The 72,089-nt window shown below is 48.5% G+C and overlaps 1 protein-coding gene across 1 annotated transcript; it reads left to right on the forward strand.

The window, feature by feature from the left end:
• Positions 1–6,424: 6,424 nt before the first annotated feature.
• Positions 6,425–53,566, forward strand: LOC147693204 (lysozyme g-like). Its single transcript, XM_086933198.1, has 7 exons — positions 6,425–6,712; positions 15,718–15,789; positions 16,539–16,610; positions 16,876–16,947; positions 24,116–24,312; positions 37,970–38,108; positions 53,260–53,566. Exons 1-7 carry the CDS (start codon positions 6,442–6,444, stop codon positions 53,388–53,390), a joined length of 954 nt encoding a protein of 317 aa, XP_086789324.1. The 5' UTR covers positions 6,425–6,441; the 3' UTR covers positions 53,391–53,566.
• Positions 53,567–72,089: the final 18,523 nt, after the last annotated feature.

Raw genomic sequence — 72,089 nt, forward strand, 5'->3', positions numbered from 1 at the left:
TCTGTCACTCTATGTAGGGTTATCAGCTGTGGCGGCTGCATCTGAACGGAGATGCTGGGGCGGGGGAGGGCTCTGTCACTCTATGTAGGGTTATCAGCTGTGGCGGCTGCTTCTGAACGGAGGTGCTGGGATGGGGGCGGGCTCTGTCACTCTATGTAGGGTTATCAGCTGTGGCGGCTGCATCTGAACGGAGGTGCTGGGGCGGGGGAGGGCTCTGTCACTCTATGTAGGGTTATCAGCTGTGGCGGCTGCATCTGAACGGAGGTGCTGGGGTGGGGGAGGGCTCTGTCACTCTATGTAGGGTTATCAGCTGTGGCGGCTGCATCTGAACGGAGGTGCTGGGGTGGGGGAGGGCTCTGTCACTCTATGTAGGGTTATCTGCTTTGGCGGCTGCATCTGAACGGAGGTGCTGGGGTGGAGGAGGGCTCTGTCACTCTATGTAGGGTTATCAGCTGTGGCGGCTGCATCTGAACGGAGGTGCTGGGGTGGGGGAGGGCTCTGTCACTCTATGTAGGGTTATCAGCTGTGGTGGCTGCATCTGAACGGAGGTGCTGGGGTGGGGGAGGGCTCTGTCACTCTATGTAGGGTTATCAGCTGTGGCGGCTGCATCTGAACGGAGGTGCTGGGGTGGGGGAGGGCTCTGTCACTCTATGTAGGGTTATCAGCTGTGGCGGCTGCCTCTGAACGGAGGTGCTGGGGTGGGGGAGGGCTCTGTCGCTCTATGTAGGGTTATCAGCTGTGGCGGCTGCATCTCACAGGGGTGCTGGGGTGGGGGAGGGCTCTGTCACTCTATGTAGGGTTATCAGCTGTGGTGGCTGCATCTGAATGGAGGTGCTGGGGTGGGGGAGGGCTCTGTCACTCTATGTAGGGTTATCAGCTGTGGCGGCTGCATCTGAACGGAGGTGCTGGGGTGGGGGAGGGCTCTGTCACTCTATGTAGGGTTATCAGCTGTGGCGGCTGCATCTGAACGGAGGTGCTGGGGTGGGGGAGGGCTCTGTCATTCTATGTAGGGTTATCAGCTGTGGCGGCTGCATCTGAACGGAGGTGCTGGGGTGGGGGAGGGCTCTGTCACTCTATGTAGGGTTATCAGCTGTGGCGGCTGCATCTGAACGGAGGTGCTGGGGTGGGGGAGGGCTCTGTCACTCTATGTAGGGTTATCAGATGTGGCGGCTGCATCTGAACGGAGGTGCTGGGGTGGGGGAGGGCTCTGTCACTCTATGTAGGGTTATCAGCTGTGGCGGCTGCATCTGAACGGAGGTGCTGGGGCGGGGGAGGGCTCTGTCACTCTATGTAGGGTTATCAGCTGTGGCGGCTGCATCTGAACGGAGGTGCTGGGGTGGGGGAGGGCTCTGTCACTCTATGTAGGGTTATCAGCTGTGGCGGCTGCATCTGAACGGAGGTGCTGGGGTGGGGGAGGGCTCTGTCACTCTATGTAGGGTTATCAGCTGTGGCGGCTGCATCTGAACGGAGGTGCTGGGGTGGGGGAGGGCTCTGTCACTCTATGTAGGGTTATCAGCTGTGGCGGCTGCATCTGAACGGAGGTGCTGGGGTGGGGGAGGGCTCTGTCACTCTATGTAGGGTTATCAGCTGTGGCGGCTGCATCTCACGGGGGTGCTGGGGTGGGGGAGGGCTCTGTCACTCTATGTAGGGTTATCAGCTGTGGCGGCTGCATCTGAACGGAGGTGCTGGGGTGGGGGAGGGCTCTGTCACTCTATGTAGGGTTATCAGCTGTGGCGGCTGCATCTGAACGGAGGTGCTGGGGTGGGGGGAGGGCTCTGTCGCTCTATGTAGGGTTATCAGCTGTGGCGGCTGCATCTCACAGGGGTGCTGGGGTGGGGGAGGGCTCTGTCACTCTATGTAGGGTTATCAGCTGTGGCGGCTGCATCTGAATGGAGGTGCTGGGGTGGGGGAGGGCTCTGTCACTCTATGTAGGGTTATCAGCTGTGGCGGCTGCATCTGAACGGAGGTGCTGGGGTGGGGGAGGGCTCTGTCATTCTATGTAGGGTTATCAGCTGTGGCGGCTGCATCTGAACGGAGGTGCTGGGGTGGGGGAGGGCTCTGTCACTCTATGTAGGGTTATCAGCTGTGGCGGCTGCATCTGAACGGAGGTGCTGGGGTGGGGGAGGGCTCTGTCACTCTATGTAGGGTTATCAGCTGTGGTGGCTGCATCTGAACGGAGGTGCTGGGGTGGGGGAGGGCTCTGTCACTCTATGTAGGGTTATCAGCTGTGGCGGCTGCATCTGAACGGAGATGCTGGGGTGGGGGAGGGCTCTGTCACTCTATGTAGGGTTATCAGCTGTGGGGGCTGCATCTGAACGGAGGTGCTGGGGTGGGGGAGGGCTCTGTCACTCTATGTAGGGTTATCAGCTGTGGCGGCTGCATCTCAAGGGGGTGCTGGGGTGGGGGAGGGCTCTGTCGCTCTATGTAGGGTTATCAGCTGTGGCGGCTGCATCTGAACGGAGGTGCTGGGGTGGGGGAGGGCTCTGTCACTCTATGTAGGGTTATCAGCTGTGGCGGCTGCATCTGAACGGAGGTGCTGGGGTGGGGGCGGGCTCTGTCACTCTATGTAGGGTTATCAGCTGTGGGGGCTGCATCTGAACGGAGGTGCTGGGGTGGGGGAGGGCTCTGTCACTCTATGTAGGGTTATCAGCTGTGGCGGCTGCATCTGAACGGAGGTGCTGGGGTGGGGGAGGGCTCTGTCACTCTATGTAGGGTTATCAGCTGTGGCGGCTGCATCTGAACGGAGGTGCTGGGGTGGGGGAGGGCTCTGTCACTCTATGTAGGGTTATCAGCTGTGGCGGCTGCATCTGAACGGAGGTGCTGGGGTGGGGGGAGGGCTCTGTCACTCTATGTAGGGTTATCAGCTGTGGCGGCTGCATCTCACAGGGGTGCTGGGGTGGGGGAGGGCTCTGTCACTCTATGTAGGGTTATCAGCTGTGGCGGCTGCATCTGAACGGAGGTGCTGGGGTGGGGGAGGGCTCTGTCGCTCTATGTAGGGTTATCAGCTGTGGCGGCTGCATCTGAACGGAGGTGCTGGGGTGGGGGAGGGCTCTGTCACTCTATGTAGGGTTATCAGCTGTGGCGGCTGCATCTGAACGGAGGTGCTGGGGTGGGGGAGGGCTCTGTCGCTCTATGTAGGGTTATCAGCTGTGGCGGCTGCATCTCACGGGGGTGCTGGGGTGGGGGAGGGCTCTGTCACTCTATGTAGGGTTATCAGCTGTGGCGGCTGCATCTGAACGGAGGTGCTGGGGTGGGGGAGGGCTCTGTCACTCTATGTAGGGTTATCAGCTGTGGCGGCTGCATCTGAACGGAGGTGCTGGGGTGGGGGAGGGCTCTGTCACTCTATGTAGGGTTATCAGCTGTGGCGGCTGCATCTGAACGGAGGTGCTGGGGTGGGGGAGGGCTCTGTCGCTCTATGTAGGGTTATCAGCTGTGGCGGCTGCATCTGAACGGAGGTGCTGGGGTGGGGGAGGGCTCTGTCGCTCTATGTAGGGTTATCAGCTGTGGCGGCTGCATCTGAACGGAGGTGCTGGGGTGGGGGAGGGCTCTGTCACTCTATGTAGGGTTATCAGCTGTGGCGGCTGCATCTGAACGGAGGTGCTGGGGTGGGGGAGGGCTCTGTCACTCTATGTAGGGTTATCAGCTGTGGTGGCTGCATCTCACGGGGGTGCTGGGGTGGGGGAGGGCTCTGTCACTCTATGTAGGGTTATCAGCTGTGGTGGCTGCATCTCACGGGGGTGCTGGGGTGGGGGAGGGCTCTGTCACTCTATGTAGGGTTATCAGCTGTGGCGGCTGCATCTGAACGGAGGTGCTGGGGTGGGGGAGGGCTCTGTCACTCTATGTAGGGTTATCAGCTGTGGCGGCTGCATCTGAACGGAGGTGCTGGGGTGGGGGAGGGCTCTGTCGCTCTATGTAGGGTTATCAGCTGTGGCGGCTGCATCTGAACGGAGGTGCTGGGGTGGGGGGGGCTCTGTCACTCTATGTAGGGTTATCAGCTGTGGCGGCTGCATCTCACGGGGGTGCTGGGGTGGGGGAGGGCTCTGTCACTCTATGTAGGGTTATCAGCTGTGGCGGCTGCATCTCACGGGGGTGCTGGGGTGGGGGAGGGCTCTGTCACTCTATGTAGGGTTATCAGCTGTGGCGGCTGCATCTGAACGGAGGTGCTGGGGTGGGGAGGGCTCTGTCACTCTATGTAGGGTTATCAGCTGTGGCGTCTGCATCTGAACGGAGGTGCTGGGGTGGGGGAGGGCTCTGTCGCTCTATGTAGGGTTATCAGCTGTGGCGGCTGCATCTGAACGGAGGTGCTGGGGTGGGGGAGGGCTCTGTCACTCTATGTAGGGTTATCAGCTGTGGCGGCTGCACCTGAACGGAGGTGCTGGGGTGGGGGAGGGCTCTGTCATTCTATGTAGGGTTATCAGCTGTGGCGGCTGCATCTGAACGGAGGTGCTGGGGTGGGGGAGGGCTCTGTCACTCTATGTAGGGTTATCAGCTGTGGTGGCTGCATCTGAACGGAGGTGCTGGGGTGGGGGAGGGCTCTGTCACTCTATGTAGGGTTATCAGCTGTGGCGGCTGCATCTGAACGGAGGTGCTGGGGTGGGGGAGGGCTCTGTCGCTCTATGTAGGGTTATCAGCTGTGGCGGCTGCATCTGAACGGAGGTGCTGGGGTGGGGGAGGGCTCTGTCACTCTATGTAGGGTTATCAGCTGTGGCGGCTGCATCTGAACGGAGGTGCTGGGTTGGGGGAGGGCTCTGTCACTCTATGTAGGGTTATCAGCTGTGGCGGCTGCATCTGAACGGAGGTGCTGGGGTGGGGGAGGGCTCTGTCACTCTATGTAGGGTTATCAGCTGTGGCGGCTGCATCTCACAGGGGTGCTGGGCTGGGGGAGGGCTCTGTCACTCTATGTAGGGTTATCAGCTGTGGCGGCTGCATCTGAACGGAGGTGCTGGGGTGGGGGAGGGCTCTGTCACTCTATGTAGGGTTATCAGCTGTGGCGGCTGCATCTGAACGGAGGTGCTGGGGTGGGGGAGGGCTCTGTCACTCTATGTAGGGTTATCAGCTGTGGCGGCTGCATCTGAACGGAGATGCTGGGGTGGGGGAGGGCTCTGTCGCTCTATGTAGGGTTATCAGCTGTGGCGGCTGCATCTGAACGGAGGTGCTGGGGTGGGGAGGGCTCTGTCACTCTATGTAGGGTTATCAGCTGTGGCGGCTGCATCTGAACGGAGGTGCTGGGGTGGGGGAGGGCTCTGTCACTCTATGTAGGGTTATCAGCTGTGGCGGCTGCATCTGAACGGAGGTGCTGGGGCGGGGGAGGGCTCTGTCACTCTATGTAGGGTTATCAGCTGTGGCGGCTGCATCTGAACGGAGGTGCTGGGGCGGGGGAGGGCTCTGTCACTCTATGTAGGGTTATCAGCTGTGGCGGCTGCATCTGAACGGAGGTGCTGGGGTGGGGGAGGGCTCTGTCACTCTATGTAGGGTTATCAGCTGTGGCGGCTGCATCTGAACGGAGATGCTGGGGCGGGGGAGGGCTCTGTCACTCTATGTAGGGTTATCAGCTGTGGCGGCTGCATCTCACAGGGGTGCTGGGGTGGGGGAGGGCTCTGTCACTCTATGTAGGGTTATCAGCTGTGGCGGCTGCATCTGAACGGAGGTGCTGGGGTGGGGGAGGGCTCTGTCACTCTATGTAGGGTTATCAGCTGTGGCGGCTGCATCTGAACGGAGGTGCTGGGATGGGGGAGGGCTGAAAAAAACATCTAAATCAACTTACCTGCTTTGCTGCCACCTCTCCTCCGTCTTCTTGTCTTCTTCCCGACTGATGCCTGCAGCCTGCACCGGAAGCACCCAGTCTTCCGGGCTCTGGCAGCCAATCACGGTGCTGCAGGAGCAGCATCGTGATTGGTTTGAGAGGGCTGTTTGACTGCTCAGGGAGTGCCGGGGAGCTGGGCATGTTCACTACGGTGCTGTGCACCACAGCCCAATGGAGAACATGCCAACTACGACTGTCTGGCCGGCCCTAGAGGGCCGGTCAAAGCATCATGCGCACTTAGGGAGGGAGTGCAAACCACTCATGCTTCCTCTGCGGCGAGCCAGCACTGCCCCATCAGTAGTCGCAAAGGAAAATAAAATGATACCAACTTGTTATTATCATTTTATTTTCCACTGCTCAATGAGCAGTGGGGCGATGCTCCTCCGCCCTAGCCGAGGAGCCGCCACCAGTTATCACTATGCCATGGCTTGATCAATAAATGTAGGACTCTGAATATGGCTGGGCTCTGTCTTTATATTTAATGATGTTAGATTTCAGGGCTCCTGTACCCTATGCAGGAGCTCATAATGTTGTTAACCCAATCAGACCTCCATATCATAAACTAACTGTGACAGATCTCAGCTAACTTCAACTGAAAGATGCATTTTCATTGCAGGCACTGAGGTTCATGCTTTATAATGGCTCAGGGAAGCAGCCCAGAGACAGCCAGTGAGGTGATCTATGGTTGTTTAGTAGAACTGGCTGGGCAAGAGTTCAAGCTCTTCAAAACGTGGCTCCAAGACTCCGCTGTGGAACCTGGACAGGTGAAGATCCCAAGATCACGGCTTGAAAATGCTGACCGCATGGATACGGCGAAGACTATGATTCAATATTACAGGGATCAAACAGCCACTGAGATCACACGACAAGTATTGAAGAAAATTCCTAGAAACGACCTTGTGCAGAGATGTAAGTACCCGGATGTTGTTCTGTGTGTCTTGGAGCTCAGCAATGTGTTCCTGTCGAGCTCAGAATACAAAATGTGTGAATTGAAATCCCTTGTTCAGGGGCACGTTGGGGCTTTTCTCCCATTGAACCTTCCTAAGAGCAAATTACACCTGCAGAAATAAGCCACTCCCCACACGTTATTCCCTGGTGGTCCAGTGGGCCAGTTAAAAAAAATGGTGAAATCTACCCTGTGTCTAGTGGGCATCCCTACTACACAATCGTGCAGCAGGAATGCACAAACAAGGCATCAGGGCAAAGGAAAACCCTTTCCTTTCCCCCAATCCCTCTTTGTTTAAAAGGCGGCCCCTTCCCAACCCCAAACCAGAAGAAACTCACCTCCTCTCTGTACGACACGCTGGAAGCAAATGACTTCCAGCGCGCTGATGTCATTGATGACATGGGAGGGGGGTGGGGGAGGCAGGGGAAGGGCTTTCCCTGCTTTCCCCGGTGGGGGCACGTAGATGGGCGGCCCACGGGGGGCACCAGTGCTTCCCCGTGGGTGGGTGCTAGGATGGCTGGGAGCCATCTGACGCCCACGCCCACCGTGACGTCGGATGGCTCCCAGCCGTCCGACGCACGGAAGGGTTTAAATGCTCACATTATCAGGATGATAGCCACATAATTCCACCACACACCGCATACACCCACTCTATTATATAACACATAAATATTTACATTTACAATGCCAATAGCTCAAACTCTCGGTTTCTAACTCATTACTCCACTGCAAACAAAACCAAGCATTTGCAATGCAATAGGTCTCGCATTTGTGAGAGTTTAAGCCAGAGGTCTTCAAACTTTTTGATGCCGAGACCCCCTTGTAAAACCTTTTTAGGCGTAAGGACCCCCTTAAGACAAAAGATTCTAGAAACTGGTACTCCTCATCATCAACAACTATCGACAACCATAAATGCGCCTGTTAGACCTCATCACATCCATCCATCCATCATTCATCCACCCACACTTTCACACATCCATCCACCCTTTCATCCTTCCATCCATACGTCCATCCTTTACCTATCCACCCATCTATTCATCCACCCACCTTTTCACACATCCATCCATCCATCATTCATCCATGCAACCTTTTACCCATCCATCCATACATCCATCCTTCATCCATCCACCCTTTCATCCTTCCATCCATACATCCACCATTTCACCTATCCATCCTTCATCCATCCACCCTTTCATTATTCCATCCATACATCCATCCACCCTTTCATCCATACATCCATCCTTCATCCACCCACCCTTTCATCCATCCATCCACCCATCATTCATCCCCCACCTTTTCACACATCCATCCATGCATCCATCATTCATCCATGCAACCTTTTATCCACCCATACATCCATCCTTCATCCATCTACCTTTTTGTCCTTCCATCCATACATACATCCTTCATCCATCCACCCTTTCATCCATCCATCCTTCATCCATCCACCTACCCTTTCATCTATCCATCCATCCATCCACCCATCATTCATCCCCCACCTTTTCACACATCCATCCATACATACATCCTTCATCCATCCACCCTTTCATCCATCCATTCACCCACCTTTTCACACATCCATCCATCCTTCATCCATCCATCCACCCTTTCATCTTTACATCCATCCACTCATCATTCATCCACCCACCCTTTCATCCATCCATCCACCCACCTTTTCACACATCCATCCATCCTTCATCCATCCATCCACCCTTTCATCTTTACATCCATCCACTCATCATTCATCCACCCACCTTTTCACACATCCATCCATTCATCCTTCATCCATCCATCTACCCTTTCATCTTTACATCCATCCACTCATCATTCACCCACTCACCTTTTCACACATCCATCTATTCATCCTTACATCCACCCATCCATCCTTCATCCTTCCTTCCATCCATCCATCCATCCACCCACCCTTCATCCTTCCATCCACCCATACATCCATCCTTCATCCATCTACCGTTTTGTCCTTCCATCCATACATACATCCTTCATCCATCCACCCTTTCATCCATCCATCCTTCATCCATCCACCTACCCTTTCATCCATCCATCCACCCCCATCCACCCATCATTCATCCCCCACCTTTTCACACATCCATCCATACATACATCCTTCATCCATCCACCCTTTCATCCATCCATCCACCCACCTTTTCACACATCCATCCATCCTTCATCCATCCATCCACCCTTTCACCTTTACATCCATCCACTCATCATTCATCCACCCACCCTTTCATCCATCCATCCACCCACCTTTTCACACATCCATCCTTCATCCATCCATCCACCCTTTCATCTTTACATCCATCCACTCATCATTCACCCACCCACCCTTTCATCCATCCATCCACCCACCTTTTCACACATCCATCCATCCTTCATCCATCCATCCACCCTTTCATCTTTACATCCATCCACTCATCATTCATCCACCCACCTTTTCACACATCCATCCATCCATCCTTCATCCATCCATCCACCCTTTCATCTTTACATCCATCCACTCATCATTCATCCACCCACCTTTTCACACATCCATCCATTCATCCTTCATCCATCCATCTACCCTTTCATCTTTACATCCATCCACTCATCATTCACCCACTCACCTTTTCACACATCCATCTATTCATCCTTACATCCACCCATCCATCCTTCATCCTTCCTTCCATCCATCCATCCATCCACCCACCCTTCATCCTTCCATCCACCCATACATCCATCCTTCATCCATCTACCGTTTTGTCCTTCCATCCATACATACATCCTTCATCCATCCACCCTTTCATCCATCCATCCTTCATCCATCCACCTACCCTTTCATCCATCCATCCACCCCCATCCACCCATCATTCATCCCCCACCTTTTCACACATCCATCCATACATACATCCTTCATCCATCCACCCTTTCATCCATCCATCCACCCACCTTTTCACACATCCATCCATCCTTCATCCATCCATCCACCCTTTCACCTTTACATCCATCCACTCATCATTCATCCACCCACCCTTTCATCCATCCATCCACCCACCTTTTCACACATCCATCCTTCATCCATCCATCCACCCTTTCATCTTTACATCCATCCACTCATCATTCACCCACCCACCCTTTCATCCATCCATCCACCCACCTTTTCACACATCCATCCATCCTTCATCCATCCATCCACCCTTTCATCTTTACATCCATCCACTCATCATTCATCCACCCACCTTTTCACACATCCATCCATTCATCCTTCATCCATCCATCTACCCTTTCATCTTTACATCCATCCACTCATCATTCATCCACCCACCTTTTCACACATCCATCTATTCATCCTTACATCCACCCATCCATCCTTCATCCTTCCTTCCATCCATCCATCCATCCACCCACCCTTCATCCTTCCATCCACACATACATTCATCCTTCATCCACCCACCTTTTCTGTGCCTCTCTCATGGGGGTGGGGTCAGTATCTCTCTGTGTCTTCTTCCTTCGTCCTCTCTCATGGGAGGGCATCTCTGTGCTTCCCTGCTTGGGGGGGGGGGGGGGGGTGGGGGGGGGGCAGACAGGCTGTATAAACACCTCACGGTGAAGAACAGTTTCAGGCACATTTCTCCTGCACAGGCGCCAGGTATGTGGGACTTGAACCAATGACTGTAATGTCCTTCTGCTGTTTGCTATGTGTGTTTGTAAAGCGCTCTGATACCTACGGGTTAAGCTAGCGCTATATAAAACGTTAAAAATAAAAATAAACCCCACAGCTAAGTCCATTGATTGAACTCAAAGGGCTACAGCCTCCTCCCCCAGACACCCCCCCCCACCCCCTCCCCAGCACGTGTAAGTGAGCCCGGCTGAAACAGCTTCGGGACACACAGAAAGGCACACCCGAGTACTTCACAGGTCTTCAGAAGACCTTTACTTGTTAATGAGGCGTGAATTAGGCCTCCACCGTGATCACCCGGCCTCAATCAGCCTGACGCCAGGAACTGCTGCACGCTCCAACAGAATCTGCGACCCCCTTCCCAGGACTCCACGACCCCCCTGGGGGTCGCGCCCCACAGATTGAAGACCTCTGGTTTAAGCTATTGACATTGTAAATGACAATGCCTTTTATTTATCTGTTTTGCTAATTAACACATAAATAAAAAGCATTGCCATTTACAATGCTAATAGCTCAAACTCTTGTAAATACGAGACCTATTTCCTTGCAAAGAAGCGGCCGCATTGTCCCGAGCTGCCTGGAAAGTGAAAGCGCGCATGGTGCACTGAATGTTAAAGGAAAGCCTGTTCTGCCTGCAGTAGGAGAAACTCATTTGAAAACCAGCATTAGATTGTGCTGTGTAGCGTGAGGCCATAGCGTGCACCAGGATCAGTGCGTGAAAACCAGCCATGTGGGAAAACAGCATTAGATTGTACTGTGCAGCGTGAGGCAATAGCGTGCACCAGGATTAGTGCGTGAAAACCAGCCATATGGGAAAACAGCATTAGAGTGTGCTGTGCAGCGTGAGGCAATAGCGTGCACCAGGATTAGTGCGGGAAAAGCAGCCATGTGGGAAACCAGCATTAGAGTGTGCTGTGCAGCGTGAGGCAATAGCGTGCACCAGGATTAGTGCGTGAAAAGCAGCCATGTGGGAAAACAGCATTAGAGTGTGCTGTGTAGCGTGAGACACAAGTGTGCACAAGGACCTGTGCATTAAAAACAGCATGAAGGAAAACTAGCATTAGAGTGTGCTGTGCGCGTGAGACATGAGCGTGCACCAGGGACCGTGTATAAAAACTATCATTAGTGTGTGCTTTGCAGAGTGAGGCATGAGCGTGCACCAGGATCCGTGCGTGAAAACCAGCATTAGAGTGTGCTGTGCGCGTGAGACATGAGCGTGCACCAGGGACCGTGTATAAAAACTATCATTAGTGTGTGCTTTGCAGCGTGAGGCAGGAGTGTGCACCAGGATCCGTATGCGAAAACCAGCAGTGCGAAAAACTAACATTAGAGTTTGCTGTGCAACGTATTGTATTGTATTGTATTGTAATTAAACTTATAATGCGCGCAGCTACCCACATGGGGTCTCCCGGCGCCAGCTAGAGGTAGAGGTGATAAGGGTCAGGCAGTCTTCACTGAGGGAAAAGTAAGGTTTTAAGTTTTTTACGGAATTTCGTCAGGGAAGGTTCGAGTTTCAATGGAGCTGGAAGGGAGTTCCACAGTTTGGGGGCAAGACAGGAGAAAGAGCGTCCGCCCATTCTTGTCAGTTTAAAACGTGGAATCAGGAAATTCCCTTGGGACGAGGATCTGAGAGGGCGGGAAGGAGAGTAAAGTTGGACGAGAGACTGGAGGTAAGCTGGGGCTGACCCCTGCTTGATCTTGTGCAAAAAGCAAAGGGCCTTGAATTTGATTCTGCTTCGATGCGGAGCCAGTGTAGATCCTTAAGATGGGGGAGATGGGGGATCTCCAAGGGACTTTACAGAGTAGACGAGGGTCCGCGTTCTGAACAAGCTGGAGTTTCCTCTGAGACTCCACAGTGACTCCAAGGTAAAGCACGTTACCGTAGTCCAGGCGTGAGATGACTTGAGCCTGGACTACCGTGCGCCTTGTGGAGTCCGGGAGCATCCAGAGGATTTTGCGAAGCCACCCTAGGATGGTAAAACAGGTGGCTGCCACTCTGACTACTTGGTGCCGCATAGATAGTGAATCATCCAGGACAAAGCCAAGGTTCCGTACCTGCGTGACCGGCAGGGGTAGTGGGCCCATTTCTGCCGGCCAGTGTTGAGGGCCCCAGAGGTGTTTATGTTTGCCTAGGATGACCACCTCCGTCTTGTCTCAGTTTAATTTCAGAAGATTAGTCTGCATCCACTCCGCCACTTGGCTAAGCCCTAGCTTGAGAGTAGACGAAGCACACGTCTTAGCCGGGGAGAGGGAAAAGATGATTTGAGTGTCGTCTGCGTATGAGTAAAGGGAAAGACCCGCGTCTTCCACGATGCTTGCCAGGGGCCTCACATAGATGTTAAAGAGCATAGGGCTCAGTGAGGACCCCTGGGGCACCCCATGCGCAGACGAACGGACAGAGGAGGCTGAGCGTGCACAAGGATCCGTGAGCGAAAACCAGCAGTGTGAAATACTAGCATTAGAGTTGGCTGTGAAATGTGAAGCATGAGTGTGCACCAGGATCCGTGCACGAAAACCAGCAGTATGGGAAACTAGATTTAGAGTTTGTTGTGCAGCTTTCACCAGACCCGTGCATTAAAACCATCCCTATGGTAAACCATCATTAGTGTGTGCTGTGCAACATGAGACACAAGCGTGCACCAGGATCCGTGGGCTACAGCTAGCCATGTGGGAAACCAGCATTAGAATGTGCTGTGAAGGGTGAGACACGAGCATGCACCAGGATCCATGTATGAAAGCCAGCATCAAAATGTGTGCAGTGCCACGTGAGACACGAGCGTGCACCAGGATAAATGCATGAAAAATACCCCTGTGGAAAACCAGCAATAGAGTGTGCTGTGCAGCATGAGACATGAGCTTGCACCAGAATCTGTGCATGAAAACCAAACATGTGGAAAAGTAGCACTAGAGTGTGCTGTGCAGCATGCAACACAAGCCTGCACCAGGATTTGTGTAGGAAATCCTGTCCTGCTATGAGGAAAACCAGCACTAGAGTGTGCTGTGCAGCAAGTGACATGAGCATGAACCAGAATTCCTGTACGAAAACCTGCCACGTAGGAAGCCAGCACCAGAATGTGTGCCCTGAGCCACCAGCATGCACCAGGATGTGAACAAACAAAGGCAGAAGGGGAACTAGTCCCAGAATGTGTGCTGTGAGCCACCAGCATGCACCAAGATCCGTGTACGAACAAAGGCAGTAAGAGAACTAGTCCCAGAATGTGTGCTGTGAGCCACCAGCATGCACCAGGATGTGAACAAACAAAGGCAGTAAGGGAACTAGTCCCAGAATGTGTGCCGTGAGCCACCAGCATGCACCAAGATCCGTGTACGAACAAAGGCAGTAAGAGAACTAGTCCCAGAATGTGTGCTGTGCAGCCTGAGATACGAGCGTACACCAGTGTCTGCGTACGAAAACCAGCAAAACGAACATTAGAATGTGCGCCACCAGTGTGTACCAGGAGCCATGTATGACAAGCATTTGCAATGCGATGGGTGTCGCATTTACGAGAGTTTCAGCTATTGGCATTGTAAATGACAGTGCCTTTTATTTATATGTTTTACTAATTAACACATAAATAAAAGGAATCATCATTTACAATACCAACAGCTCAAACTCTTGTAAATGCGAGACCTATTTAAAGAAGCGGCCGCCATTATCCCAGGCTGCTCGGAAAGTGAAAGCACACATGATGCACTGAAGGTTGCAGGAAAGCATGCCGTGCCTGCAGTAGGAGAAACTCATTAAAGAAAATAGAGCTTACAGGCTAAAAAAGACGTACCGTGTAACAACTGAAGTAAAAGGTCCAGGCCTCATGGAAGGTTACAAATAAAGACAAGGCGGTACTAAGGAGGGATTAACAAGCCTATTAACGAATCAGAAGCCAGCATTAACGAAAGACAATGACACAAGCCAATCGCAAATATAGGAGGAGAGTGGGCGGAGATTCTACTCCATACTCCAATACATCTTGCCACAGAGTAGCGCATGCGCTGCCCAGGCTCGTCCTAAAAATAAGTAAAAAAACATTGTCATTTACAACGCCAATAGCTCTAACTTTCACACAAGTATGAGACCGATTGTGTTGCAAATGCTTGTTTAATTAGCATGGACACAAAAATATAGGGCAGACTGGTAAAATGCCAAGTATGTTGTATGAGACTAACCAAACATGCAGTTATTCAACTTACTGTGCAAGTTCCATGTTTGTCATTAACACCTTGTAACATATTCACTATATACAAATCAAATCAATTTATTTCCCCATTTTAATGCTTTGCTTTTTTCATTGTCTTTTTTTTTCCCTTCACCCTTTAATGTTTCTCACGTTTTGATACTAGTTTTCCCCTTATTTGAACCCCTGCTGTTTCTATTCTCTTCCCCTCATGTTTATTTTGTTATGATTCCATATGTTTGAGCAATAGTTTCCTTGCTTTCACACTGTTTATTTATGTAATTGCTATTTTTATTGCGATCCCTTCTCTGTATTTTTTTTGCGCTTTCTGTCTGTCCTTTTTCCTGCAAAAGTATCAGGTGATTTATCGCCGGAGCTGAGTTAGGTATCCTGTTGAATCGTGTGTCCCTGCACTCAGCCCCAGAGATCAGCTGCTTCTGTCTGAACCTGCCCGGGCTGAGTTTCGTTTCCGAAAAGTGCCGAAGAGCAGGGGATACACGATCCCAAGGGGTTACCAGATGGAATGCAGGCCACAGCATGACCGCTTCCGGGGTGGGAGGGGCTGAAACGTTACTTCAGTCACAGGGAAACCGAAAGCGAAGCATACCACTCATATAAAGCGGACCTAGAGACAACAAGACCACCGACGCGCGTTCTGCCCACCGAGGAACGACGCAAACAGAAGAAGGCACCATGGCTGAGATCACGTCGTGTTTTTTCGGATAACTTAGCATGAAGACTTAACAGCCTTTGAGGCTTGACTTTATATTACGACGTTCCACTTAGGCGTGTTTCCTATCTGTTATGGATCAGATCGGTGTGTTTTGTACCTGTTGTGTATCCCATTTTACAGCAGCTTTCGGGGCGTTCAAGATAGACTTGTTTTTATTTTTTGTGTTATGGTGAGGGATGCCCAGACTGCTAAAGTTGTATAGTGTTATGTTTAGCAGGAACTTCAAGCCTTTTGGCACTGAAAGGAGCATGTGACGTGTTCTTCTGCGCCACCCTTTCACACCTGTCAATCATGATCACAACACAAGTCAGAATTAAGATGTCATGTTTCCCTGTCTGTGCTGTTTCTCAGATGAAATACTCTTTTAATTCATGGTGTGACCCTTAGGTGAAATTATGAGAGTGGAGACCTCTGGAGTTTCCAAGCAGACTGCGCAGCAGGACAGACTGACTGAGAGAGGTAAGCTCAACACCCTTGCGCATACATGCAGAGTTTTTTGGGCCCTCGGAATGCAATTTCTCATTTAATAGTTAACCCTGGGTGAACTCCACTCCGCTTACAGAGTTTGCGGAATTTTCCACGTTACGCGGAGCTCGCGGACTTCCCAAAAACTCCGCTAAGCATCGAAGGCATGTTTCCTATCTGTTATGATCAGATCTGTGTCTTTTTTACCTGTTTTGTATCCCATTTTAAATCAGCTTTCTGGGCCTTCAAGATAGATTTGTTTCTTTAGTGTGTTATGGTGGGGGATGCCCAGTCTGCTACAGTGGTATAGTGTTATGTTTAGCAGGAACTTGTGGTATATGTCTTCTATTTCTGTTGTAGTTCTTTACCTTTTCTTTAGTTCTGTAGTTCTGTTACCTCATTTAGATTCCTAAGTATGTAATTGAGAATCCTTTTATTGTGAGTCTAGATTCTACTTCAGTGAAGCTGTTGGAGCTGATCTGGAGAGATGCCTAGGCTCTAGCACCAGTGGGTTTTAATACTACTTGTAAAATTAATAATTTAAACCTAATTACTGCCTCCTACCGCTCTTTACAGAACTTCAAGCCTTTTGGCACTGAAAGGAGCATGTGACGTGTTCTTCTGCGCCACCCTTTCACACCGTCAATCATGATCACAACACAAGTCAGAATTAAGATGTCATGTTTCCATGTCTGTGCTGTTTCTCAATGAAATACTCTTTTAATTAATGGTGTGACCCTTAGGTGACGTCATGAAAGTGGAGACCTCTGGAGCTTCCAAGCAGACTGCGCAGCAGGGCCGACTGACTGAGAGAGGTAAGCTCAACACCCTTGCGCACACATGCAGAGTTTTTTGGGCCCTCGAAATGCGATTTCTCTTTTATCAGTTAACCCTGGGCGGTGAACTCCGCTCGCAGAGTTTGTGGAATTTACCGCATTCCGTGTTACATGGAGCTCGCCGAGTTCCCAAAAACTCTGTTTCGCAACTGAGGCATGTTTCCTATCTGTTAAGATCAGATCTATGTGTTTTGTAGCTGTTGTGTATCCCATTTTACAGCAGCTTTCATGGTGTGACCCTTAGGTGACATTATGAGAGTGGAGACCTCTGGAGCTTCCGAGCAGACTGCGCGGCAGGAAAGACTGACTGAGAGAGGTAAGCTCAACACCCTTGCGCACACATTCAGCGTTTGTTTGGCCTCGGAATGCAATTTCTCATTTAATAGTTAACCCTGGGCGGTGAACTCCGCTTCGCTCGCGGAATTTGCAGAGATTTACGCATTCCGTGTTACGTGCAGCTTGCAGAGTTCCCAAAAACTCTGCACCGCGTTGCGGAGTGGAGTCTTTTTCCTCACTCGCATTCGTCAACTTCAAATTGGCGACCGCAATCAAAGAAAATCAACCTCCCGGCGAGATTTTTCCTCGTTTACAATTGTCAAAATTAAGTTGCCGAGTGCGAGTGTGGAAAATAAGTATCCCGGCGAGATTTCTTAATGCGGGCAGGTCAGGTTTCTCATTGCGAGAGGTCGCATATGCCCGTGACCGCTCGTATTGAGAAACTGCACGTTCGCGTTCAGAAAGCTTCCGCTCGAGTAAAAATCTACTCGAGCAGCAGAAAGGAAAGCAGCGCTCGCTTGCGCTGTGTATGGTGCTGTTCACGAAGATTGCACAGGGCGGACAAGCATCCAGCACTGTGCAATCACAGCGAATGGCATTTTTCTATCAAACTCTGCACTTGCGGAGCTTCGCGTAGCACAGCGGAGTATTTTTTCCCACTTTGCGGAGTTGCGCTATCCACCCAGGGTTATTAATAGTAACTTCCCACTAACTGACTGGAAATGGTCTTTAGAAACAGACACCCCCAGAATGGATTTCCCCACAATCATATTCAAAATATAGCCAAATATTTAAAAATAGTGAACCCTGCCCATATCTGCCTATTTGTCATAATTTTGGTCCACCAATTTCTGGCAAAATGCTGTCCCATTTCTTACATATTAACTCTTCTCCAGAAAATCAGTGCAGCCTTAATTGCAGCCATTCCCAAAGTTTTTTCTCCTTTGTATTAATGTCTGAGGTGCATAATCAGTTTTGTATTAGAAATATTCTTATCAGGGTGGGAGCGCACCAGACACGCCCCAACGTAATTACCTCTTGCATGATGGTTCATGAAGTTCATTATTTCTCGCTCCATTCAATTCAAAGTGTTCATAGCCAGTGCTGCATTATTAGTTTCAATTCGTATCCCTAGACACGTGTTTCATGATTCCTCAATCGTCAGTAGGGAAAAAAGCAAAGTTCAAAGTTCATGCTGTGAGTGGAACTGGTCCTGGGAGATAAGGCAGCATGCCCTGCAACCTATGAACTTTGCTTTTTTTCACTACTGACGATTGAGGAATCATGAAACACGTGTCTAGGGATACAAATTGAAATTAATAATACAGCACTGGCTATGAACACTTTGAATTAAAATGAGCGAGAAATAATGAACTAGTCAAGTCAAGTCAAGTCAAAACATTTATATAGCGCACTACATACCCAGAGGGTTTCAAGGCGCTAAGGAAGGGGGGAGGATTATTTGTCAAATATCCACGTTTTAAGCTGCTTTCTGAACGCTAGGTGATTCTGGGTGAGGCGAAGGTAAGCGGGGAGGGAGTTCCATGTTTTGGCAGCTAGGTATGAGAAGGATCTGCCCCCCATGGTGGACTTGTTGATGCGAGGTACAGTGGCGAGGGCTTGGCTGGAAGAGCGAAGTTGGCGGGAGGGGGTGTAGAAGGACAGTCGAGAGTTGAGGCAATCTGGTCCGATGTCGTAGAGTGATTTTGTTGGGGCGTGTCTGGTGCGCTCCCACCTCCCTGAAAGTATTGTATTAGAAATATCCCGTTGATCCCATTATAGCAGACGATAAGGCTTGTGTACTGCCCGAACTTGGTCCCATCACAGTGTAACTAGTCAACTCCATGAATGCCGGCATCCTAAAAGTTGTGGAGTCTCTTGTGTTTCCTTGGTAACTGTAGAACCCCCGTAATGTCCACTGGGTAAGCGTATCAGGCCCAGGCAGCCTTGTGACAATCAAGAGCTGTTGGTAGGCTTCTACTTCCTTAGCTGTAAAAGGATTAAAATAAGCACTTCCAGTTTTAGAGCTTTGTTACGTGTTTGGTGGTCCTCCATGAGCACCAGCACCGCTGTGCTGGCAGGAAGGCCGCCAAGCCTGTGGTGCGACTACCTGCCTGGATTCTGAGTTGAATCTAGGGCGGACGGTGCTGCAGTGGTCTCACGGTGGTGGCTGTGTTAGGCCTATAGAAGAGCCTTAACAGCAGACCGCAACAGTGACAGTGCCTGCAGCACGTTCCTGCGCAGCGAGGAATGCCCCATGTCGTGCATGAACCAGGGGTCAAATCTAGGCTGGCACAACATGTGTCCTCCCGGAAGCACCCCCAGGCCCAGAAGCGACCGGGTTGCATCTCGGCCGCCCTTTTCATGGTGGGTTCACCTCCATGAAATGGGTGGTGGAAATACAACTCGGAATATGCTCGACGGTGCTGCAGTGGCACCACCAGCATATTCCTGCACCTTTCCGGTGCGCCACCACCACGCAATCCTGGATCCCGGCAGACACGGCGGTCCAACCGTCACACTTGAAATACGGCAAGTGGACTCCCAGTGGTGACGGTGGTCAGACCGCCACCATGAGTATAGCGGTCCTAGGACCACAGTACTCATCAAAAGGCCCTTAATATTGATTGTGTATCCTAGTGCCTGGGATGGGTGTGCTGGTGGTGTGCATTGGCTGTGCTCTTGGCCACACGTGTGTTCATGTGTTGCTTCTTACACACTGCAAGCCAGCCTGCTCGGAATGGTCTGACAGTGACAAGTGAACCTTCCTGCTCCATTGAAGAGGACGTGCATCCAAATTCAGATGCACAACACTTGCCAAGAAAGGCTCCTGCAGACAAGGGATACTATAGAGCGGACCTCCCCCTGCAAACGCTCTAAACGCCAACATGATAGCATGAATTTAATGCGTTTAGTTACTGGCAGCCAATGTACCTGCTTGAGATGGGGGTGGGAGGAACTCTCCCGATATGACGTGCTGCTGCGTGTTGAATAATCCGAAGTCTTTGAATTAGAAAGGAAAGATTTAAACTCAAGACTATGGCGTAATTCAGGCAGCGGGTAAGCAGTGTGTGAAGCAACATGTTCGTGAGTCCTCAGGTATAAGGTGCAGCAACTTCTGTATTTCAGTTTGGAGAAACATACTGACTAAATCTACTACATTTGCGCAGGGAAGGAAAGGTCTGCGTCAAAGATAACACCAAGAATTTCTGGCAGGAGCAGTAGGAACCCGTGGGTGGAGGAGAAGGACCACAAGAACGAAGAATAGAACTGCTGTTTAATTGGAGTTCAATCGGAGAAAGTTCCCTTCAATCCATCCAGCCACTCCCTTAAGTCTCTCCTTTTGTTGAGAGCAACCTTGGAATGCTCCTGAAATAACCATAGGAGCTGGGTGTCACCGGCACACCGTAGAATGCAATCAGGCCAGCCAAAGAAAGCATATACAGATGGAACAGAGTCAGACTCAGGCCAGCCAAAGAAATCATATACAGATGGAACAGAGTCGGGCTCAGGCCAGCCAAAAAAACCATATACAGATGGAACAGAGTGAGACTCAAGCCAGCCAAAGAAACCATATACAGATGGAACAGAGTCGGACTCAGGCCAGCCAAAGAAACCATATACAGATGGAACAGAGTCAGACTCAGGCCAGCCAAAGAAACCATATACAGATGGAACAGAGTCGGGCTCAGACCAGCCAAAGAAACCATATACAGATAAACAGAGTCGGACTCAGGCCAGCCAAAGAAACCATATACAGATGGAACAGAGTCGGGCTCAGACCAGCCAAAGAAACCATATACAGATGGAACAGAGTCGAACTCAGGCCAGCCAAAGAAACCATATACAGATGTAACAGAGTCGGACTCAGGCCAGCCAAAGAAACCATATACAGATGGAACAGAGTCAGACTCAGGCCAGCCAAAGAAACCATATACAGATGGAACAGAGTCGGACTCAGGCCAGCCAAAGAAACCATATACAGATGGAACAGAGTCAGACTCAGGCCAGCCAAAGAAACCATATACAGATGAACAGAGTCGGACTCAGGCCAGCCAAAGAAACCATATACAGATGAACAGAGTCGGACTCAGGCCAGTCAAAGAAACCATATACAGATGGAACAGAGTCAGACTCAGGCCAGCCAAAGAAACCATATACAGATGGAACAGAGTCAGACTCAGGCCAGCCAAAGAAACCATATACATATGGAACAGAGTCAGACTCAGGCCAGACAAAGAAACCATATACAGATGGAACAGAGTTGGACTCAGGCCAGCCAAAGAAACCATATACAGATGGAACAGAGTCGGACTCAGGCCTGCCAAAGAAACCATATACAGATGGAACAGAGTCGACTCAGGCCAGCCAAAGAAACCATATACAGATGGAACAGAGTCGGACTCAGGCCAGCCAAAGAAACCATATACAGATGGAACAGAGTCAGACTCAGGCCAGCCAAAGAAACCATATACAGATGGAACAGAGTCAGACTCAGGACAGCCAAGGAAACCATATACAGATGGAACAGAGTCGGACTCAGGCCAGCCACAGAAACCATATACAGATGGAACAGAGTCAGACTCAGGCCAGCCAAAGAAACCATATACAGATGGAACAGAGTCGGACTCAGGCCAGCCAAAGAAACCATATACAGATGGAACAGAGTCAGACTCAGGACAGCCAAGGAAACCATATACAGATGGAACAGAGTCAGACTCAGGCCAGCCAAAGAAACCATATACAGATGAACCAGAGTCGGGCTCAAACTGAGCCTTCTGGGACACCATAAAACCTGCACCCCATAAAATGCAATCGGGCCTGCCAAAGAAACCATATACAGATGGAACAGAGTCGGACTCAAAGCTGAGCCTTCTGGGACTCCATATAACCTGCACCCCATAGAATGCAATCAGGCCTGCCAAAGAAACCATATACAGATGGAACAGAGTCAGACTCAGGCCAGCCAAAGAAACCATATACAGATGAACAGAGTCGGACTCAGGCCAGCCAAAGAAACCATATACAGATGGAACAGAGTCGGACTCAGGCCAGCCAAGAAACCATATACAGATGGAACAGAGTCGGACTCAGGCCAGCCAAACAAACCATATACAGATGGAACAGAGTCAGACTCAGGCCAGCCAAAGAAACCTTATACAGATGGAACAGAGTCGGACTCAGGCCAGCCGTAGAAACCATACACAGATGGAACAGAGTCAGACTCAGGCCAGCCAAAGAAGCCATACACAGATGGAACAGAATCGGACTCAGGCCAGCCGAAGAAACCATATACAGATGGAACAGAGTCGGACTCAGGCCAGCCAAAGAAACTATATACAGATGGAACAGAGTCGGACTCAGGCCAGCCAAAGAAACCATATACAGATGGAACAGAGTCGGACTCAGGCCAGCCGTAGAAACCATACACAGATGGAACAGAGTCAGACTCAGGCCAGCCAAAGAAACCATATACAGATGGAACAGAGTCAGACTCAGGCCAGCCAAAGAAACCATATACAGATGGAACAGAGTCGGACTCAGGCCAGCCGTAGAAACCATACACAGATGGAACAGAGTCAGACTCAGGCCAGCCAAAGAAACCATATACAGATGGAACAGAGTCGGACTCAGGCCAGCCAAAGAAACCATATACAGATGGAACAGAGTCGGACTCAGGACAGGTCAGTGGCCTGCAGTCCATGGCCTCTCAGTGGCCTGCGGTCCATGGCCTCTCAGTGGCCTGCGGTCCATGGCCTCTCAGTGGCCCGCGGTCCATGGCCTCTCAGTGGCCCGCGGTCCATGGCCTCTCAGTGGCCTGCCGTCCATGGCCTCTCAGTGGCCCGCGGTCCATGGCCTCTCAGTGGCCTGCCGTCCATGGCCTCTCAGTGGCCCGCGGTCCATGGCCTCTCAGTGGCCTGCAGTCCATGGCCTCTCAGTGGCCCACAGTCCATGGCCTCTCAGTGGCCCGCGGTCCATGGCCTCTCAGTGGCCTGCTGTCCATGGCCTCTCAGTGGCCTGCAGTCCATGGCCTCTCAGTGGCCTGCAGTCCATGGCCTCTCAGTGGCCTGCAGTCCATGGCCTCTCAGTGGCCCGCAGTCCATGGCCTCTCAGTGGCCTGCAGTCCATGGCCTCTCAGTGGCCCGCAGTCCATGGCCTCTCAGTGGCCTGCGGTCCATGGCCTCTCAGTGGCCCGCAGTCCATGGCCTCTCAGTGGCCTGCAGTCCATGGCCTCTCAGTGGCCCACAGTCCATGGCCTCTCAGTGGCCTGCAGTCCATGGCCTCTCAGTGGCCTGCAGTCCATGGCCTCTCAGTGGCCTGCAGTCCATGGCCTCTCAGTGGCCCCCGGTCCATGGCCTCTCAGTGGCCTGCAGTCCATGGCCTCTCAGTGGCCTGCGGTCCATGGCCTCAGTGGCCCGCAGTCCATGGCCTCTCAGTGGCCTGCAGTCCATGGCCTCTCAGTGGCCTGCGGTCCATGGCCTCTCAGTGGCCCGCGGTACATGGCCTCTCAGTGGCCCGGGGTCCATGGCCTCTAAGTGGCCTGCAGTCCATGGCCTCTCAGTGGCCCGCAGTCCATGGCCTCTCAGTGGCCTGCAGTCCATGGCCTCTCAGTGGCCTGCAGTCCATGGCCTCTCAGTGGCCTGCAATCCATGGCCTCTCAGTGGCCCTCAGTCCATGGCCTCTCAGTGGCCTGCAGTCCATGGCCTCTCAGTGGCCTGATGTCCATGGCTTCTCAGTGGCCTGCAGTCCATGGCCTCTCAGTGGCCTGCCGTCCATGGCCTCTCAGTGGCCTGAAGTCCATGGCCTCTCAGTGGCCTGCAGTCCATGGCCTCTCAGTGGCCTGCAGTCCATGGCCTCTCAGTGGCCTGCAGTCCATGGCCTCTCAGTGGCCTGCAGTCCATGGCCTGTCAGTGGCCTGCAGTCCATGGCCTGTCAGTGGCCTGCGGTCCATGGCCTCTCAGTGGCCTGCGGTCCATGGCCTCTCAGTGGCCTGCAGTCCATGGCATGAAGTCATGGATTCTGCCCAAGTTATGGTTTCTGTTCAAACTGGAGACAGGTTGTGTAGCACAGGGTAATGTTCAGGGCCTGTGAACCATTTTAGGACATAGGAGGAATAACAGGTCAGCTGGATCTAAAACTAACCTAATGAGCTTTTTTCATGCATGATTGTGGGTGATCAAGGACAAAATGTTGATTTTTGATTCCAGGAGTTGCAGCATCTCGTAAGATGGCTCAGAGTGACTCCTCCAATATGCAAAAATACAAGGGCCTTATCGACAGCGTAGCACGGGAGAAGAATGTCCAAGCGTGCATTATTGCTGGAATTATCTCGCGGGAGTCCTGTGCTGGAGCTGACCTGATCCAAGGGTGGGATGACGATGGCAATTGCTTTGGACTCATGCAGGTTTGTATGATTAAAATCCTTTTATCTTGATCTACTGTCCTATGTGAGATTGTGTTATTGCCTGCACTGGTTATCATCCGGGGCTCAAGGCTAGATGCACATGTTCTGTCCTAACTCAAATCCTTCCAATCACGATGCACAAATCCAGAATATCACTAAAAATGTTGTTGTCAAAATGCTGGAAGGCTGCAGTGAAATTACGGAAGCTGAAAGGCAGTACCAGTTATTCAAAATGTCCATATTGGGTATTGAATGCCACATTCCATTAATCCTTTTCACGTAGTTGTATGTTCCTCTAAGATCCAACTTATACAATACTTTGACCGATTTGACTTGATCCAGGGATGGCAGATATCGATTTCTTATGATAATCACATTCATTCTCGATAGTTTATGCATGGCTTGTATTCCCCATTTGCCTTCGACACAAAAAGGATTGGGGCCCCTGCTGGAAAGGTGGTCTGTTGAATAAAGCTTTTAGCAAAGTTTTACTGAAGATATTGTTGTACAATGCCGGCCTCTTTCACCTTCCAGTGGATAGATCTTCCTGTGTGGAATAGGCTCTCCAGGTAATAGATTGATTTGTCTGTCATACTCTCAATGAGGTGGACGAGTGTCGACTCTTTTCTTTATAAACACATCTAAATTCATGATCATTTGGAGGAACAACCTCGACATCCTTCTGTACTTTTGGGGGGGCTTCAGAAGAATTTGGCTGTACCTCAGAGCATGGAAAGGCTGATGCTGACAAGGTTTATGTGGAAAACTGGGCTGGTACCATTTCTTACGTGTCACATACTATTTCCGTGCAGGGATTTGATTTCTTTTTAGTTTTTCAGGCTGATGGCCTGACTTAGGGGCCGATTAGGATGGCGGACGGATCGCCTTCGCCATGCAGGCGGTGGCGATCCGTCCGCCATCCATGCCTGTCCGCTCTCAATTTCCCCCCGCCATATTACAATGGCGGGGGGACCGCGGCGGTCAGAAACACCGTCTGCCGCTTTTCCGCCGCAGTCGGCTTGCGACTGTGGCAGAAAAGCTCTAATATGGAGGCGGTGTCTATCAGACACCGCCAGCCATATTAGGATGGGCTGTGGGGTATGCCTTTATGTGGCGGCAATGCCGCCACAGAAAGGCATGCGGTCCTTGGTTTGGGGGCCAGGGTGAATGGGGTGGTGGGGGGTGCACATGGGGGGTACAGTACAACATGGCAGGCACCGCGTGGTGCCTGCCATGTTGTGCTTTGAAACGCACAGCATGCCTTTTTAGCATTGCCGCGGGCGGTGCTTTCAGCACCGTCCGCCGCAATGTTAAAAATGCGGGATGCACCCGCCACTGTAGCGGGTGCATCCTAATTGGGGGCACGGTTCCTCCGCCCTTGTGTCGGGCGGTACCTGCCCTAGACAGGATGGCGGACCTAATCGACCCCATAGAGTTTGGCGGACGGGTTGGATACCCCATCTGCCTTATTACAAGGGCCATGGGATATAAAGCACATGCAATAAGGCGCATGCTTGTGGCAGAGTAACCCTTACTCTTAACTCGAAATTAGGCCTGAGTCTTGTCAGTGGCTGCTTTTGAAAGCACTGTGTATCGCAGTAAGATGAGTTAAAGGTTGCATATTCAAGTATATATGGGGGTGTTGTTTCCTCGGTCATGTAGTGCCGAGAGCAATAGAAAGGGCTTAGGATGGAACATTGAATACATTAAAGTGAATCAATAATGGAAGGATTTCAAAAGTTACAGCTTCTACAGTGGAAGCAGTTGCATCTATTCCTGGTCTCGCTTCCTTCATGTTTTTCACCTTGATAGGACTCTAGCATCCAGTTTGAAATCGATTACCCATAAACCAATCAGATGCTCCAGGGTCTACTACAGCAGGAAGTATCACAAGTCCTCAAGAATGAACTTGCATGAGATCGATGTGATCAATCAGTAAAGCACACTTCGGTAATTGTGAGCCCTTCACAGGCCCGCCGTAGATGGGCGAGCAGATTTCTTTGCCTGTAACTGAGGATAGCCTCTCACCAAATGTACACACTAGAAACACAATCATGTCTCCCTACAGCTTTTCCTTTCTTTGGTTGACAGGGTCACTCACGAGTTCCCAATCTGCATGGGTTCTGCCGCCTGAGGGGTAACATCAGGCACTGCCACCTGGGACTTTATTAAGTCAGGGTCTTCAATTTTGAGTCCATCCCTTGGTTCTCCGAAGGTTTTTCTGGGCATCCATTTGCAGCTTCAGGTTGATTAAAGCCCCCAATGGGGTTGGTTGATTTAACAATAACCACGAGGAATCTTTGAGGTTTTTCCTGAGACCCAGATGAAAGGCTGCAGCAGTGGACACGTCACCTCAGAGGTCAGGGGTTGGAAATGATTGGCGTAAGTCAGAATATCCTGATTTCACAGTTTGAGCATTATTAGACCAGCTTTAGCTGATTATGTAATGCATGTTTGATATAAATATAGCGGAGAAACATAGGGGAGAATTGAGCCATCACTTGGGTCCAGCTGGACAACAGCGGGCTTTGATTTTGGATAACTGACGTAACCCACATCAAGGTGTGTTTCATAAGATAAGAGAGTATATAACTTTGGAAGTGACATGATTGAAAAAGTGGGCCTTTTGCTAAGAAGTGCAACTGACCCGGGGCTATAAAGCTTTTTAAATTCTGCAGATCCTCTCTGAATGTCTGTGGTGGGGATGTACCCTTATTAGGGTAATGATCACAATTCAGTCCATTCCTGGAATCCTAACCACATTATCAGCACTATTTGTAACACTTGTCATGTGTTTATCACCACGTAAGTGGTTGGTGGAATAGCCGGAAATACAAGTTAATTTATTTATTTTAATTATCATTAAGAGTTTTCTATATCGCAAATAAGACCCGAGACATCGGGTATCAGAGCGCTTTACATGAGCACCAGTTGCGTTACATGAGGACACATTCATTTTTCTTAGGCATGGGGAGATTACGTGATTTTCCCAGAATCACAGGATGTTGAGCGTTGTTGCCGAGACAAGAACCCAGTACCCCGGCTTCGAAGTTGACCGCTCAAGCCGTAAGACTACATCCTCTCCCCTAATTGGTTGAAACGGCTCATGAGAAGAGCTCACTCTTGCCAGAAGTACTCCACTACCCCACTTTACACCACTCCACTCTAATGCACCACTATCTACTCCACTCTATGCCCTTCTACTCTACGCATTTCCACTCTAAGCCACTCTACACCTCTGTATGACACATAATAATAGGCCACTTTACTCCAAACTACGCACCTCCAGTATACACCTCTAGTCCATGCAGCGGCACTCGACTCTACACCTCTGTATGACACTTAATCATAGGCCACTTTACTCCAAACTACGCACCTCCAGTATATAACTCTAGTCCACTCAGCGGCACTCCACTCTATGGCACTCCTAGCTTGGAAATTCAGCTGCCTTTTCATGCAAAATACGTGCTAAAAGAATAGATTCCAAATGCTTGACAGTGAACCAAACTATACAGTGATCTGTTATCCTCGAAGCTGAAAATAGACCCACACAAGCAGAACAGAGGGAGTGTTTTGTGCTTGGAAAGAGAACAGGAAAATGGGGAAATATGGAAACAATGAGAACAGTTCAAAAGAGTGAGCAAATACATGAATTGAGATAGAGGAGAAGGCGAAGAAATGGAGGACCAGATCTGTGATATTGCGACATCCAGGGGAGGAAGTAGCTTCTGTCTGTTGCTGTCTTCACCCTCTGGGCTTGTTTGCACCCGCTGGGCTTGTTTGCACTCTCTGGCTTGTTTGCACCCTACGGGCTTGTTTGCACCCTCTGGGCTTGTTGGCACCCTCTGGGCTTGTTTGCACCCTCTGGGCTTGTTTGCACCCCCTGGGCTTGTTTGCACCCTTTGGTATTGTTTGCACCCTCCGGGCTTGCTTGCACCCTCCGGGCTTGTTTGCACCCTCTGGGCTTGTTTGCACCCTCTGGGCTTGTTTGCACCCTCTGGGCTTGTTTGCACCCTCCGGGATTGTTTACACCCTCTGGGCTTGTTTGCACCCTCTGGGCTTGTTTGCACCCTCTGGGCTTGTTTGCACCCTCTGGCTTGTTTGCACACTCTGGGCTTGTTTGCACCCTGTGGGCTTCTTTGCACCCTACGGACTTATTTGCACACTCTGGGCTTCTTTGCACCCCCTGGGCTTGTTGCACCTCCTGGGCTTCTTTGCACCCATCTGGGCTTCTTTGTACCCTCTCGGCTTATTTGCACTCTCTGGGCTTGTTTGCTCTCTCTGGGCTTGTTGGCACCCTCTGGGCCTGTTTGCATCCTCTGGCTTGTTTGCACCCTCTGGGCTTGTTTGCACCTTCCGGGCTTGTTTGCACCCTCTGGGCGTGTTGGCACCCTCTGGGCTTGTTTGCACCCTCTGGGCTTGTTTGCACCCTCTGGGCTTGTTTGCACCGTCTGGGCTTGTTTGCACCCTCCGGGCTTGTTTGCACCCCCTAGGCTTGTTTGCACCCCCTGGGCTTGTTTGCACCGTCTGGGCTTGTTTTCACCCCCTGGACTTGTTTGCACAGTCTGGGCTTGTTTTCACCCCCTGGACTTGTTTGCACCCTTTGGTCCTGTTTGCACCCTCTGGGATTGTTTCACCCCCTGGGCTTGTTTGCACCCTCTGGGCTTGTTTGCACCCTCTGGACTTGTTTGCACCCTCTGGTCCTGTTTGCACCCTCTGGGCTTGTTTGCACCCTCTGGGCTTGTTTGCACCCTATGGGCTTGTTTCACCCTCTGGGCTTGTTTGCACCCTCTGGGCTTGTTTGCTCCCTCTAGGCTTGTTTGCACCCTCTGGGCTTGTTTGCACCCTCTGGGCTTGTTTGCACCCTATGGGCTTGTTTGCACCCTCTGGGCTTGTTTGCACCCTCTGGGCTTGTTTGCACCTGTGTGATATAACCAGTCTGGCAAAATAGCGGATAGATTATATACCCTTGTAGAAACAGCAATGGACCGCACTCCGCTAGCCCCTCCTCCGGGTCGCCCCTTGGGATTCTGGTACTTGGTGTTCAAGAGTGGTTCACCCAGTTGGGTGCAAGTAAGTACTTGTAGGACTGATGATCTCTAGACCCGATCCATGACCCGGGTTTTTGGATGTCGCCCGAGACATGGCTCGGGTTTCGGGATGACTTCCCTCATCAGTAGAGAAATGGTGTAGGGGTGGAAGAGAAGGCCGCCAAACAAACGTCAAAGGCCTCGATGCCAGAACCGGCACGCAGGTGCGTAGTCCAACGAGCCCGTCGGCTCAAAGCTCAAGGGAGCCAATTTGTAGAAACAGCAATGGACCGCACTCCGCTAGCCCCTCCTCCGGGTCGCCCCTTGGGATTCTGGTACTTGGTGTTCAAGAGTGGTTCACCCAGTTGGGTGCAAGTAAGTACTTGTAGGACTGATGATCTCTAGACCCGATCCATGACCCGGGTTTTTGGATGTCGCCCGAGACATGGCTCGGGTTTCGGGATGACTTCCCTCATCAGTAGAGAAATGGTGTAGGGGTGGAAGAGAAGGCCGCCAAACAAACGTCAAAGGCCTCGATGCCAGAACCGGCACGCAGGTGCGTAGTCCAACGAGCCCGTCGGCTCAAAGCTCAAGGGAGCCAATTTGTAGAAACAGCAATGGACCGCACTCCGCTAGCCCCTCCTCCGGGTCGCCCCTTGGGATTCTGGTACTTGGTGTTCAAGAGTGGTTCACCCAGTTGGGTGCAAGTAAGTACTTGTAGGACTGATGATCTCTAGACCCGATCCATGACCCGGGTTTTTGGATGTCGCCCGAGACATGGCTCGGGTTTCGGGATGACTTCCCTCATCAGTAGAGAAATGGTGTAGGGGTGGAAGAGAAGGCCGCCAAACAAACGTCAAAGGCCTCGATGCCAGAACCGGCACGCAGGTGCGTAGTCCAACGAGCCCGTCGGCTCAAAGCTCAAGGGAGCCAATTTGTAGAAACAGCAATGGACCGCACTCCGCTAGCCCCTCCTCCGGGTCGCCCCTTGGGATTCTGGTACTTGGTGTTCAAGAGTGGTTCACCCAGTTGGGTGCAAGTAAGTACTTGTAGGACTGATGATCTCTAGACCCGATCCATGACCCGGGTTTTTGGATGTCGCCCGAGACATGGCTCGGGTTTCGGGATGACTTCCCTCATCAGTAGAGAAATGGTGTAGGGGTGGAAGAGAAGGCCGCCAAACAAACGTCAAAGGCCTCGATGCCAGAACCGGCACGCAGGTGCGTAGTCCAACGAGCCCGTCGGCTCAAAGCTCAAGGGAGCCAATTTGTAGAAACAGCAATGGACCGCACTCCGCTAGCCCCTCCTCCGGGTCGCCCCTTGGGATTCTGGTACTTGGTGTTCAAGAGTGGTTCACCCAGTTGGGTGCAAGTAAGTACTTGTAGGACTGATGATCTCTAGACCCGATCCATGACCCGGGTTTTTGGATGTCGCCCGAGACATGGCTCGGGTTTCGGGATGACTTCCCTCATCAGTAGAGAAATGGTGTAGGGGTGGAAGAGAAGGCCGCCAAACAAACGTCAAAGGCCTCGATGCCAGAACCGGCACGCAGGTGCGTAGTCCAACGAGCCCGTCGGCTCAAAGCTCAAGGGAGCCAATTTGTAGAAACAGCAATGGACCGCACTCCGCTAGCCCCTCCTCCGGGTCGCCCCTTGGGATTCTGGTACTTGGTGTTCAAGAGTGGTTCACCCAGTTGGGTGCAAGTAAGTACTTGTAGGACTGATGATCTCTAGACCCGATCCATGACCCGGGTTTTTGGATGTCGCCCGAGACATGGCTCGGGTTTCGGGATGACTTCCCTCATCAGTAGAGAAATGGTGTAGGGGTGGAAGAGAAGGCCGCCAAACAAACGTCAAAGGCCTCGATGCCAGAACCGGCACGCAGGTGCGTAGTCCAACGAGCCCGTCGGCTCAAAGCTCAAGGGAGCCAATTTGTAGAAACAGCAATGGACCGCACTCCGCTAGCCCCTCCTCCGGGTCGCCCCTTGGGATTCTGGTACTTGGTGTTCAAGAGTGGTTCACCCAGTTGGGTGCAAGTAAGTACTTGTAGGACTGATGATCTCTAGACCCGATCCATGACCCGGGTTTTTGGATGTCGCCCGAGACATGGCTCGGGTTTCGGGATGACTTCCCTCATCAGTAGAGAAATGGTGTAGGGGTGGAAGAGAAGGCCGCCAAACAAACGTCAAAGGCCTCGATGCCAGAACCGGCACGCAGGTGCGTAGTCCAACGAGCCCGTCGGCTCAAAGCTCAAGGGAGCCAATTTGTAGAAACAGCAATGGACCGCACTCCGCTAGCCCCTCCTCCGGGTCGCCCCTTGGGATTCTGGTACTTGGTGTTCAAGAGTGGTTCACCCAGTTGGGTGCAAGTAAGTACTTGTAGGACTGATGATCTCTAGACCCGATCCATGACCCGGGTTTTTGGATGTCGCCCGAGACATGGCTCGGGTTTCGGGATGACTTCCCTCATCAGTAGAGAAATGGTGTAGGGGTGGAAGAGAAGGCCGCCAAACAAACGTCAAAGGCCTCGATGCCAGAACCGGCACGCAGGTGCGTAGTCCAACGAGCCCGTCGGCTCAAAGCTCAAGGGAGCCAATTTGTAGAAACAGCAATGGACCGCACTCCGCTAGCCCCTCCTCCGGGTCGCCCCTTGGGATTCTGGTACTTGGTGTTCAAGAGTGGTTCACCCAGTTGGGTGCAAGTAAGTACTTGTAGGACTGATGATCTCTAGACCCGATCCATGACCCGGGTTTTTGGATGTCGCCCGAGACATGGCTCGGGTTTCGGGATGACTTCCCTCATCAGTAGAGAAATGGTGTAGGGGTGGAAGAGAAGGCCGCCAAACAAACGTCAAAGGCCTCGATGCCAGAACCGGCACGCAGGTGCGTAGTCCAACGAGCCCGTCGGCTCAAAGCTCAAGGGAGCCAATTTGTAGAAACAGCAATGGACCGCACTCCGCTAGCCCCTCCTCCGGGTCGCCCCTTGGGATTCTGGTACTTGGTGTTCAAGAGTGGTTCACCCAGTTGGGTGCAAGTAAGTACTTGTAGGACTGATGATCTCTAGACCCGATCCATGACCCGGGTTTTTGGATGTCGCCCGAGACATGGCTCGGGTTTCGGGATGACTTCCCTCATCAGTAGAGAAATGGTGTAGGGGTGGAAGAGAAGGCCGCCAAACAAACGTCAAAGGCCTCGATGCCAGAACCGGCACGCAGGTGCGTAGTCCAACGAGCCCGTCGGCTCAAAGCTCAAGGGAGCCAATTTGTAGAAACAGCAATGGACCGCACTCCGCTAGCCCCTCCTCCGGGTCGCCCCTTGGGATTCTGGTACTTGGTGTTCAAGAGTGGTTCACCCAGTTGGGTGCAAGTAAGTACTTGTAGGACTGATGATCTCTAGACCCGATCCATGACCCGGGTTTTTGGATGTCGCCCGAGACATGGCTCGGGTTTCGGGATGACTTCCCTCATCAGTAGAGAAATGGTGTAGGGGTGGAAGAGAAGGCCGCCAAACAAACGTCAAAGGCCTCGATGCCAGAACCGGCACGCAGGTGCGTAGTCCAACGAGCCCGTCGGCTCAAAGCTCAAGGGAGCCAATTTGTAGAAACAGCAATGGACCGCACTCCGCTAGCCCCTCCTCCGGGTCGCCCCTTGGGATTCTGGTACTTGGTGTTCAAGAGTGGTTCACCCAGTTGGGTGCAAGTAAGTACTTGTAGGACTGATGATCTCTAGACCCGATCCATGACCCGGGTTTTTGGATGTCGCCCGAGACATGGCTCGGGTTTCGGGATGACTTCCCTCATCAGTAGAGAAATGGTGTAGGGGTGGAAGAGAAGGCCGCCAAACAAACGTCAAAGGCCTCGATGCCAGAACCGGCACGCAGGTGCGTAGTCCAACGAGCCCGTCGGCTCAAAGCTCAAGGGAGCCAATTTGTAGAAACAGCAATGGACCGCACTCCGCTAGCCCCTCCTCCGGGTCGCCCCTTGGGATTCTGGTACTTGGTGTTCAAGAGTGGTTCACCCAGTTGGGTGCAAGTAAGTACTTGTAGGACTGATGATCTCTAGACCCGATCCATGACCCGGGTTTTTGGATGTCGCCCGAGACATGGCTCGGGTTTCGGGATGACTTCCCTCATCAGTAGAGAAATGGTGTAGGGGTGGAAGAGAAGGCCGCCAAACAAACGTCAAAGGCCTCGATGCCAGAACCGGCACGCAGGTGCGTAGTCCAACGAGCCCGTCGGCTCAAAGCTCAAGGGAGCCAATTTGTAGAAACAGCAATGGACCGCACTCCGCTAGCCCCTCCTCCGGGTCGCCCCTTGGGATTCTGGTACTTGGTGTTCAAGAGTGGTTCACCCAGTTGGGTGCAAGTAAGTACTTGTAGGACTGATGATCTCTAGACCCGATCCATGACCCGGGTTTTTGGATGTCGCCCGAGACATGGCTCGGGTTTCGGGATGACTTCCCTCATCAGTAGAGAAATGGTGTAGGGGTGGAAGAGAAGGCCGCCAAACAAACGTCAAAGGTTCTGGCATCGAGGCCTTTGACGTTTGTTTGGCGGCCTTCTCTTCCACCCCTACACCATTTCTCTACTGATGAGGGAAGTCATCCCGAAACCCGAGCCATGTCTCGGGCGACATCCAAAAACCCGGGTCATGGATCGGGTCTAGAGATCATCAGTCCTACAAGTACTTACTTGCACCCAACTGGGTGAACCACTCTTGAACACCAAGTACCAGAATCCCAAGGGGCGACCCGGAGGAGGGGCTAGCGGAGTGCGGTCCATTGCTGTTTCTACAGATTATATACCCTTGTAGCTTGCGGCATACCTTGAGAAATATGTCTTTTCTTTGTCTACTTGTTTATCAATGGTCAGCAGGGTTGCAAGGTAGAACAGAACAACTCCAGATCCACCTCTAGAGCACGGTTTTTTGATTGGTCATTGGGAATCTGGGTGTTCTGAATATTCTCTGAGCAATAGTTTGTAAATATAACTGGCCTCATTATGTTTGCTGGAGGCTAATGTTAATAAGTGATGTGAGTCTCTATAAGAGTCTTTGGATGTATTCCCAGTCCAGTGAGTCCATTTCGTGTAACAATAGATCTTGTTCACGTTTTGTAGAAATACGATGAATCCGCATGGAGGTGAATTGGGGGATATAGGATATTGATAGTAGCTCTGAAACGATTGCTTAAGGGTGATGGGACCAGTGCTAAGCCTAGTGTGGAGAGCTGGTTACTCTCTGTAGATCACAAACCTGAACCCTAGGGATGGTATTTACATCTGTTTCTGTACCTTGCAGCCATCAATGCATGGTGTGAGATTGTAAACTTTGTTGCATTTTGTTGACACCCGTCTTGATACGAGTGCTGGTGTTTCTTGCAACAACCCATAGTTTCTGAACTCCAGCCCACGAGGGCTGAGTCCCCTCCTACAGAGTTTCACTGGAGTCTTCCCAGCACGCTTGGTGCAGTAAAGATTAACCTTGGTGCAAATCCTGACCCACTGACGCCCCTCGACTTGTCCTGGGACTCAGAGGGGGTTTGAGCCATTCCTTTCCTTGCATATAGGGGGGGGGGGGCTAGGGAGCCTTAGATGAAGAGCAGCAGGGACCCGACAAGGCCTCTTGGCGCTAACAAAGGTGCTTGAGAAAGAATTTTAAAATTAAGACATTGTAAGCGGGTGGAGCTTAAATATGAACAAGTTGAGATTGTTCGAAGTTCATGGAGCTCAAATGTGCATGGATGCAAAAAGGAAAGTACAGCCCTGAAGATTGGTTTCACAGGTGATCAGATGTGTGTCCTTCATCCAGTCCTCACCAAGTCCTAAACTAAAAGCAGATCAAGCTAAGCTCATGCGACAGACTGGTCTTCATTCACCTATAGATGAGCCAAAGGTTGCAGCCATGGCCAGCACAGCTTCAGGATGTGTGCGTAGGACTCAGGCTACTTAACGTTCACGTCTTTTGAATGGTAAACGCCCAAAATACTGAATTCGAAATATCGACAGGGCAGAATATCGAATCCAAAATATAGAGATGACAGAAGATTGAATTACCAAAATATAGTTGGTCAGAATATCGAAATTCAGGTAGGAAATATCGAATTCCATAATATCGAATTTAAAATATTGCTTTCCATACTATCTGATTTTTTTTAGTGTTATGTATGGTTGTATATGTGTTAAAAGTATATATTATTTTTGTAATGTATGTTTAATTTTTTTTAAGTAATGAATGTTATGTAATTTTATTTTTGCGTAATTTAATTCCGTAGCGAGTTGTGGGTTTATAGGGGAATAGTTTGGGAAGTCATTTAATTATAGTCAATTAAATATTACTTTTCATGAATTAAATATTTTTAATGTAATTTTGTGTTTTAGTTCTGTAGCGGGTTGTGGGTTTATAGAGGAAAAAGGTGGGAAGTAATTTAATTGTAATACAGTAAAGATTTATTTTTATTTATATGTATGAATAATTCATTTATTGTTAATTAAATATTAATTGGTAATTAATGTTTATTAATTGGTAATTAATTTTAATTAATTTTCTATTGGTATCGCTAATGAATTTGATCTTATTTTAATATTAAATCATTACTTTTTCTAATGTTGCACTCTCTGGAGTGAGTAAGTAAGTAAGTAATTTTATTGTTTTAGGTTAATTAAAACCATTACAAAAGTACATTGATAGCTCATACCTTCGGATAAAAAGATTTTTAGAAAAATATATTATTTTTAAAACAAGAGAATTTTGATAAAAACTGTTTGGTGCAGGTGTGTGGTCCAAGTGTGGTGTCTTGGCCAATATTCAACTAGTCCGATCTGGTGCCATCTTCCAGATTTTTTAATTCAGTTCCAGACATTTCAGGAATTTGACCACAGTTGTTGTAGTTGTCTACAACAACTGTGATTCCGTTACTAATTGTTTTAAATTAAATTGTGAATTTCTTATTGGTTTTTATATCATATGTGATTTTGGGTACTATCATTACGCTGTACAACAAAATGTTTTAATGGTATTATAATAAATTGTATATTTTTATAACATACACACTGTTTAGGGTTCTTGATTTGTTTATTCTATGTTTTTAATTGCCTACATGGTACACACTTTGAATTGTTTTTGGCATTTTGAGATACATGGGAAATACACCAAAAGGTTCTTATTAGTTGAATAGTCATTTTTACCCTCTCACAATCCAATAAATTCTTGGAGTGTGAATACTAATGTTATTTCCTTAGCTATGTAATGTTTTTAATTTTGTTATATTTAATGTAGTGTAAATTATTAATTTGTATGAAAAGTATCACTTTAATTATTTAAATTGTTATATATTATTTATTTTTATATTTATATAATAAGTTTACATATATGTAAATATATGTTTCATAATGTTTAAAATATTTTATAATTAAGATTAATAATTATTTTATAATATTATTAAGTAAATATATATGTTTAAAAAATTATGTTTTTTTAGATTGCATTTATTATTTGTACATGTTAAGCTTTTTACATTATTTTAAGTATTTTGTATTTAATTGTGTTTAATATTTAATTACTTTTATATTATTTTTAATACATTTAAAAAATTCATCATTTTAACTATCGATATTTTGTACTCAATATTTTAGTACTTACCTGTTTGTAGATAGGGATTCTATATTCTGTACTTCAATATTTTGGAGTCAATATTTTGTGCGTTCTATATTATGTCCCTCGATATTTAGTCACTGAACCCTTTTGAATATGGTTAGTCTGGAGCTCTGTACAATATTCTATCTAGGCCCAAGCCAGGCCTGCGTTAAAATATTGTCATAAATGACACATTTCAAGAGGACCATTTTAAATGAGAAACATGTACCCGGTCAGTGGTTATCCCAGAGAAGACACAATTCTCCACTGCTGGAGCCTTGCCAGCTATCAGGCACAATGCCCCATCCATGCTGTGCCACCTCTCACACATATGTGGGTGTGCCAGATTGAGGTGCTGCATCCTCAGCAGTGCAAGCTTCACCTCTGACCCTTTGCACCTCTGATAGGGACCGCTCGTTAGTGAGTGCGCGGCTTGGAACTCGGTTCCATGTTTCATCATACGCTGCATCTGCCTCACTTTTGAAAGGGGAGAGGGATGTACTTGAAGTGAATGGAGAGTTTGACTGCATCTGCCTGCACTGGCATGCTTGAGGGGTCCCCGGGACCTCCATACCTCGCGTTCAAGGGGTACCCTATGACATTACTGTGCATGCAATGACGTGTTTGCACATGCACCCACACCTGTAATATGACATGGGTGTGAGACAAAGGCTTCCATCATTGCATGCAGCGGGCACACGTGTATCTTGTGCTCTGGGCACCCCGCTGTGATATGCCCCCTTGACCCACATTAGACTCCTCATGTCTAAGTCAAGGTTCATCAAGACTCCCTCAGTGGGTTCCTTTCTCCCTAAGGGTCGTTTGCAAAAACAAGCAGAGGTGAAAGAAACATCAGTCTCACAAGCTAAGCAGCTCAGCCGGACACACTTCACTGAGAGTCACCACCGGACAGCTCTGTGGGTTATCGACACTCAAAGCAATCTTTATGCGTGAACACGACACATGCTCTCCTTGAATCTGTTTGTCTTGCTTTGCATTAGGTAGCTAAGGAGTGGCACACCCCCAGAGGGGCCTGGGACAGCAAAGAACATCTCTTACAAGCCACTGGGACCCTCGTTCACATGATCACCACCATCCAGAAGAAGTTCCCGCAGTGGACAAGGGAGCAGCAACTAAAGGGTGAGTCCTTAAGTACTTGTCTTTCACATGCATCACTTGGACTGTGTGCAGCTGACAAACATGGCCTCTTCTGTGCTACAGGAGGCGATAGTGTTCTAAGGCCATTCTTTCTCCATCACAAGAACAGCCATCAAATTAAATCCAATCAATCAGCCGTGGATTGCCTTAGAACATTGCGTGTGGGGGCCCCGCCGAAGGGAAGAGGCGGAGGGCCAAAAATGGCCCTTAGAAGTCTCCTGATCCATCATTTCAAAGTTTCTTCTAATGTAGCTCCCTCTTTAATTTAGAATATTCTTTCATCAGTGGCGACAGGGTTCTAAAGACATGTTTGTGGTCCTGGCGATAGATGTCCTCTTCCTTGGTATAGTCCCTCTCCTGCAGCTCAGACCTTTATCTCTGCTCCAAGGTCTTCAGTGACCGGTGTGGACCAGGGCCGCGGCTGGAGTCAAGTATGCCCTGTGTTGGGAGAAAGACCCCGGCAGACGTGGGTTGAGGCTGAATCTTTATCTGGGGGTTAGTTCTCTGGTGAGTGATTCGCAGCCTTTGAAAACTGACAGGGGTGAGTGGCTGCATCTAGCAGTCACTCCCTGAACTCGTTTGCACCCTTCCCTTCCTGCAGGGTCCCTTGAACCAGTGAAGGACACTCTGCCTCCCACCCAGGTCTGGTGTCCTGTGAACACAAGTTTTGCAGAGTTCCCTGAGCACAAAAATATGTAAGTGTATCTGTATGATTTACAGATAATATCAATTCAAACAATGAAAGTCCATATCCATGTATCCAAGTTTGAAAAAAGTCTTTATTTTATTTTTCATCCAGATGATCACGAAGACTTGTAGATATAGCAGTACAGTCTTGATATAATTTACAACAGCCAAACGCCAACACGTGTTTCGTCAAGGGGCATCACCCAAGGACTTCCTCAGGGCTGAAACAACAAATTATACCCTATTATAAATCCCAACAGTTGGGAAAACCAAGTCAAATTAAGAAATACCACCACCAAACATTACACCTAAGTGTGCCATTCAAAGAAAAAACCTCATACCAATAAGTAAGCCATCTCGTAAGTCAAAAGGAAAAAGGGAAAAGAAAAAGGAAAGAACAGAAATACGCCATAAATAACAAATAACACTAATTCCAGAAACTCGACCATCAGATAGACCCCTGTGACATAGGTAAAAGCATGCACAAAGAACCAAAAAGAGAGAAGACACAAAAGTGAAGAACCTTAAAGCGAGCACCTAATCAGAGCAAATATGCTATCCAGTTAGTAAAGTGAAACAGACTGAATGCAAATCAGTGCCATCACTGGGGTGTGTATAAACAACCAAGGACCTAGCAGTTTGTGTTATGCTCAAGCCTGAAACTCACCATAAAAATGATATCACTTGTAGATGTGAGAACGGCTGAGTATCAGGAAATTCTATAGAGCAATCCACTGCGAAATATAATATAGAAATCACAAAATACTTTAGAAATAAACTCAGTATCAAATCACTTAAAAAATAACAACGTTTTAAGAGAAGTTGCCACATTAGGTAAAAACGATAATTCTCTTACCCTTTAAGTGATATCGTAACTTTGTTCCTCACTAATGTCTTCAACAGTAGAACAATCTCATTATGGAAACGACGGGCAAGATAAGCCTGTAAATCTTGGAACCATCAAGTATGTCTGCAATAAAACGTCAAGCAAGCAATTGTTTACCAATAGAATCTCACATTTTGAATCATATTGACACTATAGGTGTCTATTATGTGCATAGAATGCTTAGCATCTAATGCTGCCAGTGCACTGCTATCGCGCTGAACCGAAGTCAAACTTATGTTTTATGTTGTAAAAATCCCTTCGGTATGTACAATACCGCCTAACCACACAAATGCTAACCGACCGGTATGCTAGTCCTATCCCCCGCAGTCGAAAAAGGCATTGAATTATATTTCCGACATAACGGCCATAAGCTGCCAATTATTAATAAACAGAGTAAGCATTAAACTCACCTCGGGTTCCCGTACACGATCATTATCATTCGGACGGCGTGTTGCACCCGCGCCATCTTGGGTAAGTATTAAATACTTACACTGGGGCATGGATGTCGAGGAAGGACTCGACACAATGCCTAAGTCACGCCAGACAATTCAGACCATCGGCCGATAATAGTTACGGCCATCAAGATTACATTTAAAAGCTAATTTGTTGTGTTAGTAGTGCTTTGCCTGTTATATTGCGGAAAATAACGCAATTATAAATTAGATCGTGGATCCGATCGTAATTGATTAAAATATAATGTACAGTAGTCAGGATTACTTTTTAAAAGCTAATTTGTTGTGTTAGTAGTGCTTTGCCTGTTATATTGCGAGAATTAACGCAATTATAAATTAGATCGTGGATCCGATCGTAATTGATTGAAATATAACGTTCAGTAGTACATTAGCGCCGGCACCATTATAGAGTAGTACTGGTAATGGTAATACTCAAAACATATATATTTGTTAGTAAAACCAAATTAATATGTATTTTTATAAAAACGACTTCAAAACTCCTTAGTACTGCTGTGTTTCCAGCAAGGCTTTTTTGAACAGTGTCTAGACACAAAAGGATTGAATTAAGGCAGTCTTAGTGGGAAAATTATTAAAGGAGAGTAGAAACAGAAAAAGGACAGCATTAAGGCAGCCCAAGTGAAAAAGAAGGAAGGAAATTAATCAACATTACTGTGTGACAAATGTAACCATAATTACATAATCAACTTGACATTCTTCATACAAGTGTATATGTGATTACATTAACTGATTTTTTAACATACACGTCAATGTATTTTATCATATGTACTGCGGTGGGTGGTAGCTGTCCGTGGTTCCCTTGATGCCCCATTTTGAGATAGTAAGCTGTAGATTTATTGCTGCATAGGCTATGCGCTGACAATACCTCACTACCTACTCTCCGAATTGTCCTGTGAACACACACTCATTCCACTTAGCCTTTTCTTTTTCTCTTCGCCTGCCCTTACTGTCTTACACTTTCTTTCATGTCAGCAGCATCTGATCTCCATAGCTGATAAGGCAGCTCAGCCAGTTGAGCATTTGATTTTCTTTTTTTTATGAAAGACAATGTAGGATTACAACATTCATCATACAAAAGCGATCGAGCAAATCTGTGTAAGGTATTACAATAATATTTGACTCAATTCATCAGGAGCATATCTTAATCATGAATATAACATCGAAAAACAGTTGACTGATGTGTCTCCGGGTCTGATCTGCAGCTCAGCTGGAGCCCTGTGAGCTGGAAATGTGTGAAGAAGGAAATGGCACGGAGGGATAAATCCCTCACTTATTTTGAGTCAAGGCACCATCAATTACCCTGATGTTTTCAAGGTATTTTTCAAAATCACTATGAACAATTCAGTAAGATACACATACTATTCGGCAGGACAAATGGACAAAAAACAATTATTCATAACAAAAACATGAAACATAATATACATACATGAACAAATACATAAATCATTACTATAGCATCAATATAATACATATACACAATATATTCAATCTATACAAAACCCTAACATATACAACTACTAATGCACACTCCTTAATCTAAGTGATACACTGTGAGGTAGTCCTCTTAGCAGCAGAGTTATCAAACCTCTCTCTTAGTCTCTAATATGCGCCAATAATCTCATGCCAAAAAATATAATTCATTGGACTCCTCAAATGTCTGTTGACGCGGTCGTGGTCGCGTTTCAGCCCACAATTTCTTTTGGCCTCTTCAGGACAAGGGGACAAAATATCTGTAATCTTCTCCGAACACTCACTCACAACAAGAGTTCAAATCCCCTAGGGTATAAATACCCCTTTAGCGGGGAGATCCACAATCCCACCATTCACCTTACGTGATTCAATCTGCTGTGCTGGGGTAATGGTGGTCACCCTCCGGTCACAATCTTTTCAATCGTCTGATCCTTTTTTCTGCCAAATATGTCCTCTAGTGTCTCCAAACAATACTTGTAACTCCTGCCGCATAGGTAGCCTCATCGGATGTGGCCTCTCGTGGCCTTGAGAGAGCAGGAACCTCTCCAAGCCACATAAATGTACAGACTTAAACTACCAAGGCCTCTCACTGGGAGGGGCAGCATTGGCTGAACCTCCAGAGAGTGATGGAAGGTTAGAAGAGGGGACAATGTGGCAGAGAGCAGTGTGTTTACACCTGGAAGTACTTTGTTCCTGTTTTCTGTGACACTCTCGCACTTGATAAACAGGTGGACTGCATGGAGGCCAAGAGGCCCTGAGCTTTTACTCAACATCCTATTGATGCAACGTGTTTGCACCATAATATAAATCCTGTAATAATGTAAGTAGAATTGATATAGTGCCCCTGCACAACACTCTCTGTAACCCTCTGTACTGTCACAGCCTTCTTTAGATTGGCCAACAATCCATCTGCTAAGTGTTACAAGTTATCTGTATGTCCTGATACAGGGCTGATGGAGTGCCCTGATCCTATCCCGCCATGATGGGGCCCCTCAGTCAGAGGAAATGTGGCAAAGCTGATATCATTTGGCGACTCACAAACCCTCTTGCAGTTGTAAGTCATTTAAAAAGCGCATGCGTGGAATGTTATACTCGGAAACACATCTACCAAAAGACAAAAGCACCTCGGAAACACATCTATCGAAAGACAAAAGCACCTCGGAAACACATCTATCGAAAGAAAAAAGCACCTCTGAAACACATCTATAGAAAGACAAAATCACCTCGGAAACACATTTATCGAAAGACAAAAGCACCTCGGAAACACACCTATCGTAAGACAAAAGCACCTCGGACAAACATCTATCGAAAGACAAAAGCATCTCGGAAACACATCTATCGAAAGACAAAAGCACCTCGGAAACACATCTATCGAAAGACAAAAGCACCTCCGAAACACATCTATCGAAAGACAAAAGCACCTCGGACACACATCTATCGAAAGACAAAAGCATATCGGAAACACATCTATCGAAAGACAAAAGCACTTTGGACACACATCTATTGAAAGACAAAAGCACCTCAGAAACACATCTACCAAAAGACAAGAGCACCTCGGACACACTTCTATCGAAAGACAAAAGCACTCCATCTTCAAAAGTTGACCAGCCTTAGCAAGAGACAAAAGCACCTCGGAAACACATCTATCGAAAGACAAAAGCACCTCGGACACACATCAATCGAAAGACAAAAGCACCTCGAGAACATCTATCGAAAGACAAAAGTACCTCGGAAACACATCTATCGAAAGACAAAAGCACCTCGGACACACATCTACCAAAATACAAAAGCACCTTGGAAACACATCTATCAAAAGACAAAAGCTCCTTGGACACACATCTATCAAAAGACAAAAGCTCCTTGGACACACATCTATTGAAAGACAAAAGCACCTCGGAAAAACATCTATCGAAAGACAAAAGCATCTCGGAAACACATCTATCGAAAGACAAAAGCACCTCGGAAACACATCTATCGAAAGACAAAAGCACCTCGGACACACATCTATCGAAAGACAAAAGCACCTCAGAAACACATCTACCAAAAGACAAAAGCACCTCGGACACACTTCTATCGAAAGACAAAAGCACTCCATCTTCAAAAGTTGACCAGCCTTAGCAAGAGACAAAAGCACCTCGGAAACACATCTATCGAAAGACAAAAGCACCTCGGACACACATTAATCGAAAGACAAAAGCACCTCGGAAACATCTATCGAAAGACAAAAGTACCTCGGAAACACATCTATCGAAAGACAAAAGCACCTCGGACACACACCTACCAAAATACAAAAGCACCTTGGAAACACATCTATCGAAAGACAAAAGCACCTCGGACACACATCTATCGAAAGACAAAAGCACCTCGGAAACACATCTATCAAAAGACAAAAGCTCCTTGGACACACATCTATCAAAAGACAAAAGCTCCTTGGACACACATCTATTGAAAGACAAAAGCACCTCGGAAACACATCTATCGAAAGACAAAAGCACTTCGGACAAACATCTATCGAAAGACAAAAGCACCTCGGAAACAGATCTATCGAAAGACAAAAGCACCTCGGACACACATCTATCGAAAGACAAAAGCACCTCGGAAACACATCTATCAAAAGACAAAAGCACCTCGGACACACATCTATCGAAAGACAAAAGCACTTCATCTTCAAAAGTTGACCAGCCTTAGCAAGAGCAGAGTTTTTCCATTGACAAAGAAAAGCATGATGAAATGAATCGGTTAAAGATAGGTTGCACCACATTGAGGAATACTTAGAATTTCATGGATTAGTACAACTTTTTGACTATGTTTAAAAATGCAGTGGTGCCTGGCATGGATCAGGGGTGGCGGGGCTGGGGAGAGGAAAATAAAAACGACACTCATATTTTCTCTCAGGCATCTTTCTGCATCTCTTCCAGCCGGAACCAAGCAGGAAGCACTCAGGGTCCCCTAAGCCAGTCACAACTCTGCAGTCTGTTGTCACTGCAGGAGTGAGGCCAAGATGAACCACAGATAATACAACCCGGACATCTTTTCCTGAGAGGGAAGAATTTAATCAAATTTGGGGATTTCCTTAATTAAGTAGAAGCCCCGAAACTCTACCAAAACTTCTGCGCCTCTGCTTCAGTGGGGCCAACAGCCTTATGAGCATCTGACGCAGAAAACACAATGTCCTATGCATTGGCGGCTATTATACCGACTGCCCCATTCACAATCACAGATGGAATATCAACAGCTCCATTCAGATGGAACAAGAATGGTTCAAGATGTCATGTAAATAGTCCCGGAGTAAGTCAGCAGCCCTGCCTAGGTCTCGGGTGAGAACTGATCTCATATATCAGATCCTGACCCCATGTAGACATCTCAGCAGAGAATGTCTCATGAAGGATGGAGACATGTGGGTGCAAATCTCATCTTTTGAAGCCTGGAGCAGCAGTATCTTCCTCTCCACCCACTCCCCTCCTGAACCTCAGCCTCATCCCAAGTCTTTAGTGATCGCAGGGTCCTGTCAAATGTGAACTTCCAAGAACAATGCTGCTCTGCCAAAAAGGACTGAGATCATTGCAATCCACACGGATTGTGAGGGGGCAGTGACCGGGTACGTGCAGGGCTCCCGCACATTTCTGTGGTCCTGCCCGGGCTGTGCAGGTCATTAAATTCAGTATTCCTTCTTATGGTCCCTGTGAAGGTGGAAGAGAGGGAACAGGAGGGCTGATTTATTAACAAAGCCCTTTGATTGAAAGGTGGAAGGGAAGAGGAACACATTCCATTCTAATCTTCAAGGGCAAACACTGCAGTGAGCTGAGTCCACTAAAGCAAACTGAAATCATGTGGGTATCTACCCCGCAAAAACACATTTCAGCACATTTCTATTCTTGCAAAAATGCTTGTTAATTCAGCACAAATATGCTAGTTCAAGACACATTTTCTAAATTAAATATGTATTCTATAGTGAGGTTAAATCTAAACTACACATTTTACCTGGCTGATTAATGAAATGAGCATTGTTTTACATGGTTTCATTTGCAGGCCTCTTTCATGTTTTCATTCTGCTTGCGCCAAAATCTGCGTGCCAGTTCATACATGCTGCCTGCAGCTTTTTGTCATAAAATAATGCATACATTTTATAGGTGAAATCTGAGCTCCATCACTAGCCAAGCTCTAGCTCTGGGCGGTGGTTTTCATGCACATTAAATCAGAAGTGCTCCAAAGCAGGCTGAGCCATAGATAACCTTGGACCTCCATTGACACCGACTTCTCACTCTCTGGGAAGGACAGCAGCATCCACCTGTGTGCCATAGGGGCGGACTCGCGGGGCAGTCTCGCAGGACGTCCTTGCAGGGTGGTCTCGCAGGGCGGACTCGCGCGGCGGTCTCGTGGGGCGTCCTCGCGGAGGGCCTAGCGGGGCGGCCTCGTGGGGCATCCTCATGGGGCGTCCTCGTGGGGCGTCCTCGTGGGGCGTCCTCATGGGGCATCCTCGTGGGGCGTCCCCGCGGGGGGCCTAGCGGGCGGCCTCGTGGGGCATCCTCATGGGGCATCCTCATGGGGCGTCCTCGTGGGGCGTCCTCATGGGGCATCCTCGTGGGGCGTCCTCGCGGGGCGGCCTCTTGAGCCGGTGCACCTGGGCGTATGGAACCTCCTTTGATTTGGAGATTGTCCGGCTGCAGGTGTGCGGTGCTCTGTTACTCTTCTGGGGGTCATTTGTGGAATTCTCTCTCTGAGACATGGCTTTGAAGTAAGGTCTGCTGTTCCTGTCAGAGATACTCCAGGGAGATGCAGTGTAAGTACACAGGATGCAAAGGTTCATGACAGCTGTTGAGTTGCAGCCTGCTTGGGCCAGCTAGGTGCTAATGCTTGTCCACTCCATGATCGTGCACTTAAGTGGTTCATTTGCTCTGATCTCAGGTGTCTTCTGAGAGAACTAAGAAAGGAGATGGCAAGAAACAAGCCAGAAGCTCTTTCACTGCTTAAAGTGCAGCTGAGGAACGCGTCAGTCGAGCGCGCGTCGCAATATTCCAGACTCCTCCTAGGACAGGGTGGACTCATCTCAGACAATGCTTCCATGATGCACTGATTGCTCAGTCCTGCAGGGTGCATTTGTTCCCATCAGTTTCCTCGTGTTTCACTTCTGTGGTGACTTTGGGCTCCTCAACCCCTTTTAAAAAACGGACTAAAACATCAGAAATCAACTTTCAGAAAGGTTTCCCTCAGATCTCGCTGCATCCAAATTATGCCCTCAGGGGCATATTTACAAGCCCCTTTGCATCACTTTTACACCACACAACATGGTGCAAGAGCGACGCAAACTAAAAATGAGATTTATGACGCCACGCAAGGCCACCGTGTGTGGCCCTGAGCGGCTTAATGAAGCTCGAGCAGTGCAAAGCATCGCAAACCGCGGTGTTGCATTACTCTGCGCCAGGGAGGCGTTTCCATGGACGATACATGGGTGTTCCCACACAACATCCATGGATTTTGACGCATTCCCAGAATTGCCAAACGTGGAATGTGCTAAAAACCTACACCTCCCCTGGTGAGACATAACAAGGTGAAATAGGTTTGTTTCTCCTCGTGTTGTCCTTTTTGTGAGTGTCCTGCATTCTGCAGCGCACACGGAGAAAGCCTCAGTACCTTGTTTTTGTGCCGGAAGGTGTACCTTCCGGCACAAAAACAATCCAATTTACAACGCAGGCACCCTTGCGCTGTCGTGCACGGGTGCTTCTGTTAGTGCTAGGCAGAGAAGAGGGCCCCAGCGCAGGGGGAAAGACAGGAATGTGCAGGAGTGCCTTAAATATGTTGCATTCCTGCCCTTTTCCTGTCGCGCAGCGCCGCACAGCGCAGTGACTCGCTGCGCTGTGTGCCTTGGCCATAAATATGGCCCTACGTTTTCGTAGACAAAATGTGCTCAATGCAACTTGGAGGCCGCCAAATGTCTCAACCAATAAAAAAGTAACAAAGCCTGGCTAAAAGGAAATCGTTTATGCGAATATGCAGAAGGCAGAAGAAAAGTCCCTGTGTTCGCCTCCAGTTCTAGAATTCTTCCACGGTCTTGTAGGCTATTTTTATGTTTTTGAAACTATCTGGTGGATACATTTCACATTTTCTGACAAGAGTAGTAAAACCAGAAACAATACTGTTGGCCTTCATAGAGCAGACTGAGCCTATGCTAAGGTTACATGAACACATATGCTAAGGTTACATGAACACGTATGCTAAGGTTACATGAACACGTAGTCTAAGGTTACATGAACACGTATGCTAAGGTTACATGAACACGTATGCTAAGGTTACATGAACACGTGTGCATAAGCGCACCGCGGACGGGTGAGAATCGCTTCAGTCCAGTGCAGGGCATCACTTGGCTGCTTGGATCTGGCAGAGGTCCCCCAAGGATTCCCCATGATGGTTGGGCAAGTGAATGATGGAGTGTCTGCATCTGCCCTGGGGAATAACAGTCTGCTGAAGCCTCTCCCAAGGCCCATGTCTATCATTATTGCTTGGTCCAAAATCTATACACTCCCAGAACTCCTCACAGTTCACTTAAGCCAATGAGGGGCATTTGAGCCAGTCTCACTGCCACTGCCATTTCTGCGGTCTTACTGGCTGCACTGTGTGTCTAGGTTTGCCTCTTCATGTCACTCCTTATGTGATGTTTCTGCTCCTTGCCGTGGTGGCGGGATGTTTGTCCCGCCCTGCCTCAGTCGCCAGTGACCTCTGGCTTGATTGACGCTTCAGCTCAGATGCCTTTCAATTGATCTGTGTAGCCAGGCTGGGAGTTGTGTTATAGGGACTAATGTAAACAAAGACAGACCTGTCCTACCTTTATATGTTCTATGCCCTGACTGCGGAATGTCTGCAGTCGTAAACTTACTAATAACTCGTAGTTTGTGAGTACCAAAAAAACTTAAACTTACACAAAAGTTAAAATGTACCTTTATGAATCAGGCCCCCTGACGTACTTTTACCCTAGATCCACTGTCTTCCCCCCACATCACTATAATAACAACACCCTCATCACTTCGCAATTCTCCAATATTGAGTCTGCTTTGAACCCTGTATACATGCACCAACTGGCTCCACCACCAGTTATACATGGGTGGAACACTATACCTCTTAATCATAAAACAGGATTTAATGGGAATATGTCTAACTTGTTACCATTCACGCCTTTAGAGCTTTCTAATAGGTTTGAGGCCTTTAGCGGACTGGAGGATTGCGACTGATGCCTAAGGAGTGCAGAAGCTATGGGGGTAGGGGTAAGTACATCATGCACTACAAGGTCAGCTGAGAAGCTGGGGTGTCGTCGCAGTGATAAAGATACACACACTGTTCCAACAACTGCTGCTAAAAATAGTAGTTCCCCTAAAGTATTACCTACAGTGTTCTCTGGGGAAATAGAGGCGCCTTCAACACTCCTACCAGACACAAGGCCAGTAAATGGTGACATCGAAAGTGGCGCCGACAAGACAGAAAGCACCCATGAAAACCACCCTAGCATACTTTTGTCAATTACGGATTCTCCATCTAAAATTGAGAACCCTCACAGCCAGCACGGGGCATTTGTCCCTATATCCGAGTATCAGGAGCCAGTTGTAACAAGTACTGTGGGCCTGGCGGTAGCAGGCGCAATGTCGCCTACTCCAACATCTACTCCATTTACCAGAGAGTCTGTTATCTGCCCTGCACCCGAAGACTGTGTAAATTTAATCTCATGGAATATTGCAGGCTTGGCAAACAAGTTACGGGACCCAGTATGGCTAACATTCATTAGAAAATTTAGCATTGTGTGCCTCCAAGAAACTTGGATAGAGGATGAAAACGTTCACATCGAGGGTTTCCTAAGCTTTACTATTCCAGCGATTGCCTCGACTAGGGGCAGAGCCAAGGGTGGCCTGGCCATTTTCATCAACCTAGGCCTGCGCTGCAATATAAGTAACTGCCACAATGTTAGTCTGAATATACAGAAGATTGACATAAAAAATGGCAAGAATGTGCTGACACTGGTTAACTTTTATAATGCTAACAGTAGTAATGAAGCTTGTAATATTGCCTCCCTAACTGATATATTGAGCAAAAATGTTCACACTGTAACACGGTATTTGATGATAGCAGGTGATTTCAATGTCCAACCATGTGGTAACCCAGCTAGTACGCCAATGGGGTCTTTAGGGTGTAATAATGAGGACGGTTTTCACTTCTCCCATAGTAGGGGCGGTAAGATCTTAAACGACTTAGTGAATGAACACAATTTGACTGTAGCTATGTCGTTGGTCCCCGATACAAAAACCTTTGACACCCCAACTTTTAAAGGACATGGGCAGGGATCCTTCATTGATCATATATTATTATCTCCAGATGTTGTTCAATGGGTCTCGCACTTTACTATCCTCACTAGTGTATACAGCGATCATAATCCCCTTGTCATAAACTTGTGCGGACCATTATTAGCAAAACGACAGTCACGCATCGATCATGGCACGCTAAGGTGCGTAAATGGCAGGCGTCCCATTAGATGGTCAATGATAAATCAAGACACCCTGTATACTAAGATAACCAGCGCATGTGAAGAGGAGCTGTCTGTTTGCCTATCGTCTGATTCAACCCCCTCGAATATTTTGTCCAGGTTTGAGGGGTTGGTCACCAAAATTGGCTCCATGCTCACAGCGCCAACAAAGGGACATAGCGAGAACAATTCCAAATGGTTTGACCATAATTGCTCAAAGGCAAGTAGGGATCTGAAATACGCACTAAAAACTAAACCCAGAGATCGTGACCTGATAAAAAAATCTCCGCTTGGCCTATAGGAAAGCAATAGCTATTAGAAAAAAGGAAATTAAGGCCAACGTAATTGAATCCCTTTTAGACCCATCAGTGTTGGGGAACAGCAGCAAGTTTTGGCAAATAATTAACAAACCTCTGTTTGATAATCCAAACGACACAGCCCTTGGAACAAACATCCCAGAGGGGGAGTGGGTGTCCCACTTCAGTACAATTTTTAAGAGTAATGAGCTTCGGGAAGACTATGATTTTTTAACTTCAACTGCGTCTCCATTATGCTTCACAGTACAAGAGACTGTTAGGGGAATACAGGGTCTAACCATCAACAAGGCCCCGGGTCCGGATGGATTGCCGCCGGACCTGTTTAAGTCCAGCATCCCTTTCTGGGCTCCGGTTCTCACGGCTGTAATAAACGCAGCGGTGACAACTGGATGCCCAAGAATTTGGGGTCTCTCGACTATAGTCCCCATTTTTAAGAAGGGCGATCGCAGTAGCCCGTTATGTTACAGGCCAATCTCTTTATTAAATTCAGTAGTTAAAGTGGTGGGGGGAGTAATTCTCAACAGGTTATCTACTTGGGCTAAAGATAACAACATCCTTTCACCCATACAATACGGGTTCAGACCAGGTCACTCGACCATTACGCAGTGCCTGAACCTATACCTTATCCTAAGCAAGTACACACTGGCGAGACAAGGCACTGTCTACATGGCATTTATGGACCTGTCGTCCGCTTTTGACTGTGTAGACAGAAGCCTATTATGGGCTACTTTGCTGAGAATGGGTATAGAGAGGAACCTTGTCAATTTTCTCGCTGATCTGCATATAGACACAAGAGCGAACGTCCGTTACTCCCAAGACCTTAATGTAACGGACGAATTTAAAATAAACCGGGGTGTCCGACAAGGCTGCATCTTGGCCCCATTTTTATTTAACCTGTATATTAATGAACTGGAGGAATTTCTTCTAAACGTAGAAGCAGATTACCCCTTAGTTGAGCGCAAAGGGGTACCTGTATTACTCTACGCCGACGATGCTGTTCTTATTTCTAGAACAGCAATCGGTCTCCAGAAACTATTAAACTCCTTCCACAAATTCATGGAGTCACGTGGCCTAAACATAAATAACTCCAAGTCCTACGTTATGAAAGCAGGGAAGGGTGTCCCAAAAACTGTCTATTTTAGTATAAACGGGGAGAAAATTCCATCAACCAACTCCTTCTCTTACCTCGGGGTCCTGCTAGATCACAAGTTATCATGGGGCCCAGCAATCTCTAAGAAGAAGGGAGAAACAACAAGGGTCAACGCGGCCATCCTTGGATTTGCAAAAAAAATCGGCAATTGCCCGACGGCCGCATTGCTTAAACTGTACCAGGCAAAAAGCGTTGCTGTTGCCTGCTATGGGAGTGACCTTTGGGGCTACCGTAAGATTAAAGACCTAGAGGTTACAGAAAATAACTTCCTAAAAAAGATTCTGAGACTGCCCAGGGGCATTGGGAACTACTCGGTACACGAGGAGCTGGGGATCCCCTTTTTAGGCGACAGAATAGCAGTAAGCCCAGTCATATGCTGGCTGAACTGTTGGCTGAATAATGACATCCCATTAACACATTCTCTATTGAAAGAAGCCTTACAGCTAGATGGGAGGTTTAAAGTACCGTGGGTGAAGTACATAAAGGACAGCCTAACGGGAATTGATCGACAGGATCTGTTCCATGCCCCAAACACAATTACAAAATCTGACGTGAGCTTGGTTAAGAATGCTTTACTACTGCTAAGATGTACTGACAGAGAAGAGGTTGAGACACAGAAGGTCAGTGTTAGGAAACACCTATTATTAAAAACATGCTTGCAAATGGAACCTTACCTGACCTGGCCTATGTCCAGCTATGAACGGTTTCTGCTAACAAGGTTCCGCTTTGATCTCTATCACCTTCTACTGGCAGTCCCAAGTGGGGCCCAACGGGGCGAAGTGTTGCCAGCTTGTGGCTGCGACGGAAAGTCTCCACAAGATCTGGCACACTTCCTTTTTATCTGCCCCTATTACTCCACCCCACGGAAATTATACCTTAAACCGTGCCTTAAAAAATTGAGCTTCACACAAATTAAACCTGCACTTTATCACTTACAACTACTGAATAGCGATTGCACTTTATTTGTTTGTAACTTTTTTAAAAAAGCCATTTGCTTTAGGAAAAGCATGGATGGCTAACCACGATGTTAAAATTTTAGGTGCTTTTTAAGATTACAGCTATTTATATTTTTAACTATATACTGCCCATGCTCATTCTGTGTGATATATTGTACTGTATACTGTGTCATTATTTGTCATCTGAAATGAATTGTCTGTAATGTTTTTTAAATGTGTGCTTATAAATTGTACTTTTATGATTGTAAAACCTACAATCGAATAAAGATTTTGAATTGAATTGAATTGAATCAGGCACAAAGTGTTAACAGTAAATTCTGAAGCTCAAATATAATGTACAAGTCATAGATTCATATATATAACATAAGTGTATAAAGTGTAACAATGTCAATGGGTGTAATAAATACACTGACATGGAGTCAGCAGTTGAACCATGAAGAGTCTGAATAGTGCAGTAAGAGCCCAATAATGACGCGCTCTGCATTGAGCGGTTGGAGCTTCACCTTGAAAGAATATCAAACAGCCTTCACATAATAATATTGTAAAAGAGTAGTATATGCACAATAACAATATAGTAAGCATCGGTGAAAGTGTCCCCTGCTAGTGATTCTGGCAGAGAGGGCCCCTCCCGTGCACACAGCAGCCCTGAGCCAGTCTGAGTCTGGACTGACGCCTCTGTCCCTCTGTCTTTCAGGTGGAATTGCAGCCTACAATTGTGGCCCAAGAAGAGTCTCTGATTATGATGATGTGGACAGACATACTATCGGCGGCGACTACTCCAACGATGCGGTGGCCAGAGCTCAGTGGTATCAGCAGAACTGGTAGAGCAAGAGCTCAGCCACGCCTCTCCTTCCTGCACCGACAGCAGCAGCAGCAGAGCAGCAGCAACAGCAGCCGAGCAGCAGCAACAACAGCAGCAGCAGCAGAGCAGCAGCAGCACCACCAGCAGCAGCAGCAGCAGCAGCCGAGCAGCAGCAGCAACAGAGCAGCAGAGCAGCAACAGCAGCAACAGCAGCAGCAGCAGCAGCAGAGCAGAGCAACAGCAGCCGAGCAGCAGCAACAGCAGCTGCAGCAGCAACAGCAGCAACAGCAGCAGCAGCAGCAGCAGAGCAAAGCAACAGCAGCAGCCGAGCAGCAGCAACAGCAGCAGCAGAGCAGCAGCAGAGCAAAGCAACAGCAGCAGCCGAGCAGCAGCAACAGCAGCAGCAGCAGCCGAGCAGCAGCAACAGCAGCAGCAGCAGCAGCAGCAGAGCAGCAACAGCAGCAGCAGCAGCAGCAGAAGAGCAGCAGCAACAGCAGAGCAGCAACAGCAGCAGCAGCACCAGCAGCAGTAACAGCGTCAGCAGCAGAGCAGCAACAGCCAGGCAAAGAGCTGCATTGTGTTGTGATCTGACAAATGTCAATCTTCTTATATAACCATGGAACGCCTCTGCTTTCTGGATTGTTGCAAAGTGTTGACACTGAGCTGGTGTTGCTGCATTGCCCTTGGGGCTGATGATGCTAAGCCTGCTGACCCACTCCTGTCCCTGGGTGTGGATCAGAAAGATGCTATCAAGTCGCAATTGAACGAGGCATGGCATATGTCACTGTGATAGAATCTGCGTATCCGCTGTGTTGTGGTTGGCATGCCTTCATTTGCTGCTTGCCATTTCATTTATTCCAGGTCCTTCCCTCATGTGCTCTTGTCCCTGCCCCCACACTGCTGTTTTCTTCCTCCTGCTGGCTCCAGTTTCTCAAACATGGGCTATCCTGTAGGACACAAGGTTTTCCTCACGATTATCTGTCTTGCGGCTTTACTTGCTTTTGCTATTGCATTGTTTGTAATTTCTGCTTTGTTGACTGATTATGAATGCAAATAAATCGGATTAAACTGGAAACTTGAAAATTAATATTTCAGCATGATGTGGCTGTCGCATTCCCCGCGCATTCACTGGCTCCAGGTTGGAGACCACTGCACAAGCTTTGCAGATACAGTCGCGTCATCCCTGTTCTTAGAGCCTCAGTCACCCCTAATGAGGTCAGTGAGTGAGACATTGTGCTTACACTGCTTCTATCTGCAACCAGAACTGTCATACCAATGAAAGTTGCTAGATCAACGTAGAGCAAGAAATGAGGCCATAAACTGGCCATGTTTGGTTTGTCATTAGGGCAACTGTAAAATGAATAGTCCACTATTGCACATTGTTGGGAGCCAGCTGTTGGGCCACAACTGGTGAGCGGCCAACGGTCATGACTAGCTGGATTCTGTCCACCGCTTTAAAAGGACATTCTGCATAGAGAAAACTTTCATTTCTCTTAAGGACAAGGCACTGCACAGTGTGACACCTGAATGCTTATCCAAATGGGCACCTTGTTATCACCCAACCAGATGTCATTGGTCAACTTCCTATCATTCTGTTGCTGTTCCCATCGAAATATAAATGGTACATGAGTACATTTAGGATCAGGAGTTACCAGTCCCGTCAGCAATGACGTGATCTGTGGGAACCCTGCTGATCTAGCGGATTTCACTTAAATTTCAGCTGCTCAAAGTGTAACGTGCCCCATAGGGACATTGTCGTCTTCACTAAGTTTGCTTGAGCACGTTGCAGCCTGCCTGCTGCTTTGCACACTTTACTATACGTCTTTATTTTTTTGCAATATTTTCTCGGGCGGCTTTCACATGTAAACTCATCGCTGTGTTCACTCTCCGCAGGTCCCTGAGATTATGACTGAACATCATGTACAAGGGGGAACAACAATGCCCCTTGTTATTTTGTTCTGGCCAGGCCTCAGCCCTTGGACAAAACAAACTGATGTAGCTGTTATTTGTACAACGTACTTTGGTTTTTAGTGGGATAGACAAATTAGGTAACACACACTTAGAGAGGGGCTTTTCCAGGGAGAAGAGCGAGACCGCACGTGTGATGCAGATCAACCATCTATAGGCTATGGTATAGGGCGTGACGACAAAGCCCAGAGATCTTCAGATATATAATAATACTGCTCCGTAGCAAAGGGGAGGGAGGTTCGGCTCTAATGCCTTTCTATGATGAGGTCTCCCTTCATGATTTACGGACTAGCTGCTATGCTGACTGTATTTGTACTATGCATTCTCCTGCTTGTTGTGGCACGTATACTGCATGTGTGGGCACCTTAGTTAAAATAAATATTTTAAACTGCTTTGTGTCTCTGTCAGATCTTATTGTGGACAAGTACGAGAGTGCCAGCGAAAGGGTGTGTCTTGTTACCACGATTCCTGAGAGATCTGGGAGTGTTGTGTTCTGGGGTGTCTAATCATTTGTTTCTCTGTGAGTGAGTAGGAGAACAATCGAGACACTATAGCTAGTCAGTCCTGGGCTTATGGGTGTTAAGGTGGCAGAAATACCCACTCCCTATACACGAAAATCCTATAGTCCTGCGCATAGTTCTGTGTTTGTGCAGAATCCCTGCAGCAGAAGCTGAAGTCTCTGGGTGCTGCACAGCTGGCCGCTGCTGTACAACGTGGTAAACACAATAGACAAAGCCAAACCGCTCTACTATATGGTATTGTTAAGATTTTTTTAAGTGCTTTGATGCAACCAGCGTTTACCACGTCATAGCGCTTTTTTTGTGTACTTCCGACCAAACCTCCATTGATGTACATGGCTAAAATCTCCATGGGTGAGACCTATTGGCTTTGCTAATACTTTTTTTATTTTCATGTTTAGACAACATTACACTCCTCAGACAGTGCTAAAGGGCTGCTTGCTTTCCATTCTTTCTATCTACAACACTCTACTCCACTTTAACCAACACCATCTGCTCCACTCCACTCTGTCCTATGCCACCCACCACAGTCGATGCCACTCCACTCTGAACACTCCGCTCTACTACACAACACACCACTTCACGATACTCCTCTCCACACCTCCCTACTCCACCGTACGGCATTCTACAACACTATGCCACTCCACTGCACGCCACTCAGATCTACGAAACTCTACTCCACTTTAACCAACACCATCTGCTCCACTCCACTCTGTCCTATGCCACTCACCACAGTCTATGCCACTCCACGCTGAACAATCCGCTCTACTCCATAACACACCACTTCACGATACTCCTCTCCACACCTCTCTACTCCACTGTATGGCATTCTACAACACTATGCCACTCCACTGTACGTCACTCAGATCTACAACACTCTACTCCCTCTATGACACTCCACAACATTCTACACTACTCCATAACAATCCGCTTCACTCCACACCGCTCAACTCCACTCTACGCCACTCCACGACCCTCTACACCGCCACTCCATAATACTCCACTCTACTCAACACCACTCCACTTTACATCACTCCACGCCACTCTTTTAGCCATGCTTAACAGCAGTCATACTGGTGAACAGCATGGCTAAAACACATTGGCAGTCAGTAGCGCTTGCGTAGGCAAAACCTGTTAGCTTTGTCAATGCTTGTTTCCCTTTTGTTAGTTTTAATTATTAAGTAGTAAGTGTTGATCATATTGTGGGAGAGTCTTTGCAGTGGCTGAGAAAGAGAACTATTGTTTATAAGTTCAAAGTAATTTATGATTATATGGTACGAAGAGCAGCTTTTCAAACTGTAATAAATATTGATCGGCCGCTTGGCGGGTGGCCGATGTACTTCATGTCATTAAGGCTATTTACGGTATGTGATATGTGGATAATACGTACATCAGCACTGCAATTTAAACAAAGGACTGAGTATTAAATTGATGTCTGCTGCTTTTGGCAGTAATTAAGGGGCGTTCCTCCCAGCTGGGGAAAGGAGCAGAGTGTGCAGGTATCAGCACAGACCCCCTCTGAAAGACTGGCGGATACTCGATATCAGAAAGCTATGTATTGGAGATAAACCATGTTAGAGGCTGAAACACACTAGCAAACGAAGGGTTGGAGCAAGAAGCCTGCACCTGTTATGGCCTGTGACTTTTAAGTGGTATGATGGTGCTTGAGAAACCAAGGAACACAACCCTATCTGTTCCTTCAAGGACAAAGTCCAAATACACAACAAAAACTGTGGAATCAGCACCCATCAACAAAACATTTTTTTGCAATAATAGTCAGTGTCCTTGAATCAATAGTTAAAGTCCATATCAAATGAACAGGTCCGAACTTGATAGTCGTGTATTTTCAATCCTTTATTGTATTTTCAACAGTAGAAAAAAATGGTCCAATTCACAGTAGATTTTTCTTTTCTTAGCCAACGCGTTTCGTCTCATCAACTGAGACTTCTTCAGGGCTCAAACACCTGTCACCCTCAGCGCCTTGTAAAATTCTTCCTTCACTTTAAATCCAAAAGTGGAAACATTGAATTTCTTGCAAAAGTACTTCATCTGCTTTACTGTGTAACATTCCAGCCTATCTTCTTCCCATTCACAATTAGGGAGGCTCCAGTTTCTGCTCTCTCTACTACAATGGATCCAGGCCTCTTTCAAAAATAGGAATCTACCAGAAAAGTATGCGGTATCGTTATGGTCTGCACTCACTAAGTAGTGTTCACCAGTCACTGTACATGAGTCACAAATGCAAATCCAGAATCCTTCCCGCTGACTGCCAATGTTAGATTTGGGGGTCTTTAGTTGGCACAGGTAGGTACTTGTGACAAGCAGGGACCCTCTCCTCTAGTCAGGACAAGGGGGATTAAACCCTAAAATAACCCCTGCTCACCCTCAAGGTAGCGTGGCGAGAGCAGCCAAGGCTTTACTTCAGAGGCGTTGTAAGTTAAGCATTTGTGACCACACACAGTAACCCAGTGACAACACTACAAATGGACACCACACAAGGTTTATATAAAAAATAAGTAGACTTTATATAGAGTTACCACAAGACCATAAACAAAAAAAATACACACTATGATTACATTAAGATGGTAGATTTAAGCTTAGTTCAGTTCAGTTCTTAGATGCGACACTCTGCGTCAATGTACCTTAGGTTGGGTTGCACTTCCACAACAAGCAATGTCACAGTGATGGGAAAAGCGGCAAAGTTCAGATACAAAGAAATAAAGAAGTGAAGATCTTCCAGATGCGGCACGCTTCTCGGGGATGCGACAAACTCTCGGTTCGATGCGTGGACTGCAGCGGCGACACCCTTACGATGCAACAGCTCCAGCGGCGACGCTCTTCTCCACGATGCGTGAAGCTTCCTCATGATGCGACAACTACAGTGATGTACAAGATGCGACGGCAGCAGCTCCGACGGCGGCTTGCTTCCCGGGGATGCAAGGTGCTCTTGGTTGATGTGGTGCAGTGCGACAGTTCCAGTGGCGACACCCTCCTTCGGAGTTGCGACGGCAGGCACAGCAACGGTGACACTCTCTGGCCTCGTTGCGAGATCATTCTCCTGATGCGGTGCAGTGCAACAGCTCCAGCGGTGACACCCTCCTTCTTCGTAGTTGCTACAGCAGCAGCAGCGACGGCGACACGCTTCCTCTTCGTTGCGGCACGCTTCTCTCTGATCCGGTGCAGTGTGACAGTTCCAGCGGCGACACCCTCCTTTCTCCGGAGTTGCAATGGCAGGCACAGCGACAGCGACACGCTTCTTCTCGTTGAGTCGCGCTTCCAGCTCCTTGCGACGCGCAGTTCCTCAGAAGGCCCAAACAGCAGCTGGCACTTCCACAAGAACTCTGGGGAGCTGGGGGGTGAAGTCTGTTGTCCCTGAGACTTCAGGAAGAGGCAAGCTCTTTTCCAAGCCCTTGGAGATACTTCACAAGTTGAAAGCAAAGTTACTCAAAAGTTCATTTCTCCTTCCTTTGGCAGCAAGGCAACCACTGCAGGCCAATCTCCCAAGCAGCACTTAAGCTTGGGAATAGTCTCTCCTCAGTTTCTTCAGGATCACATCTGAGTTGCTAAATACTTGAGCAACATTGTGGCATAAAGGATAATTAAAGCAGGACTGCAGAGCCTTTATTGGTTCAGTAGAAGGGCTGAGGCACCTCAAATGGCTCTGGGGACAGGGGTGTCTACCTCAAATACAGGCCCAAACTAAGCTCGAATGCTCTGAAATTAGTGTGCCTTTTTACTCTATTAAAGGGAAGCAGCCAAGAACTAATATTTCGCAATTAGAGGAACGAACTCAAGAAGAAGTAACTGCGAGAACTATAAAACCTGAAAGACTTCTATCTTTGCTGCTTAAGACCATAAACCCTGGATATCCTGAGGGTGGGCTCGGCTGTTCAAGTCTAAGCAACAAGTAACCTGAATGCCTGTTTGTGCGTGGAAGACTTGTGTAAACAGAGCAATAGGTTTCACTCAGAGCTGTAAGTCTATATAGTGGTGGTACCCATTGGCTTCCCAACCCAACCAACCCCGCAATGCCATTTAATGCTACTGTCACTTACCGCCAAGTGTGAGAGTTGCTCGCCGTGAGCAAAGCCGAGCGGTAAGAACAACATTCAACATAAGCACTAAAAGCGCTGACTCACAGAGTAAGGAAAAACACAAAAAATAAAAAAGAAACAGAAAACGAATAAAAAAATAATATATATATATATATATATATATATATATATATATGTAGCAAGAATAATAACAAAAAAAACAGACATCCAATCTAAATACCACATCCAAATGTCACTATTTCCTTACCCTGGCATAAAAAATAGTGAGAACTAAGTAGTTTTCTAGACCTGTAACTGCAAAATTATAGTGAACCTTTTTTGTTTTGGCTAATAAAAAGCAGGAAAGAGATTAATTTCCACGCAAAGATTAAGGGAGAAAAATCACAATGTCCCAGAATGCAAGGGAGCAGAAACCTATCTTGGAACAAAGGTTACTGGGTCAACAGTCATGACTAGGCCAGACTGGAATGGGAGGGGGAACCAGGCAGGGGAGAAAGTCAAGTTCTCCCTAGACTATAACATTTCAGGATCCAGGGATTTTGCCAACATTAAACTATAACAGAAAGCTTCAACATTTTATAATTACAATGGAAACAAAAACAAACTGGGCTTTGACATTCTCAAATTGAAGCCAGGGTGGCATTTCAGCGCAGGTCTCTATAATGGATTTTCAAATAGAGCAATCTAACTAAAAGATCAAATATGCAACTAAACTGTATTATCTGTCATAAGCTGTCAGCAAATGAAACCACAGGTGTTATAAAAACCTCTATCTAAAAGCATCGGGAAGGAGGGGCGTGGCCAAGATGGCGGCGGAGTAGGACGCGTTTCTCTGTCCCTCCGGCGCCGACTGTAATTAGCATTGGATATCTGCCCTCCTGGTGCCCATCCGCACTGGAAGGTGAGCGTGGATGCTCCAGTGGAGGGTGTATTTCGGCGCTCAACAGTGGTGCTCGGTGCTGACTTGATCCGCCCGGCCTTGGCCTTGCTGCGGTCTAGCGGGCTTGTTAGCGAGACTCTAACGGCGGGGATCCTAGTGCCGCGGCACCTTAGGGCCGCGCTGTGAAGAGTCAACAGCTTCCCCAGCATAGTAGAGGTGTGTGTGGGCTGAGGACCCATCTTACGGAGCAGCCCGGAATGCAGAGATCAAGGGTCTGCCTCCAAGCCGACATTTTGTGAGGCCCGCGTGGGTGAGCGGCCCATGCCTGCTGAAACCGAAGCTGAGTGCAGGCTAGCGACGTGTGCTTCTGGTACCCCGCTCCCAACTAGGCGTGCGGGCGGGCCCCCTGGCGAGCGGCGGCTTGTCTGTGCCCGTAGCTGTGTGGGACTGCCGGATCCGGGGCCCACGAGTGCTGAGCAGCGTGGCGGAGAAGAAGAGAAAGCCCAAACACAGTGCAGCAAGGTGAGAGGGGGCAGCAGGCCTTGGGTAGCGGGACTCGGTCCGTATACCAATGGACGGCGTGCTCCTGTACTGCGGGGGAGACAGGGACCCGCACTGAGCATGTTTAGATGGTGTCTGGGCACCTGCTGTGATCCCCGAGCCCTGTAGATCCGACCGGAGGGGCCTAGTGGTATGCCTGATCTGCGTCACAGTGGTTGAAGGACTGGCAGTACCTGTGGAGTCGGTCGGGGGCGAGGGCCGCTGGCAGTGAGACTGTGCGGCGTGACGGGTGTGGATGCCCTCCCCCCTTAAGTGCCCACTAGGTACGCTCTCCTCAACTTTGCTTGGGGTCCTGGAGCCTGCATTGCGAGTGGGGCTGGGTCTGCTATCGGCCCGCGCGTCGGCGGGCAGAGCTCCTCTCTACTGGCCCAGATCTGTGATACCTGCCCTGGCTGCTTCGGGTAGCGGTCGCTCCTGTGTGCTGGCCTGGATGAGGCCGGGAGGATTAGTGGCTTGCTGACCTACCCTCCAGAGATATGGATCGGTCCGCACGTCGGCAGACGGCGGAGTGAGGAGCGGGGGGGTGCTGGCGGGGGCGGACGGCAGGAACTAGCGCTTTGCTGGCCTGAAACTGAGGTTGTGGATAGTGGCAGCATATGCACCCCCCCCCCGTCCAGCGGGGACTGAGAGTGAGAGTGGGGCCTACACTGGGAGAGTCCCTCACAGCGGTGTACTTTTTGACCATTGCTGGTGGGCCGGGGCTTGTGAGACTTGTTCTGCTGGGTGTTGGGGCCGCCTCATGGTTTGTGGATAGGCAGATTGGGGGCTTTTGACCCATTCTGTTCCTTTTGCCATCTGAGGGGCTGAGGGGGAGCGCTGATCTGGCCTTCTGCCCGACTGGAACCCTGATCCCCTGGGCTCTGTGAGTGCTGGCCCCCCAAGCGGAGCTACTGGGGCCTTGACGGGGAGAGTCCTTGCGGTGAGGGGGGACGGGGGTGTCTCCCATGTCCTAACTCTTTGCTCACAACATACGCAAGGCCCGGGCTCATTTGCATCTTGATAATCATGTGGGCCAGCTAATATTGAGCTCTGGTGTTTTTGCTGTTCTGTCCCTGTCGGAAGCGGGCATTCCTAGAGCTCCTCTGGGTGCTGGCACTGCGTTTGTCTGAGCTGCGCACTTTGGAGAATAGGCCTGCGCCTTAGTCGCCATGTCTTCTTCCAGGAACAGGAAAGACAAGCTTCTGAAAGATCTGCTGCAGAAATCGGCAGGTCAGTCCACTTCTCATGCAGACGCCAAATCGCCGCTATCGGAGGATAACGAGGTATCGGCGACCAAAGCCTTCGTGCTTGAGTTGTTTTCGGCTGTTAAAGAAGACATTTTGGAGATTCGCGCTCAGCTCTCCTCCGACCTACGAGTGGTACGTCGTGATGTGGATGCCATTGACGAGCGGGCGGCAACCTTGGAGGAACATGACTTGGGTCGGGAGGATGATCTCCATCAACTCCATTCGCCTCACGGAGCAATACCTAGATCTCCAAGCCCACGCTGAGGACTTAGAGAACCGGTCTTGGCGTAAAAACATTAGGATTCAAGCGGTGCCTTGGATGGGTGAGGGGGATGACCTTCGTGAGTACATCTGTGAGCTTTTCCGGAAAATACTGGAGGAAGGAGAGGGATTTGCCATACAGATGGATCAGGTTCACTGCGTCAGCTTACCAAGGGGCGCTAAGGCCCCCCTACCGGGCATTCTGGTTTGTGCATGATTTCCAGCTTAAGAAGCGTATCCTTCGCAAAGCCCGCGACCTCCATCCTGTGCAATTCCGGGGCCATCACCCGGCGCTCGTCCAAGACCTGCCGGCCTACACCCTTGCCAAGCGCAGGGAATTCAAGCCTATTACCAACCATCTGCGTGAGAAGGGTACCCCCTACTCATGGGGCCACCTCTTCCGACTTATCTTAAATCACCAGAGCAAGCTCTACCAGATTCGTTCTCTGCCTGTTGCATATGATGTTCTGGGATTGGAGCGGTCCTCCCCTCAGCCAGGGCTTGCGGAATCCCCCCTGAGGAAGCACAGATGCTCTACTGACTGGCAGAGGGTCCTGAGATCTCCCCAGCAGTCGAAACCGGATTTGCCCTCCAGCCTGATGGAAAGAGAAGCGGCAGTTACATCTGTGGCACCAATGACGTCCCTTGAGAGATGTTCGATTGGCATCAGGTGGGCTGTTTCTCGGCGCCGGAGGTGGGAAATGTTCTGTTGAGAAGTGGTACCATCCCTCAACCCTTGTATAGTGGAGTTGCCCAGTATCAGGTGCAGTATGCTCTCTGGAATGGTGCCTTGTTCCCCTTCTTGTTTGATTCTCTTGACAGACTAATGTCCTTAGACAAGACTTGTGGTTTTCATTCTTCATTATGTTACATTACATTATGATTTAGGTTAAGGGGCTTTGTTGGGGTTTTGGGGTTATTTTTGAGGCTCTGCATCAGTCTTCGGTCGGACATGGCAGGTATATGGTCTGTGGCCGCAGCACTCTGTCCCATTTCATGCCTCTGGCTCTGGGCGATTAGTTGGCTCCTACTCACTATGTTGGTACTATGGGTAGAGACCTAAAGATTGTGAGTTTGAATGTCAGGGGATTGAATAGCCCAGTCAAGCATGCAGCCATCCTCTACCTCTTGGAGAATGTGGGGGGGTGATGCGTGTTTGCTGCAGGAGACCCATCTTATTTCAAAGGATACTAGGCGGATGAGGGACAAGCGCTTCCCCTTGCAACTGTGGTCCTCAGGTCCAGCTAAGAAGCATGGGGTGGCAATCCTTTTTAGCGCGTGTGCAAATTGTAAATTGCTTTCCCAAGTGGCTGATATCAAGGGCAGGTTCCTGGCAGTCAGGGTCCAGTGGGGGGACGCGCAGCTTACCCTAGGGTCACTATATGCCCTGAACAAGCGACAAGAACCCTTCTTGAGGGTCGTCCTTTCCGAGGTTCTGGCATTTCCGGACACCTCGATCCAGGTGGGTGGAGATCTAAATGTGGTGATGGATTCTGAGATGGACAGGTCTGAACAGCGATGGCATCAGTCGGGTGCGCTGTCGCAGGGGGTAGGCAATGGTTGATTGATGGTGGATTGCATGATGTGTGGCGTGTCCAACACCCTACTGAGCGTGACTACACCTAGTACTCTGCAGCACACAAAACCTATCCCACCTTGACCACTTTTTAGCTACGACCTCTCTCCTGCCCTACTTATCTGAGGCTCCGATTACCCGCGCTCCCTCCCGGACCATGCCTTTATCTCGGTGCAGCTAACCTTCGGCAGTGGATGACCGCCGACCCCGGCTGGCGTCTCCAGGATTCCCTACTCCATTTGGAATCGGTTGTGTTGCGAATATGGGATACAATCATTAATTATCTTGCAGAAAATCACCAGGGGGGATACATCCTTGGCAGCGGTGTGGGAAGCCTTGAAATTAGTGGTGAGGGGAGAGTTCATTGCAGTGGCGGCATCATTTCAGCGACTGTGCAAAGCTAAGCGTGCGGAATTGGAAGGGGAGGTGGGAGCTTTGGAGGCAGTGCACAAGCGGACGGGGGCCTGTGAGTTTGGAGGGAGCTGGAAACAAAGCGAAGCATGCTAAAGCACTTGGATTTAGACGGAGCGGAACATGCCCTCTTGCACTAGCGGCATGCATTTTACCTTGTGTTAGCCCATAGACTGCCGGCACGGGCGCAGCCCTCAGCTGTTCAGTCTATTAGGGATTTGCAGGCGGTTGAGAACTCTACGGATGCCCTTATTGTAGATTCCTTCCGCCACTTCTATCAGTGCCTGTATAGTGGGGAGACGTCCAGCCCGGGAGGGAAGATGGAGTACCTTGACTCCTGCAACATTCAGCTGCTGGTTCAGACGTCCGTCAACACTTTGGACGCTGCCATACGCATAGAGGAGGTCATTTCAGAGATAGCGCGATTAAAGCTCGCCAAATCTCTGGGACGGGAAGGCTTTTCAGCGCTGTTTTTTTTTAAACTTACTGTGTGGAGCTGGCTCCTCTTTTAACGCGCCTTTTCAACTCCTTCCTCGACACTGGGGAGGTAACCCCCTCCATGTCGGAGGCAGCAATTACGGTCATCCTTAAGCCGGGGAAAGATCCGAAAGACTGGGTTCCTATTGGCCGATTTCTCTTCTAAACATCGATGCGAAACTTTTCACGAGCATTCTGCAGCGCGCCTTAGCCCCCTGATGGCCGACATCATTGATCCAGATCAATCTGGATTTATCCCGACGCGGCAGGGAGGGGACAATACCAAACGGATCCTGCACCTTATAGACCTGGTGCACTGTTCTCAAACTCAGGCCTTTCTCCTCTCCATCGATGCAGAAAAGGCCTTTGACCGGGTAGACTGACACTATCTATTCAAGGACTTGCGAGCTATGGTGTCGGGGATAACTTTGTTTGCTGGGTTCAATGTCTCTACGCGGCTCATAAGGTGGCAGTGAGGGTGAACAGGTATAGATCTACCCATTTCCCCATTTCCAGAGAGACGCTGTGTAGCACGGTGGAGAAGCAGACCAGGACAACTGGGGTGATTTATGCTTGTTAGGGTTTATTCACAGTCAAAAACCAAAGGATTCAGGGAGGTGTAGCTATACAGTCCAAAGCAAACAAAGGATTCTGGGAGATGTAGTTGTAAGTCCAAAACAAACAGGGGATTCTGGCAACGTGGCTTTGTCCCACTCTGTTGTCCTTCTTGGGTTTCCAGACAAATTGGTCTTCCGGACTGGCTCATAGGACTGATAGGCTTGTGCAGATACCGGGAAGGGAAAAAGAAAACAAGAACAAGAACAACCATAAGGCATGGGTTCTGATACGGAAGCGGCGCAGGAAGCCAGATAAGTGAGGGGGAGTTACCACCGAACCTTCACCAGTGTGCGTGCGGCTTATCTCAAAAACACCCCTTTGTGAGCCGTTACAACCACAAACTACTGGGTTCCGCCCCCTTCACCCCCTCCTTTTCCCTCCTCCGCCCAGCGACCCCAAGAAAGCTGCAAACGACTCCGTACCTTGTGCAGCCACGACCCCCGGTGGCCGTGACTGGCGTGCTCGCGTTGCCAGGTAGGGTCTGGCTGCCCGTCTGTTCCGGTCCTCACTTCTTCGGCCTCGTAGGCTTCCTCCGTCGACGTCGCGCCCTTCAGGTCCTCAGGTTTCGTCCCTGTGTTCTCCCACGGCGGTACAAGGAAGGTCCTCACCGGCGTCTCCTCCGGCTCACGATGTGGTGTGGTCCCAGTGAACGCCGTAACTCTCTCGCGTCTTCCTTGATGTAGCTGCCTTCCGGACCACGTGACTCAGTCACCTGGTATGCCCCATCCAACTCCTTAAAGGGCCAGTTTTCTCCTCGCCCGGGCTGTGAATACATAAGGGGAGACGGGGATAGAAAGGGCGGAAATTGTCCCGAAGCATCGTCCAGGGATTGAACATCCTCACACACCCCTACACCAGATTGTTCACGATCGGGGAACAAATGAAGAAGGGACAGGAAATCAGCATTCCTCACCTTTCCGATGATGTATTGTGAAAGAATAAGGCTGAAGGGAAAGGAACCACCTAAGGACTCGGGGATTGTTCCCCTTGTTATGACTCATCCAGAGGAGTGGTGCATGATCAGTAAAAAGCATGAAATGAGCACCCTCTAAATAGTACTTCAATTTTTCCACTGCCCACTTGATATCAAGGCATTCTTTCTCAATGGTAGGGTAGCGTTGTTCCCAAGGAAACAGTTAGCAACTGATAAATACTACAGGATGTTCTGTTCTCTCTGGCGAAGAACAGCCCCAGCCCGTGTTCTGACGCGTCTGTATGCAACAAAAAGGGTTTGGAAAAATCAGGAGAGCGGAGAACAGGTGCTGTAGGTGCTGGGGTTATCGCTGTTTTGAGGTCTGTAAAAGCTTGTCTTGCCCTAGGGTTGGGTTGTTGGAGGTCCTTGGTTTTCACGTTTTTCTGTTGAAAGTCCGTTACTGGTGTAGCTAGCTCAGAATATTGGGGTAGTACCCAAGAAGCCCCAAGAACGCCCGTACTTCTTTTTTTGTAGATGGAAAGGGGGCTTCCGCTATAGCTTTTACTTTCTCGGACTGTGGCTCAATTAATCCATTTCCTAACAGGTAACCCAGGTACTTTACTTTCCTAAAGCCTGCTCTGGATTTCTTTGCATTGATATGCAAACCTGCTTGGTGAAGTGCTGTTAACACCTGAGTGACATGCTGTAGATGGGTTTTCCAGTCTGGGCTGAATATAACAATATCATCAAGGTAGGCTGAGGAATATGATTGATGGTGTCGCAATACCTGATTCATCAACCTCTGGAACGTGGCTGGTGCCCCGTGCAAACCGAACGGTAAGACCGTGAACTCGTACAGACCACTGGGTGTAACAAAGGCCGTTTTTTCCTGGTCTTCCCTCTTAAGGGGCACCTGCCAGTAGCCTTTTGTAAGGTCTATGGTAGTGATGTACTGGGCCTCCCCTAGTTTCTCTATGAGTTCATCAACTCTCGGTATAGGGTATGCGTCACATTTTGAGATGGTGTTTACAGCCCAAAAGTCAATACAAAAACGGATTGACCCGTCCGGTTTTGGCACGAGCACAATAGCGGAAGACGATTCACTTGTGGATGGTTTTATGACCCCCTCACTGTAACATGTTTTCTACTTCTTGTTCAATGGCCTGCCTTCTTGCAGCTGGTATTCGGTATGGTTTTTGTTTTACTATCTTCCCTGGTTCTGTATGTATAGCATGTTCCGCCATCTTGGTTTTTCCGGGCAAATCAGAAAAGATGGTTTCAAAAGGGGCCAAAGTATCATGAAGGTCCCTATTCTGTTCTGGGGTCAAATCTGGGTTTATGACCAACTGTTGTACGCTGTTCATGGTCTGTGGTGGTCGGTCTATTTTCTGTGCGTCCCGGGGAGGGGGACCCAGCCACTTCTTTAGAAGGTTTATGTGATATAGCTGGACCCTTTTGGGGGCTACCCTTATCTTATAAGAAGTGAGACCAACTTTTTCTACAATTTGGTATGGGCCTTGCCATCCTGACTTTGTTTTTCCTATGGCTGATGGTAGAAGGACTAAAACCAAATCGTTATCAGAGAGCTGTCGCCACTTCTTGCCTTTGTTGTACACCATTTGTTGTTTCACCTGTGCCTTTTCCAGGTTAGAATCTGCGAATTCTCTGAGTTTGTGTAGTCTGGAGCGAAGACCTTTGGTATACTCCAGAAAGGACTTTGTTTCCTCTTCCTTCTCTTTTTTCCAAACTTCCTTAGTGATCTCTAAAAGACTTTGGGGTTCTCTCCCATACAGAAGCTGAAACGGGGAGCAGCCTAAACTGGTCTGAACCTGGCTCCTTACAACATATAGGGCCACTGGAAGCAACATGTCCCACTCCTTACCTTCCACGGTCAGGAGTTTTTTTAGCGTTAGCTTCAAAGTGGCGTTGTATCTCTCACATAATCCATCTGTCTGGGGTGGTATACAGATGTCCTAATGTGAGAGACATCCAGGGCTTTGCAAATTCGTTTAATCAATTTTGAAACAAAGGGGGTCCCTTGATCTGTTAAGATTTCGCGAGGGAATCCTACTTTGGAAAACAACTCCAACAACTTCTCGGATATGTTTTGGGTTGTAGGAGTCCGTAAAGGGAAGGCCTCGGGATATCTCGTGTCGTAGTTGTCGACGACCAGTGCGTATATATGGACTCTTTTGGTGCGTGGGAGTGGCCCAATGAGGTCCATCCCAACCCTTTCGAATGGGTTACCCACAATTGGGAGAGGCTGTAAAGGAACCGCAGGTGGTCTGTAAGGGTTCTTCCATTGACACACCTCACATTCCTTACAGAAGTGGGTGACATGGGCAAATATACCAGGCCAATAAAAGTGTTGTAACAACATTTGGATGGTTTTTTGGGCACCTCTATGTCCCGCCAGTAAGTACGAGTGGGCGAAGAAAAGGACTTGCTCTCGAAATGTTTGAGGTACAACCAGCTGTGCCGAGTCCCCTTGTTTCCCTACCCTGTACAGCAGCTCGTTTTGTATTGAAAAGCAAGGGTAAGAGATCGGCCCTGCCTGTGGATTTTGTTGGGCTTGTTCCCAAGCAGACGTCAGTGTTGGGTCATTTTTTGGGGCGTATCTAAAGCTTTTATCAATCATTTCATTTCATGAAGCTTTATTCGGTACATTAAAAACAATGACCATAAAAGCGCACACGCAAAATGATTATACAGTTACGATACAGAAATAACACAGATAAAAACATTAACATTTTTAAAAATCATGCTTTTCCTAAGCTGCATTGATTTACATAAAAACATGGCAATATAAAAACACTTGTCCGGTGAATTCATTTCATAGATCAATTTCATGGCATCCTCCACGTTATAAATACCATATTTTTTGAAAATTGGTTTTAATTAAACAATCCTAATATTCAAGAAAAGAGTGCAAATTAGCATAAAGTGCAGGGTGCTCTGTTTCGAATGACCATCACATGGGCATGGTCCAACTGGGTGCTTCTTTAGTTGTGGAAAAGCCACCAACCCATGAGCCATCCCAAATCTAAGTCTGGTCAAAACAAACCTATGTGCTGGTATAGTTACCTGGCTCAAATACAGTTGGAAGCCCTCACTTTGGATATATTTATTGTACAGATTAACTGAAGTGAGGCGACCACTGATTGCTAGACGTTTTTGGGCTCTATACATCATGAAAATATATTTCATGTCAAATTTCGAATAATTTCCAGCAGAACCTGGATCTACCACTATGTTGAGTCCATATATGATTTGAAAACTGTCAACAATATATTTAAGCCAGGGTATCTTAATAAAATTATCCTGTTTAAGGCAATCACTAATGACAGACTGGTTAAAGGCTCTCTCTTCCTGGATCCAGATGGCACGCCATATCATTAGGGGCCTTAACAAAATCAGGTCACTTAAGTGGGCAATCCCAACTTCCCTATGGATCAAATCAGTGGAGGCTGAGGTGGGTACACAAAACAGTTTTTTAATAAAACAATTTTCCTCCCTTTGCAAGGAGTCAACGTTGGAATAGCCCCACAGCCCCGCCCCGTATAATGCGATGGATACGCTCCTCGCATTATAAATTTGAATCATGTCACTGATTCTTCTGTCACCGATCTTAGAGGCAAATTTAAATATACCATAGGCACTTTTCTTCATCTTAGACCTAACATTCACGAAATCCTGAGTCCAGCTACCATCATGGGCAAAAATAACACCCAGCTAACAAAATGTTTCCACATCCTGAACTTTCACCCCGTCAATAAAAAAGGCATGATTTTTTTTTGACTAGCACCGCAGACCATAGTGTGGGCTTTACTCTTATTAATGACCAGCCTCCGTTTACTGATAAAATCTGAAAACCGGTCCATCAGTCGCTGCAGACCTATCGGAGTCCGGAACAGGAGCACAGCATCATCTGCATAAAGCAGACCTGGGACACCTGTCCCGCCAATCTGAGGAGCATCGGCTTTGACTGTTTTCAGGACAGAATCAACGGCATTAATAAAAAGAGTAAACAGAAAAAGGGCGAGAACACTGCCCTGTATAATTCCACGTTTTACATCCAAATTTGGGGTACACTCCCCACTTACCCCATAGCGCGCACAAGTTTGCATTCTGTCATATAATCTGGCTAAGAAGAAAATAACAGCCTCTGGTGCGCCAAGTTCCAACAGGACTGGCCACAGGATGGAGTGATCTACTAGATCAAATGCACTGCTTAGATCGGCAAAGCAGAGATATAAAATACCAGGCCGAGCCCTGGTATACTTTCCGATAATTAAATCTAAGTTCAGGCATTGATCAAGTGTTCCTCTTCCCTTTCTAAAACCATCGTGGGAGCTAGCCAAAATCCCATGTTCTTCTGCCCGCTCTTCCAGCCTAAACAACAACACTCTGCTCATAATTTTTACAGAAGAGTCAAGCAAGCTGATCGGGCGGTAATTACTAGCTGCCGCCTTGTCCCCTTTCTTATAGATAGGAACAATGATGGAATCTGCCCACGTAGATGGAATCTGGGTTGTTACGGCTGCATGCAATACCAGAGTGAGTATGGGTCCCCACATCAGTGGGACTGTTTTATAAACGTCGATGGGTACTCCATCTGGACCCTGCGCCTTACCCCCCTAGCTAGACTTAATGCTATTTTCAACTTCTTCCAGGGTGATGTCTAGAGGAACTATGGGCCAAGTACTTGGTTCGACATCAGCGGGACCTGTTGCATAAAATATGGCCAAAAAGTGGGAGATCCAGGCCTCGCTACCAACATTAGATGCGAGGTGTGGTAGTTTATCATCCCTAAGGAAGGGAGAATTAACCGTGGACCAAAACAGGCAGTTATCAGAAGTTTCTGTCGCCTGCAATAGATTATCCCACGCTTCTTGCTGTAACCCCTTCTTTCTTCTAGACAGTGCCAATTTATATTCAGATCTCAGGTGAACAACTTGAATTTTATCCCTGGGTCTCGATCCTAGGGCCTGTTTCAGTTGGGTTAAGAGAGTTGTACATGCATGATAGAACCAACCCTTTCCCCGGGATGACTTGTCATTCCTGCTGCCGATAGAAACGGCCTCAATTGTTTTATTAATTTTAATTAAATTATCCATAATGACAGTAGGTGTACTACCCAGGTTCAATATGCCTTCCATTTCAACCAAAGATTTGGATATAATTGTGCTCATGACTATTGCAGATTTTTCCCCTTTCCATCTTAACCTTGTTCCGTTTCGACTATGAGGCTCAACGTT

The sequence above is a fragment of the Lissotriton vulgaris genome, chromosome 8 (genome assembly GCF_964263255.1).
Source record: "Lissotriton vulgaris chromosome 8, aLisVul1.2, whole genome shotgun sequence".
Taxonomy (NCBI): Eukaryota; Metazoa; Chordata; class Amphibia; order Caudata; family Salamandridae; genus Lissotriton; species Lissotriton vulgaris.

Coding starts and splice junctions, on each gene's coding strand:
- LOC147693204 (XM_086933198.1), top strand. CDS start 6,442: ATGGCTCAGGGAAGCAGCCCAGAGACAGCCAGTGAGGTGATCTATGGT. Junction 6,713..15,717: donor AAACGACCTTGTGCAGAGAT/GTAAGTACCCGG, acceptor TGTGACCCTTAG/GTGAAATTATGAGAGTGGAG. Junction 16,611..16,875: donor GGGCCGACTGACTGAGAGAG/GTAAGCTCAACA, acceptor TGTGACCCTTAG/GTGACATTATGAGAGTGGAG.